We start from the raw sequence: 60,948 nt of genomic DNA on the forward strand, positions 1-60,948 counted from the left end.
CTTGAAAATTGATAACTTGGAGCCCCATGAATAATCATTCTTTAATGAACTAAATATTTTGATAGTTTTTTCTGTTTAAGATTTGGGGTAGTTTAGTATGAACTTCGTAATGTGTGTTTCTACTTTAATTTTTTTCCAAATTTTTTTTTGTTTTCTAAAATCTATTTGCCTGTGGGCGCCAAAACCTCCCTTCAATTTTTTTTTTTTTGTACTGTAACTCTAGTTGAATATTTTGTATTGACTTGAAAATTGATAAATTGGTGCCCCAGAATTATCATTCTTTAATGAACTAAATATTTTGATAGTTTCTTCTGTTTATGTTTCGGGACATTTTAGTTTGAACTTTGTAATGTGTATTCATACAGTCAAATTTTTTCCAATTTTTTTTTTTGTTTTCTTAAATCTATTTGCCTGCGGGTGCCAACACCTCCCTTCAATTTTATTTTGTATTGACTTGAAAATTGATAACTTGGAGCCCCATGAATAATCATTCTTTAATGAACTAAATATTTTGAATAGTTTTTTCTAAATTTTTTTCCAAATTGTTTTTTGTTTTTTAAAATCTATTTGCCTGCGGGTGCCAACACTTCCCTTCAATTTTATTTTGTATTGACTTGAAAATTGATAACTTGGAGCCCCATGATTAATCATTCTTTAATGAACTAAATATTTTTAATAGTTTTTTCTGTTTATTTTTCGGGACATTTTAGTTTGATCTTCGTAATGTGTGTTTATACTGTAAATTTTTTTCCAAACTTTATTTTGTTTTCTAAAATCTATTTGCCCGCGGGCGCCAACACCTCCCATCAATTTTTTTTTTAAGATTTTAACTCTATCCAAATTTTTTAAAAATTTACATTCGGGTACCCTTTGAATAATTCTTTAATGAACTAAATATTTTGATAATTTCTTCTGTTTAAGTTTCGGGACATTTTAGTTTGAACTTTGTAATGTGTATTCGTACTGTCAAATTTTTTCCAAATTTTTATTTTGTTTTCTAAAATCTATTTGCCTGCGGGCGCCAACACCTCCCTTCAATTTTATTTTTTTAGTACTGTAACTAGATGAATATTTTGTATTGACTTGAAAATTGATAAATTGGTGCCCCATGAATAATCATTCTTTAATGAACTAAATATTTTGATAGTTTCTTCTGTTTAAGTTTCGGGACATTCTAGTTTCAACATTGTAATGTGTATTCATACTGTCAAATGTTTTCCAAATTTGTATTTTGTTTTCTAAAATCTATTTGCCTGCGGGCGCCAACACCTCCCTTCAATTTTATTTTTTTAGTACTGTAACTAGTTGAATATTTTGTATTGACTTGAAAATTGATAACTTGGAGCCCCATGAATAATCATTCTTTAATGAACTAAAAATTTTGATAGTTTTTTCTGTTTAAGATTTGGGGTAGTTTAGTATGAACTTCGTAATGTGTGTTTCTACTTAAATTTTTTTCCAAATTTTTATTTTGTTTTCTAAAATCTATTTGCCTGCGGGCGCCAACACCTCCCTTCAATTTTATTTTTTTAGTACTGTAACTAGTTGAATATTTTGTATTGACTTGAAAATTGATAACTTGGAGCCCCATGAATAATCATTCTTTAATGAACTAAATATTTTGATAGTTTTTTCTGTTTAAGATTTGGGGTAGTTTAGTATGAACTTCGTAATGTGTGTTTCTACTTTAATTTTTTTCCAAATTTTTTTTTGTTTTCTAAAATCTATTTGCCTGTGGGCGCCAAAACCTCCCTTCAATTTTTTTTTTTTGTACTGTAACTCTAGTTGAATATTTTGTATTGACTTGAAAATTGATAAATTGGTGCCCCAGAATTATCATTCTTTAATGAACTAAATATTTTGATAGTTTCTTCTGTTTAAGTTTCGGGACATTTTAGTTTGAACTTTGTAATGTGTATTCATACAGTCAAATTTTTTCCAATTTTTTTTTTTGTTTTCTTAAATCTATTTGCCTGCGGGTGCCAACACCTCCCTTCAATTTTATTTTGTATTGACTTGAAAATTGATAACTTGGAGCCCCATGAATAATCATTCTTTAATGAACTAAATATTTTGAATAGTTTTTTCTAAATTTTTTTCCAAATTGTTTTTTGTTTTTTAAAATCTATTTGCCTGCGGGTGCCAACACTTCCCTTCAATTTTATTTTGTATTGATTTGAAAATTGATAACTTGGAGCCCCATGATTAATCATTCTTTAATGAACTAAATATTTTTAATAGTTTTTTCTGTTTATTTTTCGGGACATTTTAGTTTGATCTTCGTAATGTGTGTTTATACTGTAAATTTTTTTCCAAACTTTATTTTGTTTTCTAAAATCTATTTGCCCGCGGGCGCCAACACCTCCCTTCAATTTTTTTTTTAAGATTTTAACTCTATCCAAATTTTTTAAAAATTGACATTCGGGTACCCTTTGAATAATTCTTTAATGAACTAAATATTTTGATAATTTCTTCTGTTTAAGTTTCGGGACATTTTAGTTTGAACTTTGTAATGTGTATTCGTACTGTCAAATTTTTTCCAAATTTATATTTTGTTTTCTAAAATCTATTTGCCTGCGGGCGCCAACACCTCCCTTCAATTTTATTTTTTTAGTACTGTAACTAGTTGAATATTTTGTATTGACTTGAAAATTGATAAATTGGTGCCCCATGAATAATCATTCTTTAATGAACTAAATATTTTGAATAGTTTTTTCTAAATTTTTTTCCAAATTGTTTTTTGTTTTTTAAAATCTATTTGCCTGCGGGTGCCAACACTTCCCTTCAATTTTATTTTGTATTGACTTGAAAATTGATAACTTGGAGCCCCATGATTAATCATTCTTTAATGAACTAAATATTTTTAATAGTTTTTTCTGTTTATTTTTCGGGACATTTTAGTTTGATCTTCGTAATGTGTGTTTATACTGTAAATTTTTTTCCAAACTTTATTTTGTTTTCTAAAATCTATTTGCCCGCGGGCGCTAACACCTCCCTTCAATTTTTTTTTTAAGATTTTAACTCTATCCAAATTTTTTAAAAATTGACATTCGGGTACCCTTTGAATAATTCTTTAATGAACTAAATATTTTGATAATTTCTTCTGTTTAAGTTTCGGGACATTTTAGTTTGAACTTTGTAATGTGTATTCGTACTGTCAAATTTTTTCCAAATTTTTATTTTGTTTTCTAAAATCTATTTGCCTGCGGGCGCCAACACCTCCCTTCAATTTTATTTTTTTAGTACTGTAACTAGTTGAATATTTTGTATTGACTTGAAAATTGATAAATTGGTGCCCCATGAATAATCATTTTTTAATGAACTAAATATTTTGATAGTTTCTTCTGTTTAAGTTTCGGGACATTCTAGTTTCAACATTGTAATGTGTATTCATACTGTCAAATGTTTTCCAAATTTGTATTTTGTTTTCTAAAATCTATTTGCCTGCGGGCGCCAACACCTCCCTTCAATTTTATTTTTTTAGTACTGTAACTAGTTGAATATTTTGTATTGACTTGAAAATTGATAACTTGGAGCCCCATGAATAATCATTCTTTAATGATTTAAATATTTTGATAGTTTTTTCTGTTTAAGATTTGGGGTAGTTTAGTATGAACTTCGTAATGTGTGTTTCTACTTAAATTTTTTTCCAAATTTTTATTTTGTTTTCTAAAATCTATTTGCCTGCGGGCGCCAACACCTCCCTTCAATTTTATTTTTTTGTACTGTAACTCTAGTTGAATATTTTGTATTGACTTGAAAATTGATAAATTGGTGCCCCAGAATTATCATTCTTTAATGAACTAAATATTTTGATAGTTTCTTCTGTTTAAGTTTCGGGACATTTTAGTTTGAACTTTGTAATGTGTATTCATACAGTCAAATTTTTTCCAATTTTTTTTTTTTGTTTTCTTAAATCTATTTGCTTGCGGGTGCCAACACCTCCCTTCAATTTTTTTTTTAGATTCTGAGCGAAGCGATGAATGTATTGATTTTACAATGATGTGTGTTTTTTTTTTTTTTTTATTTTTTTGTGTCTGTCATCACGTTTTAGGACAGTAAAAGTGCTTGGATTTTCTTCAACAGTAATTTTTCTGATAGGAAAGTGAATCTAGTTGGTACTTTCAAAACAAAAGAAAAATTAATGTAAAACGGGAATTTTTACGCAAAATCAGTTTTCGAGAAAATCGATTTTGGTTTTTGGTGTAACTCTAAAACAAATGACCGTAGAGACATGAAATTTTGACTGAATGTTTATACTAGCATTTTCTATACACCATAATTTACAAAATATTTTGACTCTTTTTGAGCTGTTTACGGCCATTGTCAGTCTTCAATTTTTTTAGTTTTTTTTTCTATAAATATCAATAAAAATTTATCTGTTGAGTAAAAAAGCTTGAAAATTTAATAGAAGGCTCCTAGGTTATTGTTTCAAAGGCAGATGAAAAAAATTAAAAATCCTTAGTCACAGTTTTTATTTATAAGCATTTAAAGTTCAAATTTTGACAAAATACGGAAAAATCACGAAAAATAGCAAATTATTTTGAGTTGAGAATTCATAAAAATTTTTCTTTTTAAATCTAAGATTTGAAAATGTAATATAAGATTACTCATAAGTTTGTCTACCTTTATCAAAAAAAAAATGTCTAGAAGAAACTTAAATTAAATTTTTATGAGCGTCTGAAATTTATATTTCTACAACATTTGATATTTACTCGATTTCTCATGTAACAATTTTCTTATTTTATTGTAATTAAAAAACGAATGACTGTAGATACTTGCAAATTTCACTGAATGTTTATATTAGCATTTTCTATACACAATAAAATTTACAAAATATTTTGACTCTTTTTCAGCTGTTTACGGCCATTGTCAGTTTTCAATTTTTTTAGTTTTTTTTTCTATAAATATCAATAAATTTTTATTTGTTGGGTAAAAAAGCGTGAAAATTTAATATAAGGCTCCTGATATATCGTTCTAATAGCAGTTGAAAAATATTAAAAATACATAGGCACAATTTTTTTTTATAAGCATTTAAAGTTCAAATTTTGACAACATTTATCAAATTTATAATTTATTAATTATTTTGTAGTTAAAAATTTATAAATTTTTAACTTTTATGGCTAAGGATTGAAAATTTAAAACAAGGCTCCACGTAAATAGGTTATATATAAATTACTTTATTCACAATAATATCATCAAATATACTTGGTAAAATCATAGGCTGACTGACCGTTTTCGCTCAGAATCGTTTTTCTTATACAATGATATTATATCATTGAATTCAAATTTAACACCATCCATTACAGTGACCCACTTGTAACCTACTGTACAACAGATCGACATCCACTTATCCACCTTTTTTCTATATAATATTATGTCCATAAAGTTGTATTCGTTGGGTTAAAAAGCTTGAAAATTTAATACAAGATTCCTGATATATTGTTACAATATAAATAGAAAAACATTAAAAATGCTAATGCATAAGCACAATTTTTTTTATAAGTATTTAAACTTCGAATTTTGACAATAACCATTATTGTACCCAATTAAAAAAATATAAAATATTCAATTTTTATAGCAAAGTATTGAAAATTTAAAACAAAGATTCTAATAATAGTTCATGCTAAAACCAAATGTAATATATAAAAGACATAAAAACACAGTTATTTTTTAGAGACATTTTAAATTCAAATTTCGATGAAATTACATATTAAAACTAAGAATAACGATTTTAGTTATTTAGATGTAATTTAAAAATATTACTCGTGTATATATGAAACTTTTATAGTGTATTATTATATTTAAATATTTTATACACAAAACAACATTTAAAATGTAATCTTTTTGGCAAAAATTAATATACCCTACCGTAGTACATATATACTAATGCCTAATCCTGCAATTAATTACTTTAATCACAGTAATATCATAAAATATACCTACTTAATTAGTACTTAGTAATATTATAGGCTGATAGACCGTCTTCCCTCTAAACCGTTATTCCTGTACAATGGTTTTATATCATTGCATTCAAATTTAACATCACCCACTTTTAACCTACTGTACATCAGAGCGACATACACTTACCCACTTTTTTCTATTGTTATTCATAAAATTAAAATATTTTCGTTGCTTCAATACCTATCCTAGTATTCTAATATATAAAAAATAAATACAGGGTGTCCCACTTAGATCTGACTAATGAAATAACTTTTGTTCTAATTAATATTTTTAAAAAATTTCTTTTAAATATAATTCATAGACTATTGCGCTACATTTTTAGTATACATTTTTTATTTTTTATTTTTTAATACTGAAAATAAAAAACTTAAAAACTTTTGTTTATGTTAGAAACATTATAATTTCCAAAAATATAAATCATTTTGAAATTATTTTATATGAACATTTTGTAACATAATTTCAAAATGATTTATATTTTTTGAAATTATAATGTTTCTAACATAAACTAGATCGTATATTACTTAACAAGAATATTAATATTTAAAAAAATGGTAAAAAATCAGCCACTTGACTTAAATAAATGTTTTTACGATATAAATTTTTCTGAAAATCAGATTTACAAATTGGCTATTTTGGATATTTTGGAAATTTTTTTTATCAGTTTTTAAGTTTTTTATTTTCAGTATTAAAAAATAAAAAATAAAAAATGCATACTAAAAATGTAGCGCAATAGTCTATGAATTATATTTAAAAGAAATTTTTTAAAAATATTAATTAGAACAAAAGTTATTTCATCTGTCAGATCTCAGTGGGACACCCTGTATAGTACCTTAACCAATAGCAAGTAGCAACCTAACCTAACCTACCTAATAAATACATGTATACCAATAATACCATATACGTTAACAAAATAGTATTAGATTTTCGTGATCTAAAACGAAATTCATGTTTGAGCCACGCTACCTATAATAATTAGCAATATAAAAATCATATTCAGGTTAAAAAAATGATCTAAACACACCCAAATTAGGATAAGTAGTTCCAGAGTTTAGAAAGTAGGAAGGTAGGTACCTAAACAAACTAACAAACTCAAAATGATCTTTATGTATAAAACAACAGCATAATATTACATATTATTTATACAATATATTTAATAAATATCACAGTAGATTTTTTTTAAAACATAATATCAAATAAAAATTGAATACTATTTAATACTATGATTGTATTATTGTTACATATTTATTTGTTTTAATTTGATTTTCATAGCATTTTAAAATGCATTGGAAAAATCACCTAGGTACGAAGGTACGTATCTACATATTTACTACAAACTATAGGGTTTAAAAAATAATAGATTTCCAGAAATATTATTTTTATACATTGATGTATTATTATTATATTATTTTATATTCTTTGGTAACTTAAGGAGCCGCAAAGAATGTAGAAACTATAGCATAAGTCATAATTTAAAAATAGATAATATTATATATAACAGGTACGTAATATCTCGTATGTCCGTTATAAATATGGTTATAAATAGTGTAGTCACAGAATTCTGTGGTGTAGTCGTGCACGCCGAGTTGGTTGTCCGAAAAATGAAAAGAAGGATTATACCTCGAAGCACGATTAAAGATATATTAAAGATATTTAGGTATATCTTTAATCGTGCCTAGAAGTATACCAGCTGAGCATACACCGGTGACACATTCTTATCATTTCCGGACAAGTGCTTATCATTCGTACACGCTGTTTGTTTTAAAAACGTGTTACATCAGTGTACATTTTTTTCACACTGACCCAAGAGCAGGTATAGCCGGTGTAGGTGATCGTTATCATTTCTTATCAGCGAATAGTTGATTCCGTAATAAATTCAGCTGATTAATCTACACCAAAAACGTTTGTTTCGAAAACACATTTCTGATCACACCCTTTACCCTACACTAAAATTAGTGTACACTTTTTTTTTCAAAACGAACAAACTTAATAGGTTATTATAATATAATCTATGGTGTAATCCGAAACCGCAGAAATATGAAATATTATCTATTGTGTATACAGTATACTTAAACCACATAATTTATTTGTTATTCTGTGTTTAAACTCCGAACGGTACATTCTTAATTGTTATTTTTTCATCAATCATTACATAATTAAAATTAAAATTATAATGGACAATCAAGAAAAAAACATCAAACCGACGAAGCTTTATACACAGTATACTTATGTTATAATAGGTAGGTTAGGTATCTATGAACAATACTTGTATACATTAAATTTCTTTTGTAATGCTATTGTAGTACCTAGATATTAAAGTACAGCAATGCACGAGTTCACAACAACTGACAAATAGAAGGTACATTATCATAATTCATAAGTAATATCTACTAAAATATTTACAAAAATTAAAGTATAAAAAATAATAAAATGGTCTAACTTAATGGTATTTGAATACACTTATTTAATTTAAAAGAAACACAGTGTGTTTTGAATTTTTTTTTATAAAACAATGAACATGAAAATTTGACAGTAAACAATGTTTATTAGATAAAGTATTAAGTTCATTTTGATTTGTGTTTTAGTATAAAACAAAGATATTGTACCGATTGAGCATAACATCATGGGTACCTATGATATTGGCTATATATATAATATAGCATAACATCATAGGTACTTATTTATATATATCTAGGTATATATTATACCTGCCTCTGCATTTATAATATTTTTATTTCATGATGTACCATTGTAACCTACATCATCTAATTCAGATTACTGATTGGAATAATAATTTTGTTTATATTTTCCTAAACTAGTTGCTATACTTATGTTTAAATATTGTAATAAATTCAATTGATATTATACTTTATCTTCTGTAATATTTCTGGGACAATTTAATAATAAGTACATATTTGTACAGGTAAGCAGGTACCTAGTTACTATATTTCAAATTTTTTTATTTTACAATATTATTAATGAAAATATAGATTTTTAAGAAAAGAACATTCTTTGAAATGTAACATTTCTAGCACGGCACATAGGACATGTTGTATTTTCCTGTTGCAACTGGGTAACACACACAACACACACCCATGCATGACCACATGGTAGCACAATATATTTTTCATCGCTTTCACCAATGCAAGTCATACACAAATTTATGTTCTCTTGTTGTATATTTTGTACTGCATCTGGATTCTGGAACAGTTGATTATCAGGTATATTGTCGTGTTCCAATTCATTTAGAATGTCTCTTATTACATTAAGATTTTGATTAATAGGTGCCTGCGGATTTACAGCATCAGGGACATTATGAGGTACTGGATTTACAACCATAGGAACATCATTAGGTGCTGGACCTGCTGGGAGAACAGGTCCTGGATCAGCATTATCTCTTAAAGCCCAATTTCACTGTCTCAGTTCATATGCTCCAGTAACATGTGAGCAGATTTGAAGGAATTGCCATGCTGAAATAAGTCTCAAATCATACTGCTCTGAAGCATTTTTAATTCGTCTACTATTGGCCAAAAATTTGGTTCTCAAATACCTAGTGGGACGCAAGTTGTTATGTAGCTGCTGAACAACAATGTGGTAGTTGCTACTTGTGCTGGTTAAATGTCCTATGAAAAGAAAATTTTTTTTCGAATTTACATAGTTTAAGTAATTATAAATAAATTTATACTTAGCTAGTAATTAATTTTTATTTCCAAACTAAACTAATAACTAAACATACTAACCCTTTCATTGCTGCATATTTTTGTATACTGTTACCCTACTGTATTACAGATAATTCATATAATATATATTTTTTCCAAATTTTGAAGTCATTCAAAAGTAAATATGTGTTAAAGTCAAAAATTAAAACTATTCAATATTGACATAGAACATTAGGTATATTCTATGATATTGAATTAGTCACTATGATATTTAAATTTGATAATATTTTATAGACTATGACGAGTATATACTCAGTTATAGTCATCAGTAGTATCAGTCCATAGCACTGAAAGGGTTAGTAATAAATCCAAATATTGTACCAAGTTGATAAATAATTAAATATTGGCATTTCCACATAAATATAATCATAGGCGCAAATCACCCAAAAATATCGGTAGCGGTGTCGTATGCTATCTACGCACTGAATGTTATCTACACATTGCTATTTACGTATAAATTATGTCGTATGCTATCTACGCACAATTAAAGTTGAAAAGTATTTTTCATATCAATAAAAAATGTTTCGAACGTATTTGTTGTGTTTATGCAGCGCCACCATTCTTCTTTAAGCTGCCTTTCCAGCAAATTAGTGGCACCATACGATTTTATACCATATTTCACCCTTATATGTCGCCAATAACATTCCATAGTTTGAGTTTCAGCTCCTGTTTGTGGATCAATGAAATTAATTTTATGATTTACGGTATTGTGGATATAGCCATGATCGTTTAAACAGCTGTAAAAAATGGTCGTCCCTGGCTCAATTTCTCTTTTGATAATTGGAAGCAAAGTGGCGCGGTCTCTTTTTTGAACGATAAACAATCGACGTTCTACTATATTATCACGTCTACAACACATTCCAAACACCCACGGCCCCTGTACGCGTACACCGTAATTTCGATTAGTTAATTCAGTATCAGTATCAGAACTGCTAGATCCTGATTCTACAATTTCTTCTCTAGGTTGACGATCTCCTAGAAGGTATTTGTAGATAGCATACGACACTAGTATTCAGTGCGTAGATAGCATACAACACCGCTACCAAAATATCAGGAGGGCTTAAGCACCAACATTTTTTGAATTTTTAATAAATTTAGTTGTAATGGAAATATTATGGTGGTAGTACTATAAGTTATAATCACAGGATTTGGGGTGCTAACATAAAATTCAGGATGCTAAGCACCCTTAGCACCCCTGCGATTTGCGCCAATGAATATAATACCAAATAACATAACATTTTAATATTTTATTGCATGATTGTGTTCATATTTAAAAAAATATATATTGATAATAATACATTTATATTAAAATTAACAATTAAAATAGTTTGCTTACCTAAAAATACCCATAAACTTGGATGTGAGACTGTGAATTTCAATTTTAATGCATTATAGAAACTCTATATTATTGTTGGTCCGTCGTGGTAAACCATATACTGACACAATATCTGGCCCAATATTTTGTAACCAATATCTTTAAAAAAATAAATAATGTTTTCTTTGTATTTCATGAATGTTACCTAGGTACTATGCTGCAATATTTTGGCTTATTGTGATTACTTATTGAAACATATATATTATTATGTAATATTATATTTTATATTTTTATATTAACTCAATGAACTTTGTATTCTGGGGAATCAAATTAAAAGTAATAAAATAGTTCTCATTGAATGTTTAAGATTTAAAATGTCTTATACATATTTATTTTATTTTTTGCCCCATAGTCCATAGGATAGAACACATTAAATTAATATTGTAAACTACTTTTATTATGTTAGAATGATGAAATAGATAATTGTTGTATAATTACTAATTATATAATATATTAATTTACAAGATGAATTACCTTTCGTAATAACTAAACAATCTTTCCAGATGTACCCTATGATTTACTGCAAAAGCTCAGATTAATCTAAATCCTGCATCCATGTCTTGGGCAGGCAATAATGGTAAGCATAATAGTAATTTTAATGTTTTTAATGCATTTTCGTTGCGATTAACATGGTGTAAATAACCCAATTTTTGCATTTTTTTCCAAACAGCCTAAAAAAACATGTGTAATGTTAATACAATATTTATACAAAAATTCATACTTGTTTGTATCCCTTAAATAGGTACCACCTACTTGATTATGATGAAACCAACACCCAACTGACCGAGCTCCTGGAAAAACGGATATCAGCACATCCCTCAAAGCTGTTTCATAATCGGTTATTATAATTTCAGGAGTTAAATTTGGTACCAGATTATGTTTTATGAACCGAATAACACAATCATAAGAGTTCCTGCTTTTACTCTCCATTAAAACATAAACAACGGGTATGGACTGAAAATATATAAGTAAGTATTCAAAATTAATTACTTATGTACTTATATTGAAATTAATTTTATACATTTTATATAGGTGTCTTACATAGTTCTGAATCATACAATGTATAGTTAACAATTGATAGCCCATATTTCTGGGTACTACCTTGAATGTAGCATCTGCATGTATTTCAGAAATGCCATCTCTTACTACATTTTGGATTAAATTAGTACAGGCAAAAACAACGTTTTCCTACCATCTACATCTTGTACACATGCCTTAAAAAACGGAGCATTACAACAAGAATAACGTTGAAGTTCTCCATTTTCAAATTGTGCCGCCAAGTCTAAGTCTACCAAAGAATTTGGTATTACAGGCATGGAACTTCGTCTGCTATGTCGCATGATAGACTCAGCAGTAGACCATGGGTACAATGCAGCTGCATCCATATGCCTGTTTCAGATGAAATTGATAATAATATTAACAAATTGTTATAAATGTTAACTAAACTATAGTGATTTACCTTCTTGCTTCTTCGTCATATAAATTTTTTAACAGCCCATTTTCTGTAGAAGCTCTTTGTTTTAACACTTCGCGGAAATTTTCAATTAAATTTTCATTCACACATGGATCGTGATAATGTGGTTTGAGTACAATTTTTTGCCCATTCGGTAATCTTTTTAAAGATCCGGTACAAAAATGTGAGTGAGCTTTGCTGCATTTAAAATAACTGAAATATTAATATACCAGTGATTCATTAAGAAATATATTTAGCAATGTATAAGACATTAAGACATAGTAGTTTTGAAAAAGTATAGTAAGTCTGGTAAACTAGCAAGATATAAACAGCTAAATATTTAGTTAATAAATATAGTATATAGTTCTATTATAATTTAAATGTTTATTTTTACTTGTAATAAAGTGATTGTTCAAATTGTAGTTTATAATAAATAAGCATATTTTATTAAATTGTTGTATTTATTTATGGAACTAAATTATAGTATAAACTGTCAAGTCTAAAATAAATTTGGTATAAATTTTAATATACATTTTAAAATTTTAAAAGATTGTGAAAAGTTTTATACCTACTGAAAATTCATAAATAAAGTAATTCACAAGCGATGTAATTAATTATTAAGTTGTATAATTCTATATAATATTATATTATAATATTTTCATACTATAGACCTATTATTATAGCAGGTAAAAAAAATGTTAGTTCCTAGATTGTGGAAAAAATGCTATACCCAACATGTGTAAAAAAAAGTTGCATATGTTTGTTCCTATTCCTACACAGTGAAAAAATTATGTATCTATGTAACCTAACCTGAAAAAAAATTACACATGTTAATTTTGAATTCGGTGATAAATCATTTCATATATTCATACATTCAAAAACGAATTTTGAGTGAAAGCTTGTCATATATAGCTTGCCTATATTACCTACTATATAAGAGGTACCTATTAAAGTATATATTTTACTATATTAATTTATTTTACTATTAGTAAAACATTATGGGATAGTCGAATTGCACGTACCTATTACCTATAAAGAAATGGTCAAATTGCACTTGGGTTCAAAAAAGGTAATGGTCGAACTGCACTCGTTCAAAAAAAAGGAATTAAAATTTCAGGTCACTATGGACGTTCACTTTTATTATTATAATAATATTTGACGGTTTAAAAAAAGAATGACTAAAAAAAATTGATAAAAATTTAAAAAAAGTTATAATAATGACAATAATAATATGTATTTGATGATTCAATATAATATGTTTATATAATATGATATTAAAAGAATGGACAATGGTATGTATATAACAATCATTTTTAACTATGCCAATAATTAAAATCATTGTCAGTCCTAAGCCTATAAATGGGAAGGAAAATGATTGTATTATATTAATGTTTAACCCCTTTAAATGCATGATATTTTTGTTGGAATACCTTTTTTATGCCCAAGTGCAGTTGACCACTACCTGCTTTTTACCCAAGTGCAGTTCGACCATTACTATTTTTAAACCCAAGTTCAGTTCGACTAAAATAAGTGCAATTCGGCCATACCCAAACAGCATACTATAGGTTAAATTCATTTTTGGCGAATAAATGAAAAAATTGATATAGGTACTTTAAATGTTTCAAATAGGTAACCAGTACCCCCACGAATAATATTTTTAAATTAATATGAAACAAATAAAAAATCATTTTCGATTAAATATCTAAATTATGTCCAAATTTGAACATAAAATATAGCGTACCTATTTTTAAAAAAAAACTATGATTATATAATAGTTGTTAGATTTTTAAATGCAATCCTTAAAAAGATCATTCGTTATAAAGTCGTAATCAAAACCATTTATTAGCACATAGTGACGTAGACTAAAATGTATAATGTAATGTTTGACTTGTTTTTTATGATTTAATTCATTGATAAGGTAGTAATTTTTTTTAAATTAAAAAAAGGCCATCAAATTAGTTGACAACACACAGTGAAAATAAAATCAAACCAACATTTTTTTTTAGACACGTGGGTATAGAAAGGTTCGTTATCCCTGACCTAGTCCATACCCATAGACACCATCGCACGTGGATATTTCATAAGAATATACTGATTGCGCTAAGGTGTGTACATAAAATCTACTGCATAGTGTTTGGTAATGTATATTATTATATGTAAGCATTTGAAATGTATAGATTTATTTATTTAGATCAATAGTATTCCGAGGTAGGTACCTACTTCACAGAGTTTGCGGATTTAAATGAGACACAGTTAAAGATTGTATTAATATTATTAAGAACTTTATACTTAGCTTAAAAAATTTTAGTCAAATATTTTAATGCATTCAATAATATTAAACATAATATTATATGCTTTAGAAATTGAAAATGGAATACAAGTTGTATTATTGAAATTTATTTCAAGACAGTTTACGATAAACCATTTTGAATAACTGCGAGCACCTTGGTAGATTTTGGAGTTAGATTTGACTTATCTCGATCAGTCGATCATACATTTTATGTGTACCTACCTAGTATCATCAGAAATACACAACATTTGAGCTTCACACTTTAAAAGAACTAAGTTAAAAATATAAATATAATGAATATTAATAGACCTAGTAATGCATGTATACATTGTATATCCTGTGGAACACCTGCACACTTTCTTTACCTCTTTATACTCACTATATGCATTGTTAACTTGAACTTGTTGAAGGCGATTTGTTAACGAACTTTCAATTAACTTATAAATACTAAATGGTCAACACAATCAAACGCCTTTTGTACATCAAATAAAATGTCAAGTACTTTGTTACCATCATGTATACCCAGACAGCATTTTGTAATGATAATATTATAATAGTATTATAATAACGTTATACTAATATTACTCGTTATTACAATGTTATAATAATATGTTTTTTAACAACAACATATAATTTTGTTTGTTAAGTAGGCACTGAAAGTATATTAATTTATTATTTTGATTCTTATTTAAATATTCATTCATCACTTTCCAAACCATTTTTGTATCTTTATTTACTTTATTTATTTTGTTGAACTAATACACTAATACAAATCTTTTGCTAATTTTATTCTAAATTTTTATATTTGTAATACCATCATAGCATCATGGAACAATATGATCATAGATCAATAATACCTGCGGTTTTAACAGTTTAAATATCTACTATTTATTGTTAAGAATCCTGCACGTGACCTGTTTTTTTGCTCAAAAACACGCCTTACAGGAAAAACTCTCACGCCTCGTAGATTGTTCCGATTTCGATCATTTTTTTTTTCAATAGAAACACTTCTTACAGGGCGCATTGGATTTAGATTTTTTAAATTCTATTTCTAAACCATATAATACGATTTTGAATATGACCAATTTTCATAAGATTTTGTTATTTTTATTATGTTTGTTTTAAGCAACGAAATTAAAAATCAAAGTCTAATGGGCACTGTAAAAAATGATCCTCTTTCTAACGAAAAAAAAAATTAATCAAATCAGACCACTCGCGTGACGGATGCGTGAAAGTTTTTCCCGTATTGCATATTGCCTAAACATTGCGCCTTATTAAGACACACGAGCAGGCCCCTATCGTTTTTCTAATTTTCCGGATTTTTACGGTCCAATGTATTATGGTCCGCACATTTTTATTTTCCGGATTTTTACGGTCCGGGATATAACGGCCCGTACATTTTTACTTTCCGGATTTTTACGGTCCGGGATATAACGGTCCGTACATTTATATTTTTCCGGATTTTTACGGTCCGAATATTTACATTCCGGAATTGTACAGTCCGTTCAATTATTTTCCGGGATTTTACATGCGTCCGTACCTACCTACCTATATAAAGGTATAGTTACCTGAAACTTTTATATTAAAAGTATATCAGGAAATAATTATAGTTTATGTTGGAATAAGTCATTAGATACAACATATATACATACCATATTTAAATGTATTATCCTGCTGATCAACAGCTACTTCAATGTTAAAGTGGTTATTACTAGATCGTTTGTCACATATTTATTTGAATTTTCCAACCTTTGTGGCAAAAGACAGTCGATTTTGTTTTGAGATTCGTCGATTTCCGAGTCTATATCATTTGACTCTGTTAAGATTAATAATAATAGTATTTATTTTCAAACTAACGCGGCAATATAATAATATATTAGAATCAGTGACGCCGAACCTAATTTAACGAGTCGCTATTTATAATACAGCCTAGCATTGGCGGGTGGGTAATCCTTATAGGTGGGTAGGTAGGTACTCAAAATAATGTATAGTTTAAAAAATAGTTTAATATATGTATTTAAGAACAAATTATTTCACAATTATGCAAATATAAGAAAGTAGTTGTAGGTATATAATATTGTTAAAAATAACGCGAACTGTGTGTGATAGCGTTATATAAAGTTAATAAAGCATGCCTCTACAATAGGTATACTACCAAAATATTGACTAAAATAAGTGTTTCCAGATATTTATACAGTCTCCGCTAGGACCAGGGCTAATCTCATACGACCACAGAGGTCTGTTGCTCTAAGGGTTATCCGGGCTTACCGGACGGTGTCAGATGAGGCTTCGCTGGTGTTAGCCGTCATGCCTCCAGCTGATCTCTTAGGGGAAGAGAGACTAAGAATTAGGGTCCAAACGCACGCTCTAGTACTTCCCGGGGATCCACCCCCCTTTCCAAGGATGCTATCAAGAGGGAAGAAAGGAGGATAACGGTCGCTCAGTGGCAAGTTAGATGGTCTTCCACGACTAAGGCATCGTGGACACGGCTGGCGATCCCGGACATCGGTAGGTGGCTGGGGAGAACGGTCCCGGAGGTGCCTCTGTCGTATCACATGACCGAGGCACTGACGGGCCATGGTTGCTTCCAGTATTACCTACACCGGATGGGTAGGGCTGACATGACAGCGCGTGCTGCCATCACTGCAACAGTGACGCAGACACCGTTAACCACACCCTTTTTGAGTGTCGGTATTGGAGCGGTCTAAGGGAGGATCTTGACAGGCGCCTAGGCCACCCCCCAGCTGTTGAGGACATGTCGGCCATTCTCTGCGGCCCTGCCTTCGAGGACTTGCCGCTGGATCACTCAGTGAGGGCCAGGGCCGATGTTCTTTACAACGCGGAGGAGACGTCCAGGATTTTTTACAAGATGGTTGAAGAGATCTTGACTCTCAAAGAAGAGGAAGAGAGGGCCAGACAGGCGGATGAAGCCTAGCGGACAGGCTATGAAGGAGGACCGCTGACAGAGGGGCAATCTGGAACGCGATGTCAAGGGCGGCGGACTCCGTCGGTCCGAGAAACCGGCTCGGCGGCTCAACAAAGACAGTATTTGATAATAATGTATTCATGTTTGTAATTATTCATTATTTTTAGTGCATAATAAACGATGGCGACGCTGTCGAAGTAATGCGCAAGCAGTTCCGGCAGCGTCGTTGATAAGAAAAAAAAAAAAAAAGATATTTATACAGTGCGTGGTGGGTTTAAGGGTGGCCAGAGGGGCCCCCCCCCCCCCAATCGGCCTACCATCTAGCCTTCTAGGTTAATGAATTGGGCCGTATTTTAATATTTGTGTCGTAAGACATGGAAAAAGACAATGCCCCCCTCTCCCGCAAAACAAATTTCTAGATTAGCCACTACAATAGCTTAATGATTTGACATTACCTACCTATATCAAGTAAATCATTGTTCATTGCCACTTCATTATGGGGCCACATTATTAAGCTACACATAAAAGTATAAAACATTTAGTTGGGCGCCACTGATTGCAAGATTACAAGGCACAATTCTAATTTAGCTCCCAAGAGAATTTTTCGAAAATTGTTTTCCCAAAATATGTGTGTTAACGTTTAAGTGTTAGTAATAATTGTTGAGCTATCATAGTTGTATACTATAATAGCTAATTAATAATAATAAAAAAAAAATAATAACTTTTAAGTGTTAATAATAAATAGTAGTATAATAATTATACAGTAGTAATTGCGGTCACCTCCAATATGTCGTACTTCATTTAATTCGTCTAAAAAACGCCGTCTTTTCGTCCTATCGCTCATTTTAAAATGTCTTTTTCACTGTTAAAAAATAATATAATAAAATTTATGTAATTAAATACAATTATAATCTATACAATCATACAATACTAATAACTAATAAGTAATATTATATATTTATATATATACATATATTTACCTACCTATTTTATAGTGGGGCGTACGTACCTATAACCTTTGAAAAGCTTCCAAAATTAACAAACAATATTATAATTAATATGTGTAATATTTATAATTGTATTATGAACACAACGCGTAGTATTTGGAATTCAAATTTGGAAGTATATAGGTATACCTAATGAAAACTATTTAATAGGTAATAATATTTTTGTTCGTTTTGTAATTGTGTCAGTGACCAGTATATTCAGTATAATAATATGGACAATATGGTAGATATGTCTATAGTCGCAGCAACGAAAAATGAGCGTTAGTACCGCGACCCGTTGTTTTTACCCACTCTTACGGCCAATGATTCTCAACATAGTGCAGCTGTCGTGCTGCTACGCGCTGTACCTACTGTATTGTATTTGAAAAGTGAGCGGTAACAATATTGTAACCGTCAAGTTAGTCTTATTCTATTCTGTGATCATACCATAATTAATATTATATTTATATACGTTGCTTTTGCGATAACGATGCGCGTCGATTTGGTGGTCGCGTAACTGGAAACTACGTAGTAAGTTTATTTTTAATATTGTATTATCGATAATATGGCATATAATATGGCACATACTTCCCATTCGCTGTATTAAATATTAATATTATTATTATTTAATTACTATTACCACTCGCCTGTGGTAGTGTAGTCGCGTCTATAGAGTCGCGTTACTCGTTACTCGTCAATATCATTTTAAACTGATTACTGTTTCTCTGTTAGTCTCTCTTGTTCTCATTGTCTTTTGTCATTGCTTACCCCCTTGTGTCTACGCTCTCGACTCTACTTTACGCCTGTACTGTTGATGTCTACTGCTAACGTATTTTTACTATAATGTGTTCAATCATACATTTTTTGGACGAAAATACCGTGGAAACTGTACCAAGCAAATGGTTTTTAAAAAATAAATGTGCCTGGCCCAATAATAAAAGCAAGCGACATATTGCAGATAAATCTTATCCGATCCCACAATGTTTTAAGTGGTATAAAGCTCGGGCATTATTAACGGACCTAGGTAAGTCTTTATTTATTTCTACTTAATTTAAGATGATTGGAAGGAGTGAATGGTGATTTATTCTATTTTGGTGTAATATACCTAACTTAATAATGTGAAGTAAAGTTAACCACCAGATTAACTAATTAATATATATACATATAAATTTTGATTTTATTTTTAGAACCATTCTCTGAAGCGAATAGAAAATGCAAAAAATCTTTATACACAACCAATTTATCCTCTACTGAAACAGAAAATGAAGTTATGAACAAAAATCAAAAAAAACCTAAAGAAATGTTACAGTATAATTTGACAAAGCGTAAAAAAATAAAATTGACTGGATACAATGACAATGACAAATTTTCAGGTAAAAAAATTTAATTTAATAGTACCAACTTAGTTTACGATCGCTATTACAGAATACCTATTTTCCACCGGTAGACTTCATATTTTTAGTTAATTTAAATTTTCAACAAATAATATTGTTATAATTTTCAGACAATGATACTGCAGACGATGACGATAACACAGTTCTTAAAGTACCATCATACGAGTCTGGTAAAATATCGAATTTTTATTTTATTATACCCCTTAAGTGGCCTCCATACCAACATTTGTTTTCTTACGCTTAATATATATAGGAACATATAGATTATATTCTGTATTTCCACTATTACGACTTACTCTCTGGTTCAGTTTAGGGCAAATCCACCTATAGGTATTAAATATTTTATAAAGAAAAATATTTTTTATGCTTAGATAGGTTTTTATATTTTCATTGTTGAATAAGTTAATTAAATTAATTAAAAATAATCAAAATTAAGTTAAACTAACATGCTTATGTATATTTATAAAAAATTTAAATGTTAAAAAAACTATCCTTCCGAATCACAGAAAATATTCATCTTTATAAAGTATACATAATTATAGGTGTGTCTGCCCTAAACTAGACCAGCTAGAGAGCTGCATAAGTGGAAACATGGATTAATATCTGTATTTCTATATTATGAGCGACATAGACAGAGAAAATAAATGTTGTTATTGGTGGCCCTTTATAATAATAACTGTATTATATTAACTCATAAATGATGGTACAAGTACAAAAGAAATTGTAGAAGGATCTAATAATAAAGAACTTTAAAAAAATCAATTCTCTTCTCCATCTTCCAACCAAAGTAAACCATAGAATTATCTATACAACTATTGAGTACAATATTTAAGTTTTAGATAACATTCAAAAATTGAATTGCCAAGCTGCAAAAACGATCATCAAGAGATAGAATCTTTTTCATTGCCTGCAAGAAAACATACTCAAAACAAATCTCCAATGAAAAGATTTTCTCAAGTTTGTATGTATTTTTGATTTAATTTTTATTACATTTTCTGATGTTTTGAATCTATATTATGTTTTATAGTGAATGATCAATATTTAGTTGTATCTGATAGAAAAACAAATGGAAATACATTTCGAAGCCTGCTGTCACCCGATTTGTGTATGTTTGTTTTTTTATAAATGTTAAAATTGATATACTTAATTGACTTATTCTTTTTTTCATAGTACTGAGTAGTCCGAAATTTTCACCATCTCCCAAAACGACAAAAATCATTGATCAACATAACTCGCATAAAACTCATTCAAAAATTGAATCGCCAAGCAAAAACAATCATAAGATCAAATCTCCAATAAAGATAACCCCACAATTGTTGGGTTTGTATTTGATTTACATAAAATGTTTATAAACAATATTAAACGTAATATTAATTGCCTATACCTAATATGTTATAGCTAAAACTCATAACCCAACATTTTCATTGCCTACAAGAAAAAATATTCAAAACAAATCTCCAATGATAAGATTTTCTCAAAGTTGTATGTATTTAAATATTTTTGATTTAATTTGTATAACATTTTCTGATGTTTTGAATCTATATTATGTTTTATAGACAATGATCATTATTTAGTTGTTGAATCTGAAGTCAGTCCGAATGTCCGAAGCATGTCTCCTGATTTGTGTATGTTTCTTTCTTTATAAATGTTAAAATTGGTAAATTCTATTGTAGCTGATATACCTAATTGACTGTATCCTTTTTTTTATAGTGTTGCGTAGTCCAGGATTTTCACCATCTCCCAGGACAACAAACACCATCAATAAAATCAAAAAAAGCCCTTTTAAGACACCTTCCAAAAAAATTAAATCTGCGAGAAAACAATTGTTTGTCAATTCTGGTAAGTATAAAATAAATATATATAATGGTAGGTATGTGGATTGGGAGTTATGCATGTGCCATTAATGTACAAAATAGTATCCATACCACCTACCTACTCATAAAAAAATGTACTATACCATATATATTTTAAATGAAATAATTCAATAATAAAATTATTATGTACCTATGTTTATACAAGATTTTTGATTCATAATATATTGTAGTAGAAATTAATATCATTGATATAAATTATAATAATTATTTTTATATATAATATTGTATCAATACTTAATTAATTAAATATAATTGCATTTCCATCTTCTATTAGATATACTGAAAGGTTTCTTCTTGAAATGTATATTTTTAACATTATTTTAACTGATAAATTTTATTTTTCCAGCAACTCGTGAATTGCCGAAAACAGCCACAAATATTCAACATTATTATCGTTCTCTTCACAAAAGTGTCTATTATAAGTCGTACGAATCTTTACATAATAATGTAAAAAAAGAAGCCCTGTAAAAACTATAAAGGCAAAAAAGTATTTATCAGGTACCTGTTGTTCTATATACTATTTAATATAATATTAATATAATATAATATAATAATATAAAGTGTTTAGTAAATGTCAAGTGTGGCGAAACATTTTTAATATGGTATACTGTATGTATATCTGTAAATCGTTTTTAATCTCAAAAAAAAAAAATCTTAAAAGCATTTTGTAAATTTTTATGTTTTCCATGTTTCTGTATTACTATTGTATTTTTAGATGAACAATTCAAAGATTTCATGCAACATAACATAATACTTCTAAAACATAATATGAGAAACCTGGACGAAAATCTGACCATGTTACTTGAACAGACTAAAAAAAATGATTCCTACATCAACAATAGTAACGATAAGGAAACTATTGATTATTCACATCTTGACTGCTTATTTCCAATCTGTGATGAACCTACACTAAATTCTATTGAAGAACAATTATCTGTGGTCTAAATATACAATACTGAAATAGTAACTAAATATAAAAAATTATTTTTTATAGTTTAATGTTATCTTATATTATTCATGATATGTGTATTATTAGTTATTACTGCGTATGACTATTGTTATGAACATTTGTAGTGTACCCTTATAAATGTGTTTATATTTTTCTTGATTTGATCTAGAAAAAGAAGCTGATAGGACTTGGTGGAAAAACGGTAAAGATTTTTGTCAAATGAATTATGCAATTTCTATTTACAGCCTTTTAAAGTTGTACTCTTTCCATGGCAGAGGAAATAAAAAGAAATGTTTTTCCAATCTTGCAATATCGAAAGTCATATTTAGTAAGTTTCATGAATATATTATTTATATAGTTTAATATCATTAAATGTATTAATTTAATTTAAATATCATAATATTATAATCATATTTTCACTAAACATGATTAAGGTAATCAAATATTATAAGTACTCAAGATATCTTAATAGTAATATCTTCGGTATTAAAAAAAATGATTTAATCCTATACACATATTATATTATATTTATAATAATATTCGTATGTGAAGTATATTTATATCGCTGTGCATCAATATAATATATGTGACCATTGTTTTTTATAAACACCATTTTGTATTGTGCGAGACTCGTTAAGTATACGAATAATATAAATACTATATAGAACCATTGGAAATTCAAAATATTTGATGTTCAGCTCTTCCAAAAACCTTGATAAATTAAACAAAAAACTAAAGAAAATCCAAAGTTTATCAATGATCAGATAGCCACACCGAGAGGCTGTTATATGGGTTGATAATTTTATCACTGATTGTGTTTCTTAAAATGTTTTATCCCGCATTATCTTTGCAAAAAATACTTGTTATTAAAATAAACTATTATACTATTTACTATAAATTTTTGTTTTGTCTACATATTATTATAATACATTTATATATATTTGACATATTTGAACATTTGTATTACACATATATTTTTATAATAATATACTAATGAACATCAATAACAAAAAAATATAAGTACTATTTAAAAGTTTCTTTATAATTTGAATTTTATTTTCTAAAACCTTAATAATTTGAAAACCTAAGTAAGTCAAGATAAATTACGTTTCTCTTGAACATAATAGACTATTATAAAAAAATAAAAACTATTGATGATTATTATCAAGGTTCCACTGTATAAGTATACATATAACCTATATTTTAAAATTTATATTTAAACTTCCAATTTATTACACAAAATATTTAGTAATTTTTAAAAATTATTTTTTAGCATTGTTATCATAACATTTTATTTTTATAATATATATGTATATTATATCCTAAATTTTTTCCGATGTTGATTATTTTTTATATATAATGATTGTTATATATTTAAGTACAATTTGTTATGAATCATGTGTCTATTTAGTAATAAAAAATGTTTTATTTGATATTATACAGATTCAGTCAAGTGTTTGAAAAAATTTCAAAGTGAAACCATTAATGAAGAGATCGAACAATTTATAAAATATGCACTCATTCAAGCACCGTTTAATATAAAAAGAAAAGAAACTAATATATCAATGTAATTCTTATATTATACCTAATTAAAATAATAATAATACATATGCAATTACACAATCATACAATTTTTTTAGTAATTTAATAATTTAAATTGTAAAATATTAATGCAGTGAAACTTCCATATTACAAAGTCTGATGGTCAACATAAATACAATTTGTATTATAAAGAATTCAATTAAATATAATATAATTAAATAAATTTAGTTCTAATTAGGTTTGGTCCATAAAAATATTTTGTTAAACAGGAGTTTTTAAAATGGATGATTCACTGCGTATTACAAATATGAGGTCATGTGATAGATTGGGCCATGGCGTGGCCATTATGTCAAGTAGTCTTCGTAATTATGTGCGTGAATTCGGGGAGAATATTTTTTCAACCAATGGTCAAATCATACTGTGCAAATTATGTGAAGTCAAAGTTTTCCATGAAAAACGGTATTTAATAAACGGTGCTCAACATATTAAAACTGAAAAACATTTAACATCAGTGAATTTACTACAGAATAAACGAGGCAATTTTCAGAGTTTATTCACTAATACTACAACACTGAATAAAGATCATTTTCTGCAGATTGTTATATTTAAATATTTATAATATAATCATATTTAAAAAATACATTTTTTTTGCTAAATTTTATTATGCATATTAACATTTTAGTGCATATATTTATGCATAATTAGGATTTTTTAGCGCATATTTGGTTGGTTTTTAATGCACGTAAATCCACGCTCTACTTTTAAAGTTTGATTATTTAAATTAAGATAACATTCTATACAGGTTGAATTATTTGGGATAAACTTTTAACTATCATTAAATTAATGTTCAAATACAATTTGACTTATATTTATTGAGTATTTAAATAGCATTCAATTAAGAAAAAATTCTTAATGCTGATTGAATGCTTATTTCAAGTTTTCATTGGAGTTTGATTTTACGGCATTTCATCTTTATCCGATCTTTGATAAATGTTAAATTATACTACAATTGGTCATATGTTAACATTAATTTAAACTTTAAAACTGAGGTTTCAATATCGAATTAGTATTAAATTAATATTACGATGCTATGTGGGTAATAACTAATAACGAGTAAGTATATATAATAATTTTTGTTTTTGTATTTTCACAATTCCACATTTATTTGTTCTTATACAGTGTTAGAAATTTTTTCAGAAATTATTTTTTTAATATTTTGGGAATTTTTTTTTTGATTGCCTGGTAGATATCTTTAATGTTCAATTGTCAATCAAGGATGAAAAAAATATATATAAATTTCATTAGGTATAAAATGAGTATGGAAGTTATTATGCCTGCGATTCTGAGTATAAACTACGGATACGTGATTTATTTAGGAGTTATATAGAAAATAAGGCTGTGCTTTTTACAATTGATGAATGTGGTCAGTCATACTTTGACTGTGGCATTATTCTAGAAGTATACGCAACTGTAGATTTTGGAATTTCATCAAACGGTTAGTATTTACAAAAAGTCAAAGTATTTGATTTGGTGTGTGAAAAAATAAAAATATATCATAAAAACACTGAGAGACGTGCCAATTTTATAAAATATTAAATTTATTGCAGATTTGAATTATAGTTTATTTTTATATGTTTGTTCTAGCTTCCCAATGTTTTGACAAAGGTTGCTCAACTTATTAAACCAGTGATCAGCGATGTTCCTTTACAGTTTGAGGACTTAGATATTAACTCTGGTTTAGTAATGTATGAAACAACATTAACAGATGATCAAAAAAATGTTGAAAATCCAGTAAACCTAACTGTGAACACGGTTAGAGATCGAGCAATCATTACCTGGATTAAGTAGAGTTACAATGCAGTTATAGTTTTAGAAACATGGGTGTTCAAATTTTTTTTTTTAGGTACAAGTGGGTACTATGAATCGGTTGAAAGCTAATACTACAATAAGCTTAAACATTAACAGTACTGTTCAAAACCTAAGCATTTTAATTGAGAATCAGGGAAGGATTAATTTTGGAGACTTTATTGAAGATAGGAAGGTAATAATAGCTGACAATAAATTATTTTATTCATGGTCTGAGACTGAAATAGTATAATTTATAATAGTATACTACAGTATTATAGTATAATATAATGCTTACGAGTTACCATAGAAGTTAATATTTGATAAATTGTATACAAACTGGTGAGTGGTTACATTACCTTTTTAGAAACAAAACTGGTAATATTTACAATCACTAAATCAGATTGTATTATATTTATTTTTACTACCAACTGAGTATAATTACTGAATTAAAATATTGTATGTAAAATAATACTAATTATATTTTCTAGGGAACTTTTGATCAAGTGATTCTCAGAAATAAAATATTAAGCCCTTGGAAAATGACTGCATATCCTTTGAATGATACATCATGGATTTCTTCAATCAAATCAGTTGAAAACGTCAACAGTGTTAAATAACTAGCATTTTATAAAACACAGTTTACATTACCAGTTAACTATACAAAATGTTTAGACACTTATTTGGACACTTAACTTGTTCTTACAAGTTAATGCTGTTAAGTCGACTTTTATCCACATATTTACAATTTAATAAATAATATTCGATATGTATAGGGTGTAGTGTTTTTAAACAATGTAAACCTTGGTCGGTATTGGCCACTTGGTGGACCTCAAGTTACACTTAATGTGCCAGCTCCTTTTTTAAAACCATCACCTTATGTCAATACACTAGTGATATTAGAACTTGAAGGTACATCTCAAGATTTGTCCGTGAAATTTGTGGATAAACCTATTCTTCATGGTCCTATAATGACATGTTGAAAAATGTATGTTATATAATTAATTAAGAAAAATATATTAAAATTATTAAATGTTTGATTTATTTTATTTTTATCATATAATAATTATCGTGATTTTAAACTCTGTGTGTCATTCTATAAAACCATCCATTGACAAGCAATAATTCACAGTTCATAACATCAACTAGATAGGGCCCAGCTAGGATTCCTACATAATTAAGAAAATTAAAACATATTGTGTATAGCAATGCAATCTAGGTATCTTGCGACGGAAGTGAGAGGATGACACAGTATGGTCTTTGCGTTAGAAGCATCAAATTGAGTACCTAGGTATTTTGTTGTTTTTTAAATTTTTATTTACATAATTTTTCCTAGTGATTCCATCACCACCTGGTTTTATTAAAAAATGATTATTCATGGGGCACCAAGTTATCAATTTTAAAGTCAATACAAAATATTCAACTAGAGTTACAGAACTAAAAAAAAAAATTGAAGGGAGGTGTTAGCGCCCGCAGGCAAATAGATTTTAGAAAACAAAAAAAAAATTTGGAAAAAAATTTAGAAAAAACTATTCAAAATATTAAGTTCATTAAAGGATGATTAATCATGGGGCACCAAGAAATCAATTTTCAAGTCAATACAAAATATTCAACTAGAGTTACAGTACTAAAATAAAAAATTGAAGGGAGGTGTTGGCACCCGCAGGCAAATAGATTTTAGAAAAGAAAAAAAAAATTTGGAAAAAAATTTAGAAAAAACTATTCAAAATATTAAGTTCATTAAAGGATGATTAATCATTGGGCACTAAGTTATCAATTTTCAAGTCAATACAAAATATTCAACGAGAGTTACAGTACAAAAAAAAAAATTGAAGGGAGGTGTTGGCGCCCGCAGGCAAATAGATTTTAGAAAAAACTATTCAAAATATTTAGTTCATTAAAGAATTCATGGGGCACCAAGTTATCAATATTAAAGTCAATACAAAATATTCAACTAGCGTTACAGTACTAAAAAAAAAAAAATGAAGGAAGGTGTTGGCGCCCGCCAGCAAATACATTTTAGAATACAAAAAAAAATTTATATAAATTATATTGTGGGAATACACATTACAAACATAAAACTAAAATCTCCAAAATCTTAAACAGAAAAAACAATTCAAAATATTTAATTCATTAAAGAATTATTCAAAGGGTACCAGATTGACAATGTTTAAACAATTTGGTTAGAGTTAAAATCATAAAAAAAAAATTGAAGGGAGGTGTTTGCGCCCGCAGGCAAATCAATATTAGAAAACAAAAAAGAAATTTGGAAAAAAGTTTACAGTAGAAACAAACATAACGAAGTTCAAACTATGTCCCGAAATATAAACAGAAAAAACTATTCAAAATATTTAGTTCATTAAAGAATTCATGGAGCACCAAGTTATCAATTTTAAAGTCAATACAAAATATTCAACTAGAGTTACAGTACTAAAATAAAAAATTGAAGGGAGGTGTTGGCGCCCGCAGACACATAGATTTTAGAAAAGAAAAAAAAAAATTTGGAAAAAAATTTAGAAAAAACTATTCAAAATATTTAGTTCCTTAAACAATGATTATTCATGGGGCACTAAGTTATCAATTTTCAAGTCAATACAAAATATTCAACGAGAGTTACAGTACAAAAAAAAAAATTGAAGGGAGGTGTTGGCGCCCGCAGGCAAATAGATTTTAGAAAACAAAAAAAAATTTGGAAAAAAATTTAGAAATACAATTCAAAATATTTAGTTCATTAAAGAATTCATGGGGCACCAAGTTATCAATTTTCAAGTCAATTGAATCAAAAAATGGAAGAAGGGAGCCTGCAGACAAATTAATTTTAGAAAACAAAAAAAAAAATGTGGAAAAAATTTTACAGTAGAAACAAACATAACGAAGTTTAAACTAAAATGTCCCGAAACATAAACAGAAAAAACTATTCACAATATTTAGTTCATTAAAGAATTCATGGGGCACCAAGTTATCAATTTTCAAGTCAATACAAAATATTCAACTAGAGTAACAGTACTAAAAAAAAAAATTGAAGGGAGGGGTTGGCGCCCGCAGGCAAATAGATTTTAGAAAAGAAAAAAAAATTTGGAAAAAAATTTAGAAAAAACTATTCAAAATATTAAGTTCATTAAAGAATGATTATTCATGGCGCACCAGATTGACAATGTTTAAAAAAATTGGCTAGAGTTAAAATCATAAAAAAAAAAATTGAAGGGAGGGGTTGGCGCCCGCAGGCAAATAAATTTTAGAAAACAAAAAAAAAATTTGGAAAAAAATTTGGAAAAAACTATTCAAAATATTAAGTTCATTAAAGAATGATTATTCATGGGGCACCAAGTTATCAATTTTCAAGTTAATACAAAATATTCAACTAGAGTTACAGAACTAAAAAAAAAAATAGAAGGGAGGTGTTGGCGCCCGCCAGCAAATACATTTAAGAATACAAAAAAAAATTTATATAAATCATATTGTGGGAATACACATTACAAACATAAAACTAAAATCTCCAAAATCTTAAACAGAAAAAACAATTCAAAATATTTAATTCATTAAAGAATTCATGGGGCACCAAGTTATCAATTTTCAAGTCAATACAAAATATTCAACTAGAGTTACAGTACTAAAAAAAAAAAATTGAAGGGAGAATGGTTGGCGCCCGTAGGCAAATCGATTTTAGAAAACAAAAAAGAAATTTGGAAAAAAGTTTACAGTAGAAACAAACATAACGAAGTTCAAACTAAAATGTCCCGAAACATAAACAGAAAAAACTATTCAAAATATTTAGTTCATTAAAGAATTCATGGGGCACCAAGTTATCAATTTTCAAGTTAATACAAAATATTCAACTAGAGTTACAGAACTAAAAAAAAAAAATTGAAGGGAGGTGTTAGCGCCCGCAGGCAAATAGATTTTGAAAACAAAAAAAAAATTTGGAAAAAAATTTAGAAAAAACTATTCAAAATATTAAGTTCATTAAAGGATGATTAATCATGGGGCACCAAGTTATCAATTTTCAAGTCAATAAAAAGTATTCAACTAGAGTTACAGAACTAAAAAAAAAAATTGAAGGGAGGTGTTGGCGCCCGCCAGCAAATACATTTTAGAATACAAAAAAAAATTTATATAAATCATATTGTGGGAATACACATTACAAACATAAAACTAAAATCTCCAAAATCTTAAACAGAAAAAACAATTCAAAATATTTAATTCATTAAAGAATTCATGGGGCACCAAGTTATCAATTTTCAAGTCAATACAAAATATTCAACTAGAGTTACAGTACTAAAAAAAAAAAATGGAAGGGAGAATGGTTGGCGCCCGCAGGCAAATATAGATTTTAGAAAACAAAAAAAAAATTTGGAAAAAAATTTATAAAATAGAAAAAACTATTCAAAATATTAAGTTCATTAAAGAATGATTATTCATGGCGCACCAGATTGACAATATTTAAAAAAATTGGCTAGAGTTAAAATCATAAAAAAAAAAAATTGAAGGGAGGTGTTGGCGCCCGCAGGCAAATTGATTTTAAAAAAACAAAAATAAAAAATTTGGAAAAAAATTCACAGTAGAAACACACATAACAAAGTTCAAACTAGAATGTCCCGAAACATAAACAGAAGAAACTATCAAAATATTTAGTTCATTAAATATTGATTTTTCATGGGGCTCCAAGTTATTAATTTTCAAGTTAATACAAAATATTCAACTAGAGTTACAGAACTAAAAAAAAAAATAGAAGGGAGGTGTTGGCGCCCGCCAGCAAATACATTTAAGAATACAAAAAAAAATTTATATAAATCATATTGTGGGAATACACATTACAAACATAAAACTAAAATCTCCAAAATCTTAAACAGAAAAAACAATTCAAAATATTTAATTCATTAAAGAATTCATGGGGCACCAAGTTATCAATTTTCAAGTCAATACAAAATATTCAACTAGAGTTACAGTACTAAAAAAAAAAAAATTGAAGGGAGGTGTTGGCGCCCGTAGGCAAATCGATTTTAGAAAACAAAAAAGAAATTTGGAAAAAAGTTTACAGTATAGAAACAAACATAACGAAGTTCAAACTAAAATGTCCCGAAACATAAACAGAAAAAACTATTCAAAATATTTAGTTCATTAAAGAATTCATGGGGCACCAAGTTATCAATTTTCAAGTTAATACAAAATATTCAACTAGAGTTACAGAACTAAAAAAAAAAAATTGAAGGGAGGTGTTAGCGCCCGCAGGCAAATAGATTTTAGAAAACAAAAAAAAAATTTGGAAAAAAATTTAGAAAAAACTATTCAAAATATTAAGTTCATTAAAGAATGATTATTCATGGGGCACCAAGTTATTAATTTTCAAGTCAATACAAAATATTCAACTAGAGTTACAGTACTAAAAAAAAAAAATTGAAGGGAGAATGGTTGGCGCCCGCAGGCAAATAGATTTTAGAAAACAAAAAAAAAATTTGGAAAAAAATTTATAAAATAGAAAAAACTATTCAAAATATTAAGTTCATTAAAGAATGATTATTCATGGCGCACCAGATTGACAATGTTTAAAAAAATTGGCTAGAGTTAAAATCATAAAAAAAAAAAATTGAAGGGAGGTGTTGGCGCCCGCAGGCAAATTGATTTTGGAAAACAAAAAAGAAATTTGGAAAAAAGTTTACAGTAGAAACACACATAACGAAGTTCAAACTAAAATGTCCCGAAACATAAACAGAAAAAACTATTCAAAATATTTAGTTCATTAAAGAATTCATGGGGCACCAAGTTATCAATTTTCAAGTCAATTGAATCAAAAAATGGAAGAAGGGAGCCTGCAGACAAATTAATTTTAGAAAACAAAAAAAAAAATGTGGAAAAAATTTTACTTTAGGAACACGCTTTAGAAGTACACGGGTACTCAGCGTACTCCCAGGTATAGCCGGTTAATCTTGAAAAATATTTATACAAAAAAATCTACTAGGGTTCAATGAATTGAAAAAAAAATTGTTTGAGAAATCTTTTGTGAAATAACACTAACGAAAAGTATACGCTGGAAGTTAAATATTGCAATACATATTAACTACTATCCAAAAACTAGGTATTGTTTACATTATAATAATACGAACAGTTATTATGATCAGAGGTGTATCACCGTAATATATGTATTAGAAAATGTATAAAAACGAATGTAATTTATAAAGGATGCAAAAAAATTAAATCAGAAAAAGGTCCTGCACGGACTCTATTATGTGATTGTAATTTATGAAGGACATAAAATAATGTTTAATTTAAAATAATATTGTGTTTGGCTGGGTCTACAGTCAATATTATAAATAACAAACTACAAAACCTAAATGCAAATAAAAACATAGTCAGATATCTGTTTTAGTCTTTGTAAATATGTGCAGAAAAAAATTAGATTTAGTACAATGTAAAAAAATGTGGAAAGAAAACCCTGAGAATTCTTTGACAGTAGGATAATAAAACACAATACTATATTATATTAAATTAAAACTATTGATTTTATACATTTTCTATTTACAAAAGCTCATAAGTATTGAAAACCTTATAAAATCCTAAAAAAATTATATTTTGTTATATTTTAAAATACATTTTATAATTTGTTGTGTTAAAAAAATCATTATTTAATGTTGGCTGTATTTAAGTTTTTAATAACTATACTGGTACAACTCTAGCTGACAGTCTATAAGACCGTGTTAAAAACTATAATAATTAGTTAACGTCTAATTTACTGTCCTATCCTAACCTAACCTAACATAACCAAATTAATAATATTTAAATATTTTCTTTCATTGTTATGTTTACAATATCGAATACCTTTATAGTTAGTAGGAAAAGATCATCGCAAAGCTCACGACCAGTGATTGTAGTCGTCTATCATTACCATAGCTTCAACTAACCTTAGGTTTCCCAAACTAGCTTCTTATGACTAATTACATTAGGACACTTTGAATAAAAAGTTCCTGAGTTGCAGGTTGCCGAACTTATAAGTGATTGATAATCAAGTTGATCCTTAGATTGTTGACACCTTAGTTCCCCTCGAAGACCGCTGGTAAGACTATTATGTCCTATCCATTATGTTATATCTATATTATCTATGATGGAGCCATACCCAGCTCACTCGTGTAAACAATTTGAAGCACATAAAAGAGATTAATAAAAGTCTCTATTAATGATAATATGAAATCCCAGACCTGTCCCCCATATTCTGATATTAAGAGCCCAGCCCACCTTCATATTCTCTATGCAAAAAGTAAATTTAAGACAAATTTGTAAATCAATGCACAGTCTCTCTATTGTACTAATATTTGTGATTTCATTAATTTTCAGTATTTTGTATAATTAGTTATAATTAGTAAACCTAACCTACTGAGGCAACCTTGAGGCATTTCCTTTTAGGAAATTAATTAAATCCTCAAACATAACTCTTAATACAAGAGTTTGTAACTAATACAATCATAATATAATATGAGTATAGTACATTTCGTAATATTTTTTTATAATATTTACTGTTAGTGAAATATTAAGTTTGTATTTCTAATATAATATATGTTATGATATTTATGGACGACACTTGCACCATGGCCCCTCGATATAGTAATGTGGCGACCCGGCACATCTCTTTTAGATAAATGATTAAATACTTAATCAAGTCTTCCAATTTACTAAACATTTATGTTTTGTAGATAATTTGAAGAAAAATTTAAAATTGAAGAGAGACTGTGTGAATTAACAAAATTTGTGGTATGAAATGTTTATTTGAACACCTGTTATAATGTATTATATTGAACTTAAGTTAATTTTTTATAATGTACTATAGTAAACATTTGAACGTTTATTACAATATACGTATATTATACATAGATTTCAAGTATGATTTTTTTTAGTTTTTTTTTTTGATAGTTACCTACCTACTACAAAACAAGACACTTTATTTTTATATTTTGAAGCAATATTATATGTTTTGGATTATTTAGATCTATGTAAACTAAATTTCAGACCCATAGTTTAGTATTTAAAGTTTGTATGATCAAAGTCGTGGAACCAAATTTTATCAGACTCTACTAGAATGTTGTAGTTAAATTAAACTATAATATAGTTATGTGGAATAACAGTACCTAACCCACCGTTACCAATATGCGTTTTTTTCTGGTTAGTTAATATAATTGCATGTTTTCATGATTTCTTCGTATTTATGCTTATTTTCTTAAAATGTTTTTATATTTTCGGTTCATCCGTTACCTACCTACCAAGTGTGTAAATAAAGAATTTTTTTTGTAAACCAATTTGAATTATTATTTATTAATTTAAAAAAATTTTAATAAAAACGTTTTCATTCAGTATTTTTTTGAATATTTTATTATTTTTAATATTTTTGAATATTTCAGTGCATATATTTGCCTGTTTTTAGTGCATACATGCAGGCAAATATTTAACACTTAAGAGGATGTCAGATTTTTAGCGCACCATTTATTTCTCTCTCCGACCCACGCACAATCATTTTAGTGTTTTCTTAATCGTACATTTGGTATGCTACGCGTGGGTCAAAGATGGAAAACAAATAGTGCGCTGACATCCCAACCAGCAACACGAGTGAGCTGGGTATGGCTCCATCATAGATAATAGAGATATGGATAGGACATAATATCAGCGGTCTTCGTCCTTCGAGGGGAACAATTGAGGCCAAATAAAGTATACTCATATCGAGTATCGACTATCAATATAAAGAGCCTCAATTGCCTTCCCCTCCGGGAACGCTGCCTCAAGTGTATTTAACATAGGCGTGGACTATCCATGGTGTCAACAATCAAAGGATCAACTTGATAATCAAACACTTAAGTTCGGCAACATGCAGAAACTCAGCATCTTTTTATTCTGAAAAGTGTCCTAATGAGTCATAAGAAGGTTAGTTAGGTAAACCTATGGTTAGTTGAAGCTAGTGGCCTTTGCAATTCAAGATCTTTTCCTACGTATTCGGCATTGTTAACATAACTATTCTACCTTTACACTTTTTCTTCCCCCGTCTCTCACAGCTATATACAGGTTCAGCCACTCTCATTCCACACCTCCGTATGATCGGTATTCTGTCTATCCATCTCTACTTCAGTCTTCTCGCCCCTCATTTCCCACCTAAATTAACTAACTTCTATAGCCACTCTCGCTATCTTTTATCATACAGTGACCGAACCACCTAAACCTATTCTCTCTTGTTTTCACTACGATATGTACACAAACCTACACTACCCTTAATTAATTAATTTCTTATTCTATCCTCTTTTGTACCTTAACACCTAACTTATTATTCTCATATCTGCTACCCTCACTCCACTTACCTACCCTAACCTTACATTTCTTTTTCATCTTTCCCTTTCATACACCAAACATTCTGAAATCCTGTTGACCCATTTCCTTATCTTCGTCATATTACACACTACCTAATTCCTATTCACCCAGTCTGTAGTTACCTACAAGTAATCGTACTTGATTATCGGTGAAAATATTTAAATATCATTGAGCGAATTCCCTACTCGAAAGAATTACTTAAAAAAATATCATACCTCCCAATTTTCTAATTTTTAACACGACTTTATTGATAGCCGGAATAGTGTTATACCAGTATAATTACAATACAAATATTGAAAAATTTCGGGCAATACATCCTTTGATCAATTAACAATAATAAAAAAAAAACCTACTAAGAAAGAAGAAAATACATACCCCGTGACGGAATCAAAATCTGCTACGAAACTTAGTCTTCGAAACACTGAAACGTTCACACATTTCAATCTGCTTATGATATAATATTATTCACAGTTTGAAAATTTTCACTGACGAATACCATTTCTGAAATAACACGCATCTTATGCAGTAAAATGTTCTACAATATTCTAATGACCTATGCGTTACAGTCTACAGATATTATATAAACCTACCAATAAATACCTAATATTAATTTTTATTACACAGAGTTTGTATTTTAGATTCTTAGCGAAGCGATGAATGTATTGATTCTACAATGATGTGTGTTTTTTTTTTATTTTTTTTTATTTTTGTGTCTGTCATCACCTTTTAGGACAGTAAAAGTGCTTGGATTTTCTTCAATAGTAACTTTTCTGATAGGAAAGTGAATCTAGTTGGTTCTTTGGGGGGTCAAAAGTAAAAATTTCCCAGTTGTTTTCACAAGTGACGTGAAAAACAAAAGAAAAATTAAGAAAAAAACGGGAATTTTTACGCAAAATATTTTGACTCTTTTTGAGCTGTTTACGGACATTGTCAGTTTTCAATTTTTTTAGTTTTTTTTTCTATAAATATCAATAAAATTATATCTGTTGAGTAAAAAAGCTTGAAAATTTAATAGAAGGCTCCTAGGTTATTGTTTCAAAGGCAGATGAAAAAAATTGAAAATCCTTAGTCACAGTTTTTAATTATAAGCATTTAAAGTTCAAATTTTACAAAATACGGAAAAATCACGAAAAATAGCAAATTATTTTGAGTTGAGAATTCATAAAAATTTTTCTTTTTAAATCTAAGATTTGAAAATGTAATATAAGATTACTCATAAGTTTGTCTACCTTTATCAAAAAAAAAATGTCTAGAAGAAACTTAAATTAAATATTTATGAGCGTCTGAAATTTATATTTTTACAACATTTGATATTTACTCGATTTCTCATGTAACAATTTTCTTATTTTATTGTAATTAAAAAACGAATGACTGTAGATACTTGAAAATTTCACTGAATGTTCATATTAGCATTTTCTATACACCATAAAATGTTGAAAATATTTTGACTCTTTTTGAGCTGTTTACGGACATTGACAGTTTTCTATATACCATAAAATTTATAAAATATTTTGACTCTTTTTGAGCTGTTTACGGACATTGTCAGTTTTCAATTTTTTTAGTTTTTTTTTCTATAAATATCAATACAATTTTATTTGTTGGGTAAAAATGCGTGAAAATTTAATATAAGGCTCCTGATATATCGTTCTAATAGCAGTTGAAAAATATTAAAAATACATAGGCACAATTTTTTTTTATAAGCATTTAAAGTTCAAATTTTGACAACATTTATCAAATTTATAATTTATTAATTATTTTGTAGTTAAAAATTTATAAATTTTTAACTTTTATGGCTAAGGATTGAAAATTTAAAACAAGGCTCCACGTAAATAGGTTATATATAAATTACTTTATTCACAATAATATCATCAAATATACTTGGTAAAATCATAGGCTGACTGACCGTTTTCGCTCAGAATCGTTTTTCTTATACAATGATATTATATCATTGAATTCAAATTTAACACCATCCATTACAGTGATCCACTTGTAACCTACTGTACAGCAGAGCGACATCCACTTATCCACCTTTTTAAATGTTGTATTCAAGGATTTATTAGTTTTATTTTTATACCTTACAATAATTACATTTATTCACAAGTCAATTATCAACTAGAACTCGACTACGAGTAAGACAGCGTTTGGATTGTTCGGACTAGGTACTTGTCCAATACTCGACTACCAGAATTTAAATTAAAGAATGTGATATACCTAGGTAACCTATCGATCGGTTCTAAAACAGAAACTTAGCCTAGGTACAAATAATATCATAATATCAAATAGTGAAATGTGAAAATTTGAAGAAAATTTCTTATAGGTATATCCCGTAAAACCCCCAAAATAAAACGTACGTTTGAGGTGTTCTCTTAAAACCCAAATGTTTAATACCCGTATCCCGTATGCGTAGAAAATGTATGTTTCACATTTAACGAAAACTAAAACTATCGTGACGGAACGGAATTACGAAGAACGTATAAGACAAAAATAATCGTCACCAAGTGGTAGGTATAATCTGCTATGTACTTACAAATCATATTAAATAACATTAATCATTATGTATTTTCTTATTTTATTAGGTAGGTATAAAAACCTACTTTCCTTCTTATAAAAGCGTTGCCTAATCATTGATTTCAAATTTTAAAAATTATTCTACTATAACAATAAATTAACAGTTGTAGGCAAAGTATTATAATTTAAGGTATTTTTCATAATATCCTTATTTTTGTACACCTATAACAACTGGATTTTAAAAACTACTCTACGCCTAGCGGGTATGTAAGTTTGTCTGACAATAAAATATATTTACATTAAGTCTACCGCGTCAACAGAGTAGAAGGACAAAACTTACGTAATTATTTATTCTTCCGGCGAAACGCGTTCCCTTCGAGTGTATAATATTGTCTAGTGTCAGAGCTGTGCATCTCCGCCAAGGAAAATGCATATCTTCGATCCAAAAGTTCAGTCTGGAAGTATTGAGATTAATGACATTTATAAAAATAGGTACCTAGTTTAATAACCAGAATGGAACGAAATATGTGAGTACGTATTGGAATCGCTGTTCGTCTCAGACGATTGTCATTTGCCATAGATTATTTATAATTATAACCTACCTAACCGTCCTAATCATAGAAAATATATATATGGTCCTAACCGATGGATGATGGATATTTTTACATTATCTTCAAAAAAACATTTATTAGTTTTTATGCGGTAAATTGAATTCAAATTTACAATATAGATTAACCCAGTTAACAGATTGTCCGTGGCAATAAATATTTAATTTAAGCCTAAAAAGTAAATGTAAAATAGTAATAATATGAAAACTAACTTACGCGTAAGCATCGACTCTTCCGGTGAAACCTAGCTAGAGTGCCGCCGTCGCCGAAGAAACTATCTTTATCCATCTTCATCTCGCTCTGAACTGAAACTTGAAAGTATCAAAATATATTATGAAAATAACCTGAATACCTGATCATAACGAAATGTGTGAGTTTGTGTTAAAACTTACATTATAATGTATACGGCTCATAACTGTCGGTCTATATCGATGGCTTATTACTTATTTGTTCACTGAAATTATTAAAATTGTTTATCGTCGCCGACGAATGTCGACAATTGACGATTGCCATAGATATTATAAATTATATTATTTACTATGATCAATCCATAGAACTTTATATTATACTGAGTATCTATACAGTCTATTGATAAATATTAAATCGTATGTACTTTTACAGAAAGTACTTTGTGATCAGCAATGTACCTATTCTGGTTATCTATTTCAGTTATAGTTCGCATGCCAAATTTAACTGTGCGTACTTGTCCAAAACTCGACTACCGGGATTTAAATAAAAAAATGTGATTTATAGCCTATAGGTAATCTATTGGCTATTGATCTATTATAAAATAGAAATTTAACCTACCAATAATATCACGTTTTAACAAAATCAATTTAAGTTTTTGGTGTAACTTTATCTAAGTCAAATGATCGTAGATAGCTAAGGACGCTAAGGTACATGCAATTTCCCTGATTGTTTATAATAGCATTTTCTATACACCACCAAAATATTTTGACTTGTTTTGCTGTTTGTGGGCATTTTCAGTTTCCATTTTTTTTAGTTTTATTTTCTATAAATGTCAATAAAGTTTTAGTAGTGGGGTCAAAAAGCATGAACATTTAATAAAAGGCTCCTGATATATTGTTACAATAACAGATGAAATTTTTTAAAATTAATAGGCACAATTTATGAACTTTAAAATTGAAAAATGATATTTCAACTTTTATAGCTAAGGTTTGAAAATTGAAAACAAAGTTCCACGTAAATAGATTATTCTGTAACCAAAAAATCTAAAAAATTTTTTTAGAAAAAACACAATTTTTCTTATACCTAGTTATTTTATATTTTTATGATCAAATTGGACGAAATCAGATATTTAAACAAAGAAGAACAATTTTAGTTCGTGCTATACCTATTTTAAAAATATTATTCGTGGGTAATTGAAACGTAATTAACTGAGTATATAAGTTTAATGGATTTATCATAATATACCTAATATATTTTGTATCATCTATGATAATCGCCAATAATTATCGACATTCGTCGGAAACGGTTAAAAATTCTATGATAATTTCCGTGAATAAAAAAAATAAAATGAGCCAACAATAGACGGACAGTTTGTTAAGCAGTAGGTATATATAATATTAAAATATAAGTTTATACCACGAACCCGCACATTTGAGTGCGTTCGGGTTGTTTTCATAAAATAGATACTTTCAAGTTTCAGTTTGGAGTACTTTTTAAACTTGAATTATATATTTATTGCCACCGACAATCTTTTTACTGGATGACGTATCGTCATCTGGTATATGGTGATGGAATCACTAGAAAAAATTATGTAAATAAAAATTTAAAAAACAACAAAATACCTAGGTACTCAATTTGATGCTTTTAACGCAAAGACCATACTGTGTAATCCTCTCACTTCCGTCGCAAGATACCTAGATTGCATAGCTAAACACAATATGTTTTAATTTTCTGAATTATGTAGGTATCCTAGCTGGGCCCTATCTAGTTGATGTTATGAACTGTGAATTATTGCTTGTCAATGGATGGTTTTATAGAATGACACACAGAGTTTAAAATCACGATAATTATTATATGATAAAAATAAAATAAATCAAACATTTAATAATTTTAATATATTTTTCTTAATTAATTATATAACATACATTTTACAACATGTCATTATAGGACCATGAAGAATAGGTTTATCCACAAATTTCACGGACAAATCTTGAGATGTACCTTCAAGTTCTAATATCACTAGTGTATTGACATAAGGTGATGGTTTTAAAAAAGGAGCTGGCACATTAAGTGTAACTTGAGGTCCACCAAGTGGCCAATACCGACCAAGGTTTACATTGTTTAAAAACACTACACCCTGTACATATCGAATATTATTTATTAAATTGTAAATATGTGGATAAAAGTGGACTTAACAGTATTAACTTGTAAGAACAAGTTAAGTGTCCAAATAAGTGTCTAAACATTTTGTATAGTTAACTGGTAATGTAAACTGTGTTATATAAAATGCTTGTAATTTAACACTGTTGACGTTTTCAACTGATTTGATTGAAGAAATCCATGATTCAAAGGATATGCAGTCATTTTCCAAGGGCTTAATATTTTATTTCCGAGAATCACTTGATCAAAAATTCCCTAGAAAATATAATTAGTATATTTATACTCCTGTATATTAGTATTTATGTAAATGTTCATGCTTTTTGACCCCACTACTAAAACTTTATTGACATTTATAGAAAATAAAACTAAAAAAACTGGGTTATTAGTTTAATCCCAAAAGCGCAATGTATAAAATTTATAAAACCTAACCCGTGTGGCCGCGTGACATAAAATAGGAATTATTCTTGTTTTTTTAAATAATTTTTTCGAAAAATATATATACCATGTATAGCTCATACAATTATGAATTTATAGTTAGTAGAAATGCGGATGTTTTACTTCATAGATATTTTTTTATTGAAATCGTGTAAATAATTTGATTAAACAATCAGGTAGGTAACCTAACCTACTCATCACTAGTATACATTTTTTTATATTACGTGTAAAATCAGCAACACAAGGTGCAGACTGCATTTAAAAAATTAAAAACATAAAATAAAATATAAAATAATGTTGTAGTAGAAGCTGGAAACTGTAGTTTATTCTAATTTATAATCCAATTAATGTAACCGAGAATGTAACTATTAAATTCATCATTGAATTCAGAGATCACTTTGGGATAAATGCCAAACGTATAAATGTAAATGTAAATTAAAAATAATTAAAAAACATTTTGTGAAAGGGACAAGATTACTGCTAATATTTAAGTTTTAATTATTATTAACAAATAAATACAAATAATAGATATTTTAATAGCTTTTTACTATTAACATATTCAGTGTAAATATAGTTTCTGATCAACTTACCTATAAATAAGTACCTTCTATAAAATAATTATTCATATCAAATAATCCTAACAATTTAATGCAAGGATTCTCATAAATTGATCTGACAGCAGCCTTAGAACACCAAAAATATATTTACACAGACCACAAGAAAAAATAATTGAAAATATTAAAAAAATAAAGAACACATCGTTATAAAATTAATACAGTCATCGATCCGCTCAGAATCTAAAATTATAGACTTAGAGTTTTAGAAATCTAGTTGGTATTATGGTATTTGATGAATTTACTGTATACGTTTATGGCTTTATGTTAACTCTAAAATCCAGTAATCACATTTTTATTTAATAATTCATAAAATACAATATACCTACTCTTATAATAAAATTCTTGTGCTTCTGATATCTATTCACCACCTTAATCAATAATTAAATTGATAAACTAAAATAATAATTTAAATAATACCTATATAATATTATTATAATTCAAATTCAAAATTATAAACTATTTTGGTTTTATTGTCATATCAAATTTCAATAAACAAATTGTTCCTTAACACGGAACTCTTTGATATAAAAAGTCGCATTATATAATATCCGTGGATTCATCATATTGACGTACCTAGTATAATATCAATATCGTTTTATTTATTTATCTATGGCAAATCTCAAAATCGTTGCAGGAGACACAGTCGATTAAAAATTCTAAAATTTCAATAAGCAAAGGAAACATGAGCAAAAAACTTACTGCGTTTCGTATAATTTTATTTTTCATAAATTACAATATTCTAAGCAAAGAAGATATTCTAAGTTCTGTAATCTGGAGCGTTCCCTCATGGGCGTCGCAGTTCACACACGTCACGGATTCCGCCGAAAGAGTCGATAATTAAAGTATGTTTGTTTTTATATTCTTTTGGGGCTTAAATTTACTTTTAAGACTTAAAATAAATATTTAATGTCACGAAAAATGTGCTATCCAAGTGTTGTATGCGCATATTTTAGTTCCGAACCAGAAATGTATAAAATACGCGAGATATAAACGTCGTCGTCGTTTTTCCAGTCCCTGTTCGTAGAATAATTATAATTAATAGGAGCTTACCTATATAAGGTACTTAATATATATATGTTCTGGGTTAATTTATAGAAATATATGTTATAGCTTATAACTGATAATAGTCATAAGATACAATTTTAATTAATAACTGGTAATTTTTTTTTCCAAATACAACGTTATTATATAAGTTATAGGTAACTATTAATTTAGTGTCACATACTTAACTTCTATATTGTTCACCTAATATCTATATTCTATATCATAGGGATTAGGGACGTATAACCAAGTACACATAAAAGTAATATTCACAGAATGGTCAACTGCAGCCTATCCTGCCGTGTGCGCACTAATGAATAATGTATCTACTCATATACTCGTATAATAGGTATATAAATATACCTATATATAAATAGTGTAATACTACATACACGAATGTGTTACCTTTTATGTCCCTAAAAGTTCAACAGTTCTTCGTAATTCCGTTCCGTCACGATAGTTTTAGTTTTCGTTAAATGTGAAACATACATTTTCTACGCATACGGGATACGGGTATTAAACATTTGGATTTTAAGAGAACACCTCAAACGTACGTTTTATTTTGGGGGTTTTACGGGATATACCTATAGGAAATTGTCTTCAAATTTTCACATTTCACTATTTGATATTATGATATTATTTATACCTAAGTTAAGTTTCTGTTTTAGAATCGATCGATAGGTTACCTAGGTATATCACATTCTTTAATTTAAATTCTGGTAGTCGAGTATTGGACAAGTACCTAGTCCGAACAATCCAAACGCTTTCTTACTCTTAGTCGAGTTCTAGTTGATAACTGACTTGTGAATAATTGTAATTTTTGTTAGGTATAAAAATAAAACTAATAAATCCTTGAATACAACATTTAAAAATACAAACTCTGTGTAATAAAAATTAATATTGGGTATTTATTGGTAGGTTTATATAATATCTGTAGACTGTAACGCATAGGTCATTAGAATATTGTAGAACATTTTACTGCATAAGATGCGTGTTATTTCAGAAATGGTATTCGTCAGTGAAAATTTTCAAACTGGGAATAATATTATATCATAAGCAGATTGAAATGTGTGAACGTTTCAGTGTTTCGAAGACTAAGTTTCGTAGCAGATTTTGATTCCGTCACGGGGTATGTATTTTCTTATTTCTTAGTAGGTTTTTTTTTTATTATTGTTAATTGATCAAAGGATGTATTGCCCGAAATTTTTCAATATTTGTATTGTAATTATACTGGTATAACACTATTCCGGCTATCAATAAAGTCGTGTTAAAAATTAGAAAATTGGGAGGTATGATATTTTTTTAAGTAATTCTTTCGAGTAGGGAATTCGCTCAATGATATTTAAATATTTTCACCGATAATCAAGTACGATTACTTGTAGGTAACTAGAGACTGGGTGAATAGGAATTAGGTAGTGTGTAATATGGAGAAGATAAGGAAATGGGTCAACAGGATTTCAGAATGTTTGGTGTATGAAAGGGAAAGATGAAAAAGAAATGTAAGGTTAGGGTAGGTAAGTGGAGTGAGGGTAGCAGATATGAGAATAATAAGTTAGGTGTTAAGGTACAAAAGAGGATAGAATAAGAAATTAATTAATTAAGGGTAGTGTAGGTTAGTGTACATATTGTAGTGAAAACAAGAGAGAATAGGTTTAGGTGGTTCGGTCACTGTATGATAAAAGATAGCGAGAGTGGCTATAGAAGTTAGTTAATTTAGGTGGGAAATGAGGGGCGAGAAGACTGAAGAAGAGACGGATGGACGGAATACCGATCATGGAGGTGTGGAATGAGAATGGCTGAACCTGTATATAGCTGTGAGAGACGGGGGAAGAAAAAGTGTAAAGGTAGAATAGTTATGTTAACAATGCCGAATACGTAGGAAAAGATCTTGAATTGCAAAGGCCACTAGCTTCAACTAACCATAGGTTTACCTAACTAACCTTCTTATGACTCATTAGGACACTTTTCAGAATAAAAAGATGCTGAGTTTCTGCATGTTGCCGAACTTAAGTGTTTGATTATCAAGTTGATCCTCTGATTGTTGACACCATGGATAGTCCACGCCTATGTTAAATACATTTGAGGCAGCGTTCCCGGAGGGGAAGGCAATTGAGGCTCTTTATATTGATAGTCGATACTCGATATGAGTATACTTTATTTGGCCTCAATTGTTCCCCTCGAAGGACCAAGACCGCTGATAAGACCATTATGTCCTATCCATATCTTTATTATCTATGATGGAGCCATACCCAGCTCACTCGTGTAAACTTGTTGCTGGTTGGGATGTCAGCGCACTATTTGTTTTCCATCTTTGACCCACGCGTAGCATACCAAATGTACGATTAAGAAAACACTAAAATGATTGTGCGTGGGTCGGAGAGAGAAATAAATGGTGCGCTAAAAATCTGACATCCCCTTAAGTGTTAAATATTTGCCTGCATGTATGCACTAAAAACAGGCAAATATATGCACTGAAATATTCAAAAATATTAAAAATAATAAAATATTCAAAAAAATACTGAATGAAAACGTTTTTATTAAAAATTTTTTAAATTAATAAATAATAATTCAAACTGGTTTACAAATCTTTTATTTACACACTTGGTAGGTAAGGTATGTAGGTAGGTAACGGATGAACCGAAAATATAAAAACATTTTAAGAAAGTAAGCATAAATACGAAGAAATCATGAAAACATGCAATTATATTAACTAACCAGAAAAAAACGCATATTGGTAACGGTGTTGTAATAATAGGGATCTCCCCAAAAAAATACGTACTAATAGTTCAAACAAATCATAAAAGCCAACTGTAATAAATATTAATTTATGAAAAAGTATATTAAAAAGCATTATTATTATAAATGAAACAAAACTATCAACTATGGACCGTGACATAATATAGGTATTTCTATATTTTTAGCTCCATAATTTCTGTTAGTAGGTAGGTAACTATCAAAAATAAAAAAAATAAAAAAAATCTATGTATAATATACGTATATTGTAATAAACGTTCAAATGTTTACTATAGTATACATTATAAAAAATTAACTTAAGTACAATATAATACATTGTAACAGGTGTTCAAATAAACATTTCATACCACAAATTTTGTTAATTCACACAGTCTCTCTTCAATTTTAAATTTTTCTTTAAATTATCTACAAAACATAAATGTTTAGTAAATTGGAAGACTTGATTAATTATTTAATCATTTATATAAAAGAGATGTGCCGGGTCGCCACATTACTATATCGAGGGGCCATGGTGCAAGTGTCGTCCATAAATATCATAACATATATTATATTAGAAATACAAACTTAATATTTCACTAACAGTAAATATTATAAAAAAATATTACGAAATGTACTATACTCATATTATATTATGATTGTATTAGTTACAAACTCTTGTATTAAGAGTTATGTTTGAGGATTTAATTAATTTCCTAAAAGGAAATGCCTCAAGGTTGCCTCAGTAGGTTAGGTTTACTAATTATTACTAATTATACAAAATACTAAAATTAAAGAAATCACAAATATTAGTACAATAGAGAGACTGTGCATTGATTTACAAATTTGTCTTAAATTTACTTTTTGCATAGAGAATATGAAGGTGGGCTGGGCTCTTAATATCAGAGTATGGGGGACAGGTCTGGGATTTCATATTATTATTAATAGAGACGCGTTAATCGCTTTTATGTGCTTCAAATTGTTTACACGAGTGATCTGGGTATGGCTCCATCATATATAATATAGATATAACATAATGGATAGGACATAATATATGGTAATAGTCTTACCAGCGGTCTTCGAGGGGAACTAAGGTGTCAACAATCTAAGGATCAACTTGATAATCAATCACTTATAAGTTCGGCAACCTGCAACTCAGGAACTTTTTATTCAAAGTGTCCTAATGTAATTAGTCATAAGAAGGCTAGTTTGGTAAACCTAAGGTTATAGTTGAAGCTATGGTAATGATAGACGACTACAATCACTGGTCGTGAGCTTTGCGATGATCTTTTCCTACTAACTATAAAGGTATTCGATATTGTAAACATAACAATGAAAGAAAATATTTAAATATTATTAATTTGGTTATGTTAGGTTAGGTTAGGATAGGACAGTAAATTAGACGTTAACTAATTATTATAGTTTTTAACACGGTCTTAAAGACTGTCAGCTAGAGTTGTACCAGTATAGTTATTAAAAACTTAAATACAGCCTACATTAAATAATGATTTTTTTAACACAACAAATTATAAAATGTATTTTAAAATATAACAAAATATAATTTTTTTAGGATTTTATAAGGTTTTCAATACTTATGAGCTTTTGTAAATAGAAAATGTATAAAATCAATAGTTTTAATTTAATATAATATAGTATTGTGTTTTATTATCCTACTGTCAAAGAATTCTCAGGGTTTTCTTTCGTTAGGTTACATTCGTTTTTATACATTTTCTAATACATATATTACGGTGATACATCTCTGATCATAATAACTGTTCGTATTATTATAATGTAAACAATACCTAGTTTTTGGATAGTAGTTAATATGTATTGCAATATTTAACTTCCAGCGTATACTTTTCTTTAGTGTTATTTCACACAGATTTCTCAAACAATTTTTTTTTCAATTCATTGAACTCTAGTAGATTTTTTTGTATAAATATTTTTCAAGATTAACCGGCTATACCTGGGAGTACGCTGAGTACCCGTGTACTTCTAAAGCGTGTTCCTAAAGTAAAATTTTTTCCACATTTTTTTTTTTGTTTTCTAAAATTAATTTGCCTGCAGGCTCCCTTCTTCCATTTTTTGATTCAATTGACTTTAAGATTGATAACTTGGTGGTACCCCATGAATAATCATTTTTTAATGAACTAAATATTTTGAATAGTTTTTTCTAAATTTTTTTTTGTTTTTTCAAATCTATTTGCCTGCGGGCGCCAACACCTCCCTTCAATTTTTTTTTTTTAGTACTGTAACTCTAGTTGAATATTTTGTATTGACTTGAAAATGTATAACTTGGAGCCCCATGAATAATCATTCTTTAATGAACTAAATATTTTGAATAGTTTTTTCTAAATTTTTTTCCAAATTTTTTTTTTGTTTTCTAAAATTTATATTCCTGCGGGCGCCAACACCTCCCTTCAATTTTTTTTTTTAGTACTGTTACTCTAGTTGAATATTTTGTATTGACTTGAAAATTGATAACTTGGTGCCCCATGAATTCTTTAATGAACTAAATATTTTGAATAGTTTTTTCTGTTTATGTTTCGGGACATTTTAGTTTGAACTTCGTTATGTGTGTTTCTACTGTAAACTTTTTTCCAAATTTCTTTTTTGTTTTCCAAAATCAATTTGCCTGCGGGCGCCAACACCTCCCTTCAATTTTTTTTTTATTATTTTAACTCTAGCCAACTTTTTTAAACATTGTCAATCTGGTGCGCCATGAATAATCATTCTTTAATGAACTAAATATTTTGAATAGTTTTTTCTAAATTTTTTTCCAAATTTTTTTTTTGTTTTCTAAAATCTATTTGCCTGCGGGCGCCAACCCCTCCCTTCAATTTTTTTTTTTAGTACTGTTACTCTAGTTGAATATTTTGTATTGACTTGAAAATTGATAACTTGGTGCCCCATGAATTCTTTAATGAACTAAATATTTTGAATAGTTTTTTCTGTTTATGTTTCGGGACATTTTAGTTTGAACTTCGTTATGTGTGTTTCTACTGTAAACTTTTTTCCAAATTTCTTTTTTGTTTTCCAAAATCAATTTGCCTGCGGGCGCCAACACCTCCCTTCAATTATTTTTTTTATTATTTTAACTCTAGCCAATTTTTTTAAACATTGTCAATCTGGTGCGCCATGAATAATCATTCTTTAATGAACTAAATATTTTGAATAGTTTTTTCTAAATTTTTTTCCAAATTTTTTTTTTGTTTTTTCAAATCTATTTGCCTGCGGGTGCCAACACCTCCCTTCAATTTTTTTTTTTAGTACTGTAACTCTAGTTGAATATTTTGTATTGACTTGAAAATGTATAACTTGGAGCCCCATGAATAATCATTCTTTAATGAACTAAATATTTTGATATTTTTTTCTATCAACTTGGTGCCCCATGAATTATCATTCTTTTATGAACTTAATATTTTAAATAGTTTTTTCTAAATTTTTTTCCAAATTTTTTTTTTGTTTTCTAAAATCTATTTGCCTGCGGGCGCCAACACCTCCCTTCAATTATTTTTTTATGATTTTAACTCTAGCCAATTTTTTTAAACATTGTCAATCTGGTGCGCCATGAATTATCATTCTTTAATAAACTTAATATTTTGAATAGTTTTTTCTAAATTTTTTTCCAAATTTTTTTTTTGTTTTCTAAAATCTATTTGCCTGCGGGCGCCAACCCCTCCCTTCAATTTTTTTTTTTAGTACTGTTACTCTAGTTGAATATTTTGTATTGACTTGAAAATTGATAACTTGGTGCCCCATGAATTCTTTAATGAACTAAATATTTTGAATAGTTTTTTCTAAATTTTTTTTTTTGTTTTTTAAAATCTATTTGCCTGCGGTCGCCAACACCTCTCTTCAATTTTTATTTTATGATTTTAACTCTAGCCAAATTTTTTAAAAATTGACAATCGGGTACCCTTTGAATAATTCTTTAATTAACTAAATATTTTGAATAGTTTTTTCTGTTTAAGAGTTTGGAGATTTTAGTTTGATGTTTGTAATGTGTATTCCCACAATATAATTTATATAAATTTTTTTTTGTATTCTAAAATGCATTTGCCGGCGGGCGCCAAACCTTCCTTCAATTTTTTTATTTTAAGTTATGTAACTCTAGTTGAATATTTTGTATTGACTTGAAAATTGATAACTTGGTGCCCCATGAATAATCATTCTTTAATGAACTTAATATTTTGAATAGTTTTTTCTAAATTTTTTTCCAAATTTTTTTTTGTTTTCTAAAATCTATTTGCCTGCGGGCGCCAACACCTCCCTTCAATTTTTTTTTTTATGATTTTAACTCTAGCCAATTTTTTTAAACATTGTCAATCTGGTGCGCCATGAATAATCATTCTTTAATGAACTTAATATTTTGAATAGGTAGTTTTTTCTAAATTTTTTTTTTGTTTTCTAAAATCTATTTGCCTGCGGGCGCCAACCCCTCCCTTCAATTTTTTTTTTTAGTACTGTTACTCTAGTTGAATATTTTGTATTGACTTGAAAATTGATAACTTGGAGCCCCATAAATAATCATTCTTTAATGAACTAAATATTTTGATAGTTTTTTCTGTTTAAGTTTCGGGACATTTTAGTTTGAACTTTGTAATGTGTATTCATACTGTCAAATTTTTTCCAAATTTTTTTTTTGTTTTCTAAAATCTATTTGCCTGTGGGTGCCAACACCTCCCTTTAATTTTTTTTTTTTAGTACTGTAACTCTAGTTGAATATTTTGTATTGACTTGAAAATTCATATCTTGGTGCCCTATGAATAATCATTCTTTAACCCTTTATAGGGCAGAACATAACAAAACATTCAATGATTCTGAAAATTAGTACACATATGGTACCAAGTAACAAACTATCATTTAATTAGTGTTAACCAATATTTATTTATAAACATTAAAAAATATAATTATTGAATAAACATTATTTATTTATTAAGAATACATTTTTAAATAATTAATATTATTAAGTAAATATTGAATGAACCAAAATTATTTATTTAATTAATAGTGTTAACTAATATTTAGTCAATATTGATTTATATTTACCTAACACTATTGTGATATACTGCAGCTATATATTAATATTTTGATTTATTCATATTACTCAACCATTTTATTTAGTTTTTTAAAATTATGGTTTAGACGTTCAGTGATCAATTGTTCCGCTTAAATTGTTTTGACCACAATGATCCTCATAAAAATAGCAATAGTTACTTTTTTAATAAGCAAAATATAAGTAAACTAATAATGTATGAAAGTAAAAACATCCACACTTGCTTTCATACCTATACAAAACTAAATAAAAAAAACATTACAATTGATAAAAAGAAAATTTATTTAGTTTTAGAACGTTTATCTGCGAAGGGTGCTTGAGCCAAATATATTTTTAACGGTTCTTCTATTTCATGATCACTTGCACTTTTGAATTTTACTTGTTTTTTATGGATTCTAAAAAGATAAAAAAAGTCATATAATTGATATATTTATAATACATTTTGAGCTTTTGGATAGGTGTTTAAATATTCCCAATTAATTGTGGTTACATTACAGATTATTGCACATAACAACATAATAAGCAGTTATCGGTTTACAAAAATATTCTGCTCAACTAATGATTATTAGAATTTAGAAGTAATTTTGAGCCTTGGCCCTATAGAATCTTGATATATAGGTATTTAAATAATAATAATATTTTAATTTAATATAAATTGGTGGCTGACACCAATCTAATCTTATTTATTCATACATAGCTACACAAAAAAAGGAACAAAATAACTAAATAACTACAACCTAACCAATATAATTAAAATTCTTGAAAGAATTAAGTATCAAGCTTGCAAGCAGGGCTCCCAAATGGGCGGAGGGGGCGGAGAGTTTGGACCTGGAATACAGGAGCCCAGGTATTTTAGTGCCCGCGGCCTGATTAAAATGATTTTGTAATTTTAGATATTTTATATTAACTGAATCAGATATTATAAAATAATATTTTGATATTTTAATATATTGTGAAAAAAAGTGCCTGGACAAACATTTAGTACAGGGGCCCAATATGTAATATGGAGGGCCAAATTGCAAGTGTTATATAAATTGATTTATATTTTCCACATACTTACTTAAAATAATTGGAAATATAAACAAATCGCAAGATTTCTTTTTTCCCTTTTTACCAGTAAATGAATAGTCCGCAAGAAAACAATTTGTAAATAGTTTTGAAATGATTCTCTTCACGGCCGTTTTTACATTTTTCCCTCCAACATGTGATAATTCATTTATCTATAAATATAATTAATTATAATTCTGTTTTACTTTTCTAGTTATTTAAAATATAATATACTTACCAAAGCTTTTTTGAATTCTTGATCGCCCAAAGTTTTGTCCTCTAAAGTGTTTAAATCCACTACATTATCTATTGGTATAGAGCAATCGGACATACAGTTTATGTCTACATTTGTTTGTTCATAAAATTTAGTTGGTTTATCCTCCAGAAACTTTTCAATTGATTGTACTCTCTCTAACAATTCATAGTGATTATTTGTTAGTGTGTTTGTAATATGTTTCAGCTCTACTTTGAAATACATAACATGTCTTATGATTTGTTTTTTGAACTCTTTATCTAAAAGTGAAAAACAAAATATGCTATAAATTAATCCTAGTGTATGAAACCAATAATACACTTACCATTGATCACATCATGATCTTCACATAATGAAAACGATTTTCTTCCAGTGGATTTCTCCAGATCAAAAGGAACTTCATTGTTAGAAAAATCTGTAACATTATTATACAACTTATTTCAGACACTGTTGTGATTTAGTGATTGATCTGGTATCAAACAATAATTTTAATAAATAATAATCATTAATCATTAGAGGTACAAAATTCTTATGACTTGTTTTATTTATTCATGTATAACTTTACCAGGACTATTGCGAGGACTAATGTATCTAATATTTTCCATATGATTTCTTCTTTCTTTAGAATTATCAGTTTTAAATTTAAGTTTCTGGTAAAAAATGATGTCCCTTCAGCCTCTGAAAATTAATTTTTTTTTAGATTTACATTAATTATTTTAGTATTTAGTATTTATTCAGTATTAAATAATCAGTAAATTTCTAGTTTACCAAGTACCATAAATTTTAGATATTTTTCAATGTTACTTTTTAACACTGAAAACAATGGAACTAATGACAATTTACGTAGATCATTAGGTTCAAAGTAATATATTATGATATATATAATTATATTTTTCAAACAAAATGTTAGGTCAATATACTTATAGGAAACAACTATTAATTATACTTTAGAAGTGCAAAATTTAAGTTAATATTGATTAAAACAATAAAAATAGTAAATAAAGAGTGCCTGGTGTTCTAGAAAATTTTTAGATAATCATTATATTACATTGATGTTTTTTTTTTCTTACCGTCATCTGAATTAATCATAAGATGCGAAAATGATGATCTCTGTGTATGGTTTTTTTCATCAAAATTATTTCTTTTTAACAATGTAGATTTTTCAGCATCTATAGGGTAGCATAATATTATGAAACATATTTTAAGTAATTTTGCATATACTGGCATTTTGATAATCCTATATTATTATTTTATATTTCAATTATCAAAACTCACAGCACATATAATTTAAACAAATTATTATTATTTTATTTAGAAATAATTATATTTTACCTGGACTTTTGAGAGAACTTATATGACGACTAATATTTTTCAGTGGATTAGCTTTTTTTTTTAAATTATCAAATCCAAATGTAAGTTTCCTTTTGAAAGATAATGTGCCTTCAGCCCCCAAAATTATATAATATATTAATTATATCAGGTTAAAATATTATGATAATGAGTTTTAATTAAATTGCATATTACAGTCAAATACAATAATAATACCTTCAATTTTTTTTGGAGAAGGAGACCAACCATTTTTTTTTTCAACAGATTTATTTGAGTATTCTTATTTTTCTTACACATTGTGCCAATGCCACTACCATCAGAATCTAAAAATTAAAAATATTTATTGTTAATATATATATATATATATATATTAATATATTATAAACTAGCTGATCCTGTGCACTTCGTTGCCCGTTAAATGTACCAACTCTATATGACTCAAACTTTGTTCAATTCGTTATTTAATATTCGGTGTACGGTGTTCAAAATTTATCTTAACTTTTCTGATGCCTGGAATAAAAATTCTGATTCGCAGCAGTATATTATCAGGTAGGCAATCTACCTGCGGTTATCGTAGGTATAGCGTATATTGTGGCCCGTAAAAAATGACAACTCTTAAACAAATTGTGATTGTTCAACTCCTTTTTGGTGTAACTCACTGCATTAAGTGCAACTCAGCCACCCTGGTAGGCAATGTGTGAAAATTTGATTTGATGCATGCTTGTACCTGATCTGCCCGATTAACCAATAGCAACCAATAATAAATAAATACTATTTCTATTAATTATTTCTCCTATAACCAATAGCAATCATTTATAAACAAATATTTCCATCATAAATCTTAAAATCCCTGTTTGAGCATTTCTATTAATTGAATTTAGCGTGATGTTATATAGCCTATGACTTTCCTCAATGAATGGACTATCCAACAAAAAAATAATTTTTCAATTCGAACCAGTATAGCCCCTTACAGCCATTTTTTAGTAATAAAAAGTAGCCTATGTTTTTTCTCAGTGTCTAAACTATCTATGTACCAAATTTCATTTAAATCGGTTCTGTAGTTTCGGAGCCTATTCAATACAAACAATCAAATCTTTCCTCTTTATAATATTAGTATAGATAACTAGTGTACTGCCTATAATATTTAGTTCTATAATACTAACTTAAGTTAATAATATATTATAACGACAAAACTACTAAAATATTTTACATATAAAACACATTAAATTATGTTACCTGAATTGTACATAGGACATTCCACAGACTTTATTTATTTTAATTCGTTTTTTATTATTGTCATCATCAGATAGGTCTGTTGTATTTTGAGCTTTATTAGCTTTAAAATCTGCTTCTTCTAAAGTTTCTATAATGACAAATGTAGACAAAGTGTTAATTTTGTTAATTTGTCATAAAACTAAAATTAAAATAATACAACTCACTTATACCAGAACTAAGGATTCTTATTTTAAAATAAGTAAATTCTTTATTATTTGGTTGATATTTTTGTTCAATCATTCTTCTAGCATGGTTTTGGTTAAACGGCCAGGCACAGGTATTATCCTTAATCCAATTACTGGGGACACAATCTACAGTATTTTCATTTATAAAATGGACTACTGAATACAATGACTCCATGACAAGCTGTATTAAAATTAAAATAATCAATGCATACAGATCATATTACATTCATTTATTATAAATAGATATAAAAATAAACTAATACAACATTCAAAGTAAAAACTATAATATAAAAATACAGTTTATTCTTGAAAACTATAACTATTTTGAGTGTAATATCGGAAAAACAATTTTAATATTAATGTCATAATTTAGGTCAAGTGCCATATACTTTTTTAAATTAATTGTATTAATGTTGCAAATCATCAAATCATCTGACAAATCAGAAACGGAAGCAATTCCTAACTTTAAACTGTCTATCGGTTGAGTGTAAAATGGTTTAACAATATTGAAAATCCTTTCCAAAAATACATTTGCTTGACTTTCACGAAGGTAACAAATATTTACAACACTCATAATAATAAGCTTTTTGTTACTGTTAAAATAACCAATATAACAATCAGATAATGATCTTATCTTAATCAGAACATTTTTCATAGATACAATTTTAAATTGTGGCGATGAACAGCCTTCAATTAATGATCCTTCATTATGTATATTTTTACATTCATTTTCAGTTTTTTGAGTACAAGAAATTTCAAGTCTACCAAACTTATTAAATTCTTCGTTACGCTTAATAACTTGCTCTAAAGGTCTAGCTTTGCTTCTGACCATTTTTTTTAAAAACTGCATGAAATTTTCAAACATAAAACAAGAACAGTTGTCAAGTGGCCCAAATTTGTTATAGTCATCACAAAGGTGGACAAGTGCATTCAAATTATAAGACAAAAATTCTTCACCATAAATTTCACCAAATTTTTTTACATAGTAACTCAATAGCTTATCAATAAAATTTAAAAGATATCCATGAGCGGGACTTAAAAGAACAATCATAGACACGTGCAAACATAGAAAATGTTCATAACATTCAGGACTAATAATAGATTTAAGTACTACAGGCCCTGTATACAATATGAAAGTCCTAAACTCTGTAGCTTTCCATCTCAAAACTTCATTTAGCCCTCTTGGAATCCCAGCAAAATCACGAGTTATGTTAGATTTTAAATGCATTAGTCTATTCGATATTAATTTAACACTCTGGCTTGGTAATCGAACTGATAATGGTGAGTTTTTCAAAGTACCCAACCATAACAAAATATTTTTTTTAACAACTCCCAAACAAACCGAATGCATATAATCCAGTGGAAAATTATATACCACGCTATATTGGGTACTTCGGACAAAATGGAAATAGTATTATGAACTTGATAGTCTTCATCTTGTCTATTAAGAAATTCTTCACGCTTGTTGAAAACGGTTTCAGGAAAACTAACCCTTCTTTCTAAAAATACTCCTGTAATTGAACACTTAATGCAAGAAGAAAACCCTGTATGCCCTTTGGTCTTTAATATATAACTTATGGCTGGGGCATCAGCACAAATAGCTTCAACATAAACTTTTTTTTTACCAACAGGTAGATCAATACCATTAAAACATAATCCTTTTAATTCGGCTACTAATTCTGATAAATACAAATTGCTATCTTGTGGCTTTTCTGTACCTCAATACAGACCAACCAAAAATACACATGACTAGGTATTATTAAAATTAGAAATATAGCAGAGAATTGGCCAAAACTGGCTATTGGTGGATTTAGTCAAAGGTAAACCATCTACTCCTAATTGTAATTTAATTGTGTCATCAGAAAATACATTTGGACCAATGACCGATTTTATGCCATTAGCTAATCCAAAATAATGAAAAATACCAGGATTCATATTTTGAATTTGTAATGGCTGTTTACTAACATTAGTTTATAATAATGTTCTGGCATCTATTGGAAAATAATCAAAACATTTATGATTAGTTTTCAATACTTTTAACAAATCAGATAAAGCCAAGTTTGATATTTTATGTTGAATAGCCCATTTAATAATGTTAGTTAACACTTTTTCACTATAGTCTGAATCTGATGAAAAATTAGAAACAAAAATATTTGTACCATTTAGATTTATGTCAGCTATTAAGTTTGGATCAATTTCTTCATTATGGTTACTTGCAAAAAAAATAGATGTAGGGTCACACTCATTAATAATATTATTAGGTAGCTTACGTGATATAATATGCTGTTCGGATGAACTAGGTTGATCATTATAATTATGATTATTGGAAGAAGCATTGCTATCAATGGCTAAACCTAACTCCTCGATCTCTTCCAAACATCGTCTACGTTTAGTAGACTTGCTTAAAGCAAGAGACATTTTCTAAACTAAATATTTCAAAAACAGTTTATCTACCTACCTGACAACTTTATACTCTGTAATGATAATAGATAATAACAAGAGAAGGGCCTTAAAAAATGACTGATCACCAACAACAACAATGGTACGGTATAAATTAAAATTAAGTATACAACTGACACTAATAGTATGATGTTACAACATAAAAAAGTAAAAACAATAAAATAATAATAATGTTCTAAATACTAACCAAGAACAACACTACATAACATATTTAACTGAAATTGGTAGGTCCTCAACAGCCCCTCGGTGTCAACTGAAAACTTGATAGGGATAATATGTCTTGACTCTTGAGACTAAAATAACAATAGAAATATTGCAAAATAAAAAGTATTATATTATTATTAATATAATAGGTACGGCCCTTTTGCAGCCATCCATACGTATCATATGAGTTTTTCGATTTATATTAGTGTAATATACTCGTGAGCTTGGTACCTACTATCGTAGTTCTAATAGCAGATAAGTGGCTGCCGAGATATTAACGTTGCGGGTCGCAGACAATTTGTTTGATGTTGTAGTCGTGGTTGATAATAAATAAAAGACAGTTGTTGTTTTATTGTGAATTTTATTATATTGTTGATAATTTTTCTAAGTCCAAAATATGCTCGTACAGAGTGGCGTGAAGGTGCTTGCACTAATGGGTGGTAGTACACGTCTGAAAACAGGCCGATTCGGGCTCCCTTATATATGACGTTCCCCGTACCCCTTGCCTATAGCTACTGTATCTCGACTCACGGATGTGATGTGTGTGACCATCGTTCCGGCCCACGCATTTTATGACTTCCAGTATAATTCTGTGTATTCGATTTGATATAATCATTTTTAATATAATATTAATATTTTTTTATAATGACTATCGCTGCGTACAGTGTTGTAATCAAAATAATCATTCTACTGTTTCATATTTTTATATATTGAACATTGTGGTATACAGAGCAATTATATGGTTCAATGAGTTCCTAATATCCGTTTCCCAACAAGACATTAAAATGTAATATTATTTAATAAACAGAAGGAACCCTTATTTCCGTTTCTATTATCCGATATATGCCGAATTACAGTATAGCTAATCTATAGTATAGTATAATAACTATTATATTACAATGGTGTTGTTAAGTAGTAACTGGCTTACTACATTAGGTATATAAGTTCCTACTCGCCGACTTGCTTGAACTAATTTGCACCATCGTGTCGTCGACGCCTACTAAAATATAAATCGAAAAACGCTGGCTATGAAACGGACCCGATAATGATATTATATTACATACCGGTGACAATTAGGTATCCACTTGTCGAAAACTCAGCCACTCATCAATATTTGAATAAAAGAATAATATGGATTATAGTCGCAACTCGCAATACTTGTACTCATACTCGCGCGTTACCTTCACTTGTCAACTTCGTATAAATATAAATTTTAAAACTGTTAAGTTTAAATTGAAAAACAATAACAAAAAAAAAAATTGCAAAAAGATGGCGTCCACGCGTCGTTTGTTGATTAAACAGAACGGTACGCGAAAGTCGAAACAAAAAGTACAAGAGCGATGGCCGACGAGCGACGCCAAAATAAATGATTTTGACTGTATCTAATAACGAACTACGTCGGCGACGCGCGACGGCTGCACGGTAAAAACAATCGGTATTCGGTATCCGACGACACAGGACTCGTAAGAATTGCAAAATGATGGCGTGGTTTGTGTTGTTTACACAGAACGGGACGCGAAACAAAAGTCGAGAACGACGAGTGCGGAGTGACCAGTGACGCCACTGACGCACACCGCGATGAAAAGGAAAATGACGATCCGAAATGTACAGGCAACAGGCGTACAGCATACGAATTACGGACAACGACGAGTAAATAATAATATGGTGGCGATAGACATAGATTATAGATACAGTAGACTTTACGGTGTTTTATACCGATTACCGATTACCAATTCTAGATTGTTGATTGATATTATCATATATTAATATTTAATATTTTAATGACGAGACCTCATTCTTCTAAGACCGTGGACGAGACAATCCGCGACGGTACCAGACACCAGTACGTAGTATAAAAAGGTGGATAAGTGGATGTCGCTCTGCTGTACAGTAGGTTACAAGTGGGTCACTGTAATGGATGGTGTTAAATTTGAATTCAATGATATAATATCATTGTATAAGAAAAACGATTCTGAGCGAAAACGGTCAGTCAGCCTATGATATTACCAAGTATATTTGATGATATTATTGTGAATAAAGTAATTTATATATAACCTATTTACGTAGAGCCTTGTTTTAAATTTTCAATCTTTAGCCATAAAAGTTAAACATTTTATACATTTTTAACCACAAAATAATTAATAAATTATAAATTTGATAAATGTTGTCAAAATTTGAACTTTAAATGGTTATAAAAAAAAATTGTGCCTATGTATTTTTAATATTTTTCAACTGCTATTAGAACGATATATCAGCCTTATATTAAATTTTCACGCTTTTTTACCCAACAAATAAAATTTTATTGATATTTATAGAAAAAAAAACTAAAAAAATTGAAAACTGACAATGTCCGTAAACAGCTCAAAAAGAGTCAAAATATTTTATAAATTGTATGGTATATAGAAAATGCTAATATAAACATTCAGTGAAATTTTCAAGTATCTACGGTCATTAGTTTTTTAATTATAATAAAATAAGAAAATTGTTACATGAGAAATCGAGTGAATATCAAATGTTAAAAAAATATAAATTTCAGACGCTCATAAAAATTTAATTTAAGTTTCTTGTAGACATTTTTTTTTTGATAAAGGTAGACAAACTTATGAGTAATCTTATATTACATTTGCATATCTTAGATTTAAAAAGAAAAATTTTTAAGAATTCTCAACTCAAAATAATTTGCTAATTTTTGTGATTTTTCCGTATTTTGTCAAAACTTGAACTTTAAATGCTTATAAATAAAAACTGTGACTAAGAATTTTTAATTTTTTTCATCTGCCTTTGAAACAATAACCCAGGAGCCTTCTATTAAATTTCAAGCTTTTTTACTCAACAGATAAAATTTTATTGATATTTATAGAAAAAAAAACTAAAAAAATTGAAAACTGACAATGTCCGTAAATAGCTCAAAAAGAGTCAAAATATTTTGTAAATTTTATGGTGTATAGAAAATGCTTATATAAACATTCAGTCAAAATTTCATGTCCCTACGGTCATTTGTTTTTGAGTTACACCAAAAACCAAAATCGATTTTCTCAAAAACAGATTTTGCGTAAAAATTCCCGTTTTTCCTTAATTTTTCTTTTGTTTTTCCCGTCGCTTGTGAAAACTACTGGGAAATTTTTACTTTTGACCCCCCAAAGTACCAACTAGATTCACTTTCCTATCAGAAAAGTTACTATTGAAGAAAATCCA

General features: G+C 28.4%; 2 protein-coding genes and 2 pseudogenes across 3 annotated transcripts; 2 read left to right on the forward strand and 2 right to left on the reverse strand.

The window, feature by feature from the left end:
• Nucleotides 1-8,955: 8,955 nt before the first annotated feature.
• LOC132938867 (uncharacterized) lies at nucleotides 8,956-12,621 on the reverse strand (annotated as a pseudogene).
• Nucleotides 12,622-19,252: 6,631 nt separating this feature from the next.
• Nucleotides 19,253-20,363, forward strand: LOC132939798 (uncharacterized). The gene is made up of 3 exons (XM_061007172.1): nucleotides 19,253-19,734; nucleotides 19,898-20,083; nucleotides 20,215-20,363. The coding sequence occupies exons 1-3, from the start codon at nucleotides 19,554-19,556 to the stop codon at nucleotides 20,346-20,348; spliced, it is 501 nt and encodes a 166-aa protein (XP_060863155.1). The 5' UTR covers nucleotides 19,253-19,553; the 3' UTR covers nucleotides 20,349-20,363.
• Nucleotides 20,364-20,949: 586 nt separating this feature from the next.
• Nucleotides 20,950-24,725, forward strand: LOC132939797 (uncharacterized; annotated as a pseudogene).
• A 26,505-nt stretch (nucleotides 24,726-51,230) lies between these two features.
• Nucleotides 51,231-59,398, reverse strand: LOC132939586 (uncharacterized). Of its 2 annotated transcripts, XM_061006836.1 has the most exons (12): nucleotides 58,818-59,398; nucleotides 57,737-57,842; nucleotides 55,069-55,270; nucleotides 54,866-54,992; nucleotides 53,846-53,952; nucleotides 53,633-53,740; nucleotides 53,371-53,469; nucleotides 52,866-52,978; nucleotides 52,626-52,715; nucleotides 52,286-52,560; nucleotides 52,061-52,220; nucleotides 51,231-51,395 (listed from the first exon to the last, which is right to left on the reverse strand). In XM_061006836.1, the coding sequence occupies exons 8-12, from the start codon at nucleotides 52,903-52,905 to the stop codon at nucleotides 51,376-51,378; spliced, it is 585 nt and encodes a 194-aa protein (XP_060862819.1). In that variant the 5' UTR covers nucleotides 52,906-52,978; nucleotides 53,371-53,469; nucleotides 53,633-53,740; nucleotides 53,846-53,952; nucleotides 54,866-54,992; nucleotides 55,069-55,270; nucleotides 57,737-57,842; nucleotides 58,818-59,398; the 3' UTR covers nucleotides 51,231-51,375. The 2 variants fall into 2 exon arrangements, with proteins under 2 accessions (XP_060862819.1, XP_060862820.1); XM_061006837.1 differs by lacking the exons at nucleotides 53,633-53,740; nucleotides 53,846-53,952; nucleotides 54,866-54,992; ... (1 more) ...; nucleotides 57,737-57,842; nucleotides 58,818-59,398 and having other exon boundaries at nucleotides 53,371-53,490.
• Between the last annotated feature and the right edge of the window lie 1,550 nt (nucleotides 59,399-60,948).

The sequence above is a fragment of the Metopolophium dirhodum genome, chromosome 2 (assembly GCF_019925205.1).
Source record: "Metopolophium dirhodum isolate CAU chromosome 2, ASM1992520v1, whole genome shotgun sequence".
In the NCBI taxonomy this organism is placed as follows: domain Eukaryota; kingdom Metazoa; phylum Arthropoda; class Insecta; order Hemiptera; family Aphididae; genus Metopolophium; species Metopolophium dirhodum.

Excerpts from the sequence above, each read along its gene's own strand:
- LOC132939798 (XM_061007172.1), top strand. The coding sequence starts at position 19,554 with ATGTGTTCAATCATACATTTTTTGGACGAAAATACCGTGGAAACTGTA. Across the intron at positions 19,735-19,897 it reads GGCATTATTAACGGACCTAG|AACCATTCTCTGAAGCGAAT; the intron begins GTAAGTCTTTAT and ends TTTTATTTTTAG. Across the intron at positions 20,084-20,214 it reads TGACAATGACAAATTTTCAG|ACAATGATACTGCAGACGAT; the intron begins GTAAAAAAATTT and ends TATAATTTTCAG.
- LOC132939586 (XM_061006836.1), bottom strand. The coding sequence starts at position 52,905 with ATGGAAAATATTAGATACATTAGTCCTCGCAATAGTCCTG. Across the intron at positions 52,221-52,285 it reads AAGAATTCAAAAAAGCTTTG|ATAAATGAATTATCACATGT; the intron begins GTAAGTATATTA and ends TTATATTTATAG. Across the intron at positions 51,396-52,060 it reads TATATTTCCAATTATTTTAA|AATCCATAAAAAACAAGTAA; the intron begins GTAAGTATGTGG and ends TTATCTTTTTAG.